We start from the raw sequence: 72,089 nt of genomic DNA, 5'->3' as shown, positions 1-72,089 counted from the left end.
GAAACAATCTTGGAGAATTCATTCTCAATAACTCTTGCAATATGCCAAATAATACTCTGAAAACATAATGAATTATGTAAAATGCCTGGTATTCATTGATCATATAATACACATCAAAATTTGAGGGATTGTGTTTATGTGTTATTTGCACAGAAATTTTCTGCCCTACTTGCTTTTAACAGATAAGATAAAAAATCTTGAAAATAATGACTGAATATCAAAGCATAGAAGTTTGAAAAATAACTGAGAGAATTAAAATAAATGTATAGAAAAGTACTGAACAGTAGAAATACCTGCAATAGAAAATTGAATCTACAATAGAAATGCTAAAATTCTTCAAAGTCTAATAAGACAAACTTTTGCATGTGTGGTTTATGTAAAAACAATACAAGAGTAAAATAGCAGGCAAAATGTAGCTGAACAAAGGTTTTACAAACAATAAAAAACTATTGGGAAAAATTATGCATGAGCTAATAAAATTTATAAGAAAGGGGCAATTTCATAGGTAATTATACCTAGAAATAACTCAAACAGTTTAATATTAAATATTCAATTTATGAATTAAAATAGAAATTTAGTTTAACGCTATGAAAAATTAAAAAGTAGACCACAAACTTATACCAATGAAAAATGATTATTATCATCCGTAAATTCAAAATTCATTGAAAATGAACAAGAAGAAAAGTACCGTAATAGTAAAAAGTGAGAAGGATGTATAAGAGCAAGCCACACAGAAGAGGGCATAAAATGTCCACATACATGAACAGAAGTTAAACATTTAAAAATCAAATACATGAGGGCGGGCCACAGTGGGTCAGCAGGCAGAGTTCTCACCTGTCATGCTGGAGACCCGGGTTTGATTCCCGGGGACTGCCCAGGCCCAAAAATAAAGAGTCAAATACATGAATATTCAGAATGGCAATTAAATCTCATAAACACATGTTGCTAAATTGTGTATTAAGTGTTACCTTCCAAACAGATATAGATGTCAAAAGAATTTATATGTCAAATATTTGAATTAATTTTCATATTTTAAAAGTGATTTTGGGGCAGGCAATGATGATGGGTCAGTGGCAGAGTTCTTGCCTGCCAGGCTGCAGTCCCGGGTTCAATTTCCAGTGTCTGCCCATGTAGTTAAAAAAAAAAAGGGATTTTGATTAATGCAAAAAACTTAAAAATATAGTAAGAATAAAAATGATAGTAAAGGTCACCTGTAATCTTGTTATTGCTAACAAATTGGTATATTTCTTTCCATATATGGTATAGATATCAGCACAGATGTAGATGCAAATACAAATGTTTGTATATATGTTGATAGATAACCTTTTATCCATTTTGTGTTAGATATTTCAATATGCTTCAAAGACATGATTTTTAATGACTCTATATTACATTTTATGCATATACCAAACTTACATGTTCATTCCTTTATTGGCAGTCCTTTACATCTCTTCCAACATAAAGGTAGTACAAACAATGTTGTGATAAAATAAGTATACAATGATGTTAAAAGGACACTGAATTATGTCTTTTCAGATAAGCAAAGTTTAGAAGAACAATACTACTCACTTTTGGCAAGGTTCAAAAAAAATCATGCTCTTTAAGCAATGGATGCATGATAACTTTGTACTTTCTTTTGGGAAGTGATTTTGTAATGCACTTAAAAATATTAAAATAATGGTACACTTTGACATAGCAATTTCATTTTTAAAACTTTATATGGGAAATTATGATATGAGTTAAATTGAAATGTGCAAATATATTTATTAGAGTAATATTTATAATATAGAAAGATACATATGTGTTTATTAGAATATAATTAGCAGTATGTTAGTTTATATCTAGAAATTATAGTTCAGGTTTATTTGAAATAATGCAGAAATTCATATTTGTTGAATTGAAAAATATCAAGCAAGAAACTGCAAACCTATCTATGGGATGTGATCTAAAACTTACCTCTGTGAATGTGGGTGTGCATTTATGTGTTTGATAATAACTTGTATACACAGTCTCAGAGGACAATAGTCTGTTGTCATTTATGTGCCAAATAGAATTATCTAGTTTTAAGCTGGATATAATGTTGGGATACTTCAGAATTTTCTCCTGGTTTATGCATAAACTCATGTAATTCTTTCCATTTAATTTATGAGAAGTGAGGACTCATACCATGGTCTAATATCAAAATGTCAATGCCCAAATCGTTACATGCTTATGCGTAAGTATGAAAACTGGCAAAGTCCAAGAAATCACAAAAATACATCAGCATTTTCCCTATGGATGTGAAGCAATGTGTGTTGATTACTCCTAGTTCTCGCCCACATTTCATCTTCCCACCATTTACTGATTTTGGAAGACAGCTAAAATTGTGAGAATATTGTGAAAATGAGAGAAGGCTTTTTGAAATTTTGTACGTCTTCATGAAGAAAACAAAAGCATCGGCACAGGCTTCAGTTATTTTCATGCTTACCTCTCATGTGGCTCTTTGTCTTCAGGAGAAGAATAAGATGTCCCAAATTCCTGACCTCCACATTAATCTTTTTCTTCATCAAGTTCCCAACTCTGGTCCCACAGGCACAAAGTATAGGCCAAGCAGAATATACGCCAAAGTGGTTAAAGTAGCTATCCATGGAGAATAGACTTCAAAGTGACTTTCCCTACTTTTCTATACCCTTCTAAACTTTGTGATATTTATTTATTTATTTGTACAAAAAAACTGTTGTGTGGATGACCAAATAAAGAATATTGTCTATTTTTTACTATGCAAAAGGAATAGATTTGGCTTTTCTTTCTTCTCCCCACCCTTCAGTCTACTTGCTTTCTTTCCTGAATAAGTTCACATGATTTTATCTGTCATGTGTTCTTCCTGACAAGCTTTTCACTTTCTCAGTCCTCAACAGAGTCAGCCTACCAGCTTTTTAAATCATCAAGTTATTTCCTGAACACTTGAGCTCTTAGCCATCTTTTCTATTTTCAAATTGTATTGCCAATGATACAAATACAAATAATAGAAATACAATGATCATGTAAATACCATTTTCTATATGTGTATGCACACATCCATCCATAAATAATTTCTAATATTACATAAGAAAGTAAAATATGTGATAGTGAATCAGCTATCAGTAGCAGCATGATGCTATAGTTCAAAATGTTCCTTGCAGCTGATCTATGAAAGTTCAGATACTGAAAAAGAAAAATGTTTTATATATGTACAGTGTATGAAAGTGTAGGTAGTGGAAAGATCTAAGAAAGTGAAAGTTTGCCTTAATTTTTTGCTTCCTCTAAGGTCTAATAAGTTAATTCAGCTACAAAATCCTTAATCAATAATTTCCTTACTTTGAGTTACCAGTGTTAAGAAAAAAGAAGAAATCTTATCTACAAGGTATTTGTGAATTGCAGGTATTTTTTGCCACAACTCACAGGACACCTTGGGAGCTTCGTTGAAGGTAAAGCTTTCACAGTAGATGTACCACTCATGACACTTTAAATGAGTTTTCATTGTTCAAAGACTGATTTGCCACTAAGTGTCCTTGCTTCATTTTTTTTCCCCCTTCAAAATACCATCAACTTAAAATAGAAACTAAAGAGAGAAAGAATATAATGGACACAAGTGCATGTCAAATATAAAATTTCTTTATGGGAAACGAAGAGCAACACAATGCGAGGCACTTCAAATCTTATTTTCTCCTGAAAGAGAATCATCAGAGTGTAATGAGCATTGAAATTAATGAATTAAAAATAATTCCATAGGGAAAAAAATGAATTTCAATCAGGCAGTAATTATGTTTCCAGCATTGTAAATTACTTTCCTGAATGAATATCTTTCCAATCTTATATTCATTTTCATCTTTTTATCTGAAGTTTAGTGTGTTTAACTTGACTAAACCATCACTCTATTAAAAATAAAAAGGAATTGTTCATAACTACAACTTTTGTGATGATCTCTCATCTCAATTCTCTTGCTGAGTGTGAATGTTGAAACATAGCTAGAGCACAAACATTTTTTTCCTAAGTGGTGACACAAATAAATGGAATAACCTGTAGTTTTAGATAGGCAGTAGATAAATCACTGAAAAATGAATAAGGGTGACAAGTAACATTAACATATATTAAATTATTAAATACATTAAAACATTAATTTTTCCTTTTAGAAGATAATTTATTATAGCAACGAAGTTGTTTAGCTTTGAAGTCAGAGACAGGATCCTGGTTTTTATTTGCAGATTTATCATACTGTGGTAATGAATAAGCAATTTCTTTCTTTTTGCTATAGTTTCCTCATCTAAAATAAAATGAGAAAAATAAAAATATCTGCATCATATAGTCCTTATGGAAAATAAATGAGATACTTTGTAAGCATTTAGCTCATTGTCATATGATAAGAACGAAAGATATTAACTATATTTAGTGTCTAATATGGTCGCTAAAATACTTCCTTATAATATCCATTTCTTCTGTTCCATCATCCTTTGACCAAATATCAAGCAAACAATCAAACATCTTGGACACCAAAATTCTATATGCCTGTAAGAAATATGTCAATATTACTTCAAATGATGTCAGCAACTTCAACGATTCAAAAAAAAAAAGGTGAACATGTATAAAAAAATCCAGGTTCTGGAAATAATGGTGGAATGAATGCCAGTGAGGAAAGTACACTAATGCCCATAAGTCAGTTTTAATGTGCTTTAATGGAAGTATAGAATGACTATAAAATGTTAGAGGTTAGTTTGCGTTCATAAATGAATCTAATTTGCAGGATTAAAAAGTGACCTCTAACTTTGTAAGATAAATAGGCAAAGTTGTAGGAAGATGGGCTGCTTTCCAGTTTGTTAAGTTCTATTATTTATCATTCATATGGAGAGAAATCAGTCTGTGCTTTTGTCTCTAGCTGTTAGTGTTAGCACAGAAAAGGTACTGCAAAAATACTAGGAAATCTGTCCTCTAATCCTACGTCTATTATGACCTGTATTTCTTCAGGTCACCACCACGGACCTTTTTCCTCTTATAAAAGTATTTCATGTATAAAGTAGGGTCCTAAGTTCCTTCGCATTCATTGATGCTATTGCAATCAAGGAGAGCAGTTTTCAAAATGTGGACCAAGGGTGAAGTACACATCGGTGTGAGGCCAGGCCTTTTTTTTTTTGCAAAACCTAAAATAAAACCTATTAACAAAGATTGAATGCAGACACAAATAAGAGATTCCAGTCATATTCCAGTAATTCATAGATAACAAAAATGTAAAAACAGTCTCACATTTTTAAAGAATTTTATTTTGAAAATATTATTTTATTAAATAGTCATTAATCTGAACTTTGTTTTTCTTCTTTAAACTAAAAATTTCCTAATCCAGAGAGAAAATTACTGAATCCTTATTTTCATATTTCCGTCCTGAAAATCTAACAGCTTCCAATATTTTAAGTTGCTGAGATTTTAACCTGCTTGTGAGAAGCCATGTTAACCCAGCCTCAGTTTCATGTGCTGGTAGAATACAAGAGATTCCAGAGTCAATGACATAGGACTTTTACATATGGCGCATCAGGCTTCCTGGTAACACTAGTTCTCTCTACTCTGAAGGACTACAGGGAGATTTGTAGCAGCTCAGATGGATGTTGCTCACACAATGGATTTGCAATACAGCTGAGGAACATTGAGCTTAGCAATTGATCAATCTTATAAGGGGCCTTACAAATCTGTCCAACCTTTTTTTTTTTGATAACAAACAATCTACCCTCTGCTTCCAAGATGGTTGTGGTAGTTAGATTTAGTTGTCAACTTGGCCAGGTGAAGGCACCTAGTTCTGTTGCTGTGGACATGAGCCGCTGGTTTGTGAACCTTATCTGTTGCTGATTACATCTGCAATTGGTTAGGAGGCATGCCTGCTACAATGAATGACATTTGACTTAATTAGCTGGTGCTTAATGAGAGAGCGCAACATAGTACAGCCCAAGCAGCTCAGCATACCTCATCTCAGCACTCGCAGCTCAGCCCAGGCCTTTGGGGATGCAGAAAGAAATCACCCTGGGGACAGTTGTTGAAATCCAGAGGCCTGGAGAGAAGGCCAGCAGAGACCACCCTGTTCCTTCACATGTAAGAAAGAATCTCAGTTGAAATTTAGCTGCCTTTCCTCTGAAGAACTAACAGAATAAATCCCCTTTTATTAAAAGCCAATCCGTCTCTGGCGTGTTGCATTTTGGCAGCTAGCAAACTAGAACAATGGTTGATATAAAACAACCTTTAAAAGATACTCCAGAAGCAAAGCTGCTAATGCCTCTATGAAGACTTGCATAAATATAAGAGCACCATGTAGAAATTTTTTCCTAATAATGGATATTTCCAGATTCTGCCATTCTTATGGGAAATAACTACAGATTCATTTCTCACCCATACTTTCAATCATTTCTTATGTCGGATAAATGCCACCCTCCTAGTGGTACAGACAAAACAGTTTGAACTACAGCCCAGGCAGTCCTTCCAAAAGCAAAGACTATACTCAATTGTTCATAATGGATTAGCAATCCTAGAGTCTACCAGACAACTAGAAGTTCACATGGGAGGCACTATCATAGCATACCCCCATGACTGATGTATAAGAACCATCTGGAAATTTTCCAACATTTTATTTTAAGGGTCACTATATGTGCTGTGGTGGTTTGAAAGTATTATGAACCCCAGAAAAAACATGTTTTAATTCTGATACAATCTTGTGGGAGCAGCCATTTATTTAAATCCTGATTTAATATTGTAGGGCAGAAACATTTTATTAGATTATCTCCAAGGAAATGTGACATGCCCAATTGTGGGTGGGACCTTTTAATTAGATGAAGACGTGACTCTGCCCATTCAAGGTGGGTCTTGATTTATTTCCTGGAGTCCTTTAAAATGGGGAATATTTTGAAGAAATCTCAGAGCAGATTCAAAAGCTTAGAGAATAGTTGTTTCAGAGCTGACAGAGCCAATATAGATGTTTGGAGATCAAGACAGAAATAGCCTGGTTGCTAAGCAAAGACTCACAGAAATAGCCAGAACCTGAAGAGAAGAAATCTCTGGCCGCTACGGATGCTATTCTAAGAGATGAAACCAGAGTTTTGTCCCAGAGCAGCTAAGTGAATGCCCACAGATGCTTAAGAGAGGAAACCACTGACATCAGAAGCTAGAAGAAAAGAAACTAAGAACAAGAACCAGCAGATGCCAGCAACATGTCTTCCAAGATCACCCTTCCTTGAGCCAAAATACCTTTCTCTGGATGCCTTAGTTAGGACATATTTGTGGCCTTAGAAATGTAAAATCGTAACTTATTAAATTCCCTTTATAAAAGTCATTCCATTTCTGGTATATTGCATTCTAGCTGTTTAACAAGCTAATGCATGAGCCATTAGGACTGTTCTTCTATTTGGAAGCCAGACACTAACTTGTCTCACTTCTGCAAACATTGTGACTTGCACTTAAGGGATGGTCTTAAAGACACTTATGTTTTTAAGGAAACACTAGCTGAGCCCTATAAGGCATTAAGGTTAGCTTTAACTTACTACCTAGGGTTATTATAGATGATAGAATTGCTTAGAGTCTCTCCTTGCAGGCCAAGGTGGATTTGTGCATTCATTAATGCATCTTGCTGTACCTGGAGTAAAGTCACAGGCCAAGTGGAAAGGTCAATAAAGACACATAAGGAAAAAAAAAAAAAAAAAACTATGGTTTTCTAAAGACTCTGATGATTCAGGTGATTTGCTTAGCTGGAACACTAGGGTAGTATGGCTGAGGTCAACAATTTGGGTTAGTTCCATCCTGTTGCTTGGAGTCCTGTTGATAGTAGCCTTAATTAATATTTCATGAAAATTGCTGAACAAATGTCCCAATTCATGGGTCAGATTTATAAAAGTAGCTGAAGGACTGCTGTACTCATGGTAAAATACAGAAGCCAAGATAGTACAGAAACATGCAATGGTTATTATTGTGGGTTATTTCTCTTTGCATCTCTTGTACTTCTGTATTTCTACTGAAAGAGATATTGACAGTATTGTTCCAGACTATTTGTTCAAGGAAAGTTGCACAGAAAACAGCCTGGAAACATAAGGGAAGCGTTTTTATTTACAGGTAGATGGTAGATGTGTTTGCTCCCTAGGATAATAAAAACAATGTTTCCTTCTGAGACAAAGGTTTGGACAGGTTTCTAGAAGACTGCTTTTACATTTGGAGACTAACTAATATTAGAATTTGGAGCCATAACATACCTCTCCTGTGTATTCAGCACTCCTTAGGCCAAAATGCATTTAACTGTGGGAATTGAGAGGCAAGGGGAAACAATACCATCAGGAACATCGCATTGTTTGCTATGTCTTTAATGATGAACTTCTTTGTCTCAAACACCATAATCTCATGTCTACTTCTAGTTTCTGTATAACTATGGCAGACTATGTTATCGTGTATATATTGCAAAATCTCAACCCTTCAAATTATTTGAAAAATACTTTTTAAAGTGCATCAAATTTCATGAATTGCCTTAAGAAGTATTGCCTTAAGGAAACCATGATTGTGTTATCTCTTTATTATGTTAAATATATTTGGAAATGAAAATTATTATTGACCTATAAAGTCCACAGATAATATACAAACTGCTGCATAAATGAACAATCATTTTTTCTCTCTGGGGAGTCAACGGAGAAGAATGCATTATTCTTCCATTTTTCCTTAGCGTATGTATACGATTGACTGAAGTGTTAATTTTAATCCAAAACTTGTTGAGCCTTTACATTATTTTGAGATATCAATCTTTGAACAAGTAGGCAAAGATTTGTTTAACTTAATTATTCACTCTAAATAGGCTATTAATAATTCCACCTACTCTCTTTATTAAAAGACAAGTTCCATTCAACTTAGCATTTCATTTGAAATTTTCAGTTTCACTACGGCAAAACCTATCTTCATTTGTAAAGACACAGTTTTCACATCTATTTGTTCAAATCTAATTAATAACTGCAAATTTATATAGTTTATGTATATTTTATAACATAGCTATTCTTTGTTTGAGAATAATAACTATTGTCACTTTTAATATGTTTTGCTTTAATTCCCTTTTCCAGATTAAATAATCATAGCGGCATTCTATAAATCAGAGCAATGGTTTACTCCTCACAGATCACTTTGCTATCCAGGATTTTTTTTTTTTTTTTTTTTTTTAGGCGTGGGCAGGCTCTAGGAATCCAACGCAAGTCTCCAGCATGGCAGGCAAGAATTCTGCCACTGAGCCACCATTGCATTGCCCTATCCAGGAAGCTTTATTGACACATCCTCTTACTGGTCTGTGGCCTTAGAGGTTTCCTCCTCTGATGAGAGCAGATAGGTACTTGGAGAAGACATGCACAATTCTCCCTCGTATTCTTTTAATTGCTGCCAGTATGAAATGTTTTCAAGGCAGGACCATCAGAAGATGCAGAATGACAGCCCCACTTTATCTTGGACTATGGCGTATAATTGGAAAGGCTTTATGGCCATGCAATTTTCACACAATTTCTGTTCAGTTAGGCATAAAATGGGAAGTACACTGACATATTTCAGCCAAAAATTAAAAAACTGTGGTGTTTTAGATCATAATACTTTAAATTATTTTTCCCAACCCTCAGAAATCAGACCAGTCACTGTTCAAATTCCTATTTTTTTCATTCAACATGGCTAAATATGAACAAAAAAATACTATTCCCTGAATTGGAAGATATTACTCATGTCAGTCATTCACAATTAGTGAAATAATAAAGAAACAAGAAATGCAACAATTGTGGACTAGGGGAATAAGCTGTAGCTCAGTGACCAATGATATATTTTCATTAGCAGGGGAGCTATTTTGTTTCACAGCCACTACTCAGAGCAAAATAATTTTAGGAGTTTCAGAATTCACTAGGAGTAAAAGAAAGAAAACACAGTTAACCTCGGTTTCAACTGCCTTCTGCAAACCTTAAAGCAGAGGGGTAAAGTAACATATGACCCACTGTGTATTTTCCTAAATTTTTCCAACTGCTCTAGATATGAACAAAGAATATAATAGAAAACACAAAGTCTGAAGGAGATGAAGACAGTTTCCCAAAATCAGTGAGTGATTTAAAAAATTTTTTTTGAAACTTGGGAAGCACAATGAAGTTGTAACAAAAGGTGAACTTGTGAAGGTGAACTTCTAAAGGTATAACAACAGGGAAAGTTCTTGCCTTGTTCTCTCCCTTCAGACCTTTTCTAATCCAAAAATTTAGACTTCTAGATCTTAATATTCCATGTCCTGTGATTATAGGAAAAGGTATTATTTTTCTACATTGTCTATTCTTTACCCCTTCCTGTACGCATTCCCTTTCCCTTGTGACTTTGTGATTCCTCTAAGTCTACTAGGTGTTTGGTAGATTTTTCCTTGGATTTGGATTAACTCATATGGCTTGTTTGACAAGTGTTATGCTATGGCCAATGTGCATGACACAGTAGGAATTTGAAATGTGCTTGTGTTTTGAGTGTTATCTCTTGGGCTTCTGCCATGAGAACTTGATTAAACTAGTTTGCTGGTCCAATGAAAATAAGAAACACATGAGAAAGATTTTGGATTCAATTTGCAACTTGGAGTTGACAACACTAAACTTTGACTGAGTTCTATGCACCTTGAAAATAATGATGGTTAAATAAATCACCCCCACATATTTCATGTTCCAGAAAATGGCTTAATGCAAATAACCAACATTCTCATATAGTTTAGATAAGACTCATGGATCTCACCTTGTTTTCCTATGACAAGGCCGATATATGCATCCTCCAAGTCACAATTATTTGCCTCATAAATGATTAAATTAATGGTTTTGTACCTACTGAACAATCTGAGCAAAACATCTGAGCTGAGCAAACTTTAAACTTTTCTCCTCTAACAGGCCCTCGAATTTCAACCCTACCCCAGCATGAGCTGATTAACTGTGGAATCATACCACCAACTCCCCAATATCTTATTCTTTTCGGTCTTGTTTACTGTGAAAGAAAGGCCCTTTTATGCATGGATTTTGTCCCCCTCCCCCTATTACAACTGTACTTTGTCCTCTTATTGCCATAGTCACTTACTTCTTATCACAATGTTATTTTTGAATAAAGACACTGCTTACCTAAGTCCACATTGTTTATTTTTTAAATTATTATTTAACAATTTTCTGCTGCTGGGACTCAGATGGGAACTTGACTGCCCCTCACACCTAGTGGTCTTAACTCAAGTGAATGCAGCTTCTTAGGCCTTTTATGTCCTTCTCTAGCTGAGGAAATTGGAACCTATGGTAGTGAGCCACAGCTCCTACCCTAGTGCCCCAGACATTTATTTGTTGTAGCACAATAAAGAGTTGCATCTATTCTTTCACACAAAAAAGACTTTTCTTTGGCCCGTCTGTGAAAAATGTTCTATTTTTCTTCAGCTCCTTAAAAATCACTAGGTATTGCAAGGGGGAATTTCCCTGGCTTCTCAAATCCAGGAATCTGTGAGGAAACTAATCAAGTAGTACCCTTTCCTGACTCTATTAAGATTTTATTTATGATTTAATTACCCAATGCCATGGGTAATTCTCACTCTTTTGTGTGTTTTTCTTTTCTCCCACTGACAACATGCCTTGCCATTAAGGTACTAATTCAGTTCAAAATCTTCAGAAACGGACAAAAGGAAAATTTAAAATTAGAGTGGCCATTTTGGAAAACTTAGGAAGTTTACATACAGGCTCAAGTGATAGCCCTTCTCATCACTCCAGATCTGCCTTCCTCCTTTTTTTTTTTACCACTTTCAACATTCTCCTTAGTGCCCTCAAATCCTATTCTCTTTCAACACTCCTTCCTCCTCCATCTCTCTAACTACTTCTACCAGACCATTTCCTTCCCATTCTTATGTCACTTAAGCTTCAATTGTCCCCACTTCAATCAGGGGTTCTCAGGGTGCTCAGGGACCCCATGAACAGCTTCCCGAGAGAGATAATTGGAATGAAGCTGGATATTTTATACACTTAGATGGACTTTAGAGATACCTAGAATGCCAGATTGTCACTTCTCAGTCTCACTTTCCTGAAATTTAGTCAACAGTTTCCATAATATTACATATAAGGGTAAAGGAAAGCTTGAATGTCTCCTCCACAATTATTCATATAAACAGGTAAACTCAAGTTGTCCCAACTGCCTGAAACAGAATAGTAAAAGTGTAAATGTAGGAAAAAGATCAGAACCAGCTGTTGTGCGCCTTTCTTCTGGTTTCTGGCAGTGGCTTGCCTGCAAAGCGTGGTATTTTCTGCCTCAGTTCTCCCCTCAATTGTCTATGGCTCACCTCCCCTTCTTATAAGGACATGCCAGTCATATTGTATCAGAGGCCTGCTGTACTTCAGTATATTCTCATCTTAACTTAGTGAATTCCATCTGAAATTGTCCTTTTTCAAGTAAAGTCATAGTTTTAGGTAATTGGGGTTAGGACTTCAATATACTTTTTTGCATGACACAGTTCAATCCCAAATACAAATCATATAACAGCTTATGTTGCATAAGTGAGTGAATCTACTTGATTGGTAAGGATCATATAATATTTATTAAGATAGTTTATAGTTTTTGAACTTAAAATCATAATTTAATTTAGAAATTAACTTATTTGTGAATAAGTCACATGAATCCAGGGGTCAGAATAAAAAACTACAGCCAAGAAAAACTTGTAGTCAGCTTAATATCAATAGTAGCAAAGTATCTGAAAATAAAAAAATTTGTTCCTTGTCTTTGCAAACTTTGACCAGCAAAGTGACAATAAATAACTCATGAGCAATTCAATCAAAGCAGTCAAGTCAGTTGTATATGTAGAAGTAGACATAATCTCTTCCCTGCCTCATCTGTTGTTATAATAGTTTAGAAATCTGCGTATCTAAGTTGCAACATAAATATTAAGAGAAACTACTATTGAAAAAAATTAAAAAAGACAAGAAAGTTCCAATTTCCTAAAATAGATCTTGAAACAATAGTCAAAAGTTCAATGATGACTTCTCTCAATCTGATGAGCTTCTGATAAAATTTTCAGTTTTGTTCTAGGAATTTTATGTTTTACTTTCTGTCATAGTAACAGAACAACCATTGATCGGTAGAGCTGAGAATGCAAAGAAATATCCTGACCTTGATTAAAGACCATTTATTTTTGATGATTGAGTACAATCCCTTTAATTATTCTTTTACTGTAGATAAGAAAGGAATTAAATATGATATAATGATAGGCATTGTAGTGGCTTAGAGTTGTGTACCCCAGAAAAACATGTCCTTAAACTTAATCCATTTTGGTAGGCATGAACCCAGTGAAAATAGGACTTTTTGATTAGGTTGCTTCAATTATGAAAACGCTCAACTAAATCAGGATGGCGCCTATTATTGAAAGCCTTATAGGGAAGGCCCAAAAGAGAGAGAAAGCCACAGGGAGCGGGCAGAAGCTAGAATTCCACTGAACTGGGACCAGAAAGGACAAGCTGGGAGAGACTGCCTTGTGCATTGCATTATAACAGAAACGCTAAGGAAAGGATGACTAGCAGGCAACCACGGAATGCCACAGTCTTCTGGGAGAAAACGTCATCTTGGTTTTGGACATCTCCTAGTTTCAAAAGCATAAAGCAATAAATTCCTGTTATTTAAACCAATGCATAGTACTTCACAGTCAGGAAATAACAAAAGATATCATCCTGTAATATGTAACATTATGATTTTATATAGTTTTTAAAAAATTGCTATAGCTCTGATGTAATCTTTTAATCTCTAAAAATGATGAATAATAATTTGCTGGTACTTATTTCAGAAGTATTTTACAAACCTCAATTAGATAATGAATCTAAGTCCCTAGAGAACTAAAATCCAAATGTATTAGTTTATTTATTATTAATAGTAATCAATCAGTTAAATCAATGTTAAATGTCAGTTTCAAACAGTGTATAAAAGAGAATTATTTTCATATAAAAATTTATCTAAATAAAAGAACATGGACTTTGTTGACTCAAAACAGATTATTTATAGCAAATATCTATCTCTTTCTTACTCCACAATTGTTTTCATTGCCTTTACATTTCTTTGTGATTAATTCCCTCACCTACATTATCATGGGGAAATACTAAGTAGGATTGATCTTTCTAACTTTAATGTTCTGTCAATTCTAAATAGTTCGATATAAATATTTTAGAACAACCCTGGGGCTACAAAACGTAGATATAGATATTGATATTTTAAAGCTTCTTCTCATATTCATTAAAGAATTATGTATCTGTTTATATTGAACCAACTATTACAATGTTTTTCTCATTAAACAAACTGTCCATTGACATATGGACAACAAAAAAAAAACCTGAAACCGTATAAATTTGCATATAATGTAAAATTAATTCCTTATAAATGTAATATGTTTCAGACTCTGATGGTGATAAGAAATTTACTTACTCAACCCTTTAATCATCACAAAGAGTAATCCATTTAAATATCAGTAAAATGTGAATAAGGAAATATATAGAGATTAACTTCTGACCTCCCACAGCCATAATCGACAACTCTGAGGTTTGGAATGAATGTCTTCCTCCAGAATGCATGTTCGTAAGCATTACTTTATAATACCTCTCATTAAATCATAAAATTGATGGAATTATGAAAGAATTATGTTCGAAATTTGAGAAAAAATCTATTTTGACCATAAGAAGAGGGATTTCATTGAAGATGTCATAAATCCCAGCTGAGTAGGAAACCGTAGTCCTGTGTCAGCCCGACTTCTTAACTTTTTGCAACGTTAGCAATTAAAGAACTACTTAACTGTCAGAATCAGAGAACAAGAGACGTGGCAATGAATCAAGTGATTAGCCTTTTACTTCTGCCTCTGCCTTTGCTTCTTTAGGAGGCATTAAGACTTGCACATGATTATTACATGTCAGTAGATTTGAACTAGGAAATCATTTGCATCACTGAAAATGTTCAAGAAGTGCAGTATCATAATATTTTCTTCTTTGCCAAAGGCATTAGATTATCTCAATTACCACCACTAGGTCAAAGTCACTTTCTCAGAAATATTATGAAACCAGTGAACTTCAGAAAAGTAAGGCAGGCATTCTTATTTCATTTAATATGTCCCAGATTTTATACTCTACATTTTTTTCATGCAATTAATATAAATTATCAATTTTCTAGCCAATTTTATATCCTCTCTAATTGATCATTTTCTTTCCATTTTTCTTCACTGTGTTTCCATCTGTAATATTCCTCAACTCCACGAACACGAATTTCATCATTGCTCTTTTGTATTGATCATATATAAAAATTTAACCATCAATACCTTCAAGATTAGCTTATTAACATCACAAGCTACAACACAAAATTTCAGAGCTATTCTAATATTAAATAAAAGGAGATATTTATAGTTTAGCATGGAAAATTTTCCCCAACAGTATTGCCTATGCTGAAATAAGATTTTCATTGATCCTCTGTAATTTTTACTAAGTGCAACTAGAGAGAGCATTACTGACTAAGCAGGGTGAATACCTGCCTGACATTTAGATCTGAAACAACAAATTTCATGCTAAAAATAGATATTCCCATGCATGCTACAGAGAAAAAATAATTTTAAGGCAGAGCAAGTTTATATTACTTCTCCAGAAATCTTATCTTTCATCCTTATGGCAGATTGAATTATGTACCCTAGGGGAAAAATAAAACAAAACAAACAAACATTTTCTTAATCATTATCCATTCCTGTTGGTATGAACCCATGGTAAATAGGACCTTTTAAAATTGCTATTTTTAGTTAAGGTGTGGCCAACTCACTCAGAAGGAGTTGTAATCCTATTATTTTAGGCTTTGTGAAGAGAAAGCCATGGGTAGGAACTAGAAGTTGGACATCAACATAGAATAGAAAGGAGAGGACATCACCATGAGGAGAGTTAAGGAACCCAAGGACGGCTGACCAACCTGAACATTGTTGACCCTGAAACAAAGTCATTTAGACTCTGAAACTATGAGCCAATAAATTTCTGCTGTAAAGTCTATGTATTGTGTGGTATTTGTCATGACAGGCAGGAAAGCATGACACCTATGTTAAACACAATAGAAATGACTGCAAATTTTAAGCCTCTGATCTTTCAATTTAGCTATACCTTGAAACAAAGAATTATTACATGAATCTGAATGAAAAGCCCCAGTACTCCCAATCCCTGCACTTCACTCAAAAAACCAAGAGTTTATCGTAACAACCACCTTCCTGTGCTGACATAAAGTTACTAAACACAGTAATAATGGCCTCATCAGAAACCTTAATAATAGAAAAATGCTACCCTGGACTCATAATGAAAAGACTCTAGGTCTATCAGGTAAGAGTTAGATGATTACTGTTCCGAATGAAAAGTTGTCATATAACATGCCTAAGGTAAAATTATTTTTTAAATATACCAAACTATATTTGTCTAGCAATTGTAATGATAGATTTTGGAAATCCAAGATAAACATATTTACCATGTATAGTTTGCTGAAATATCTGTTTCAACCTAAAAACAATTTATTCCAATTCTTTTATCTTCCATGTACTGAGAGTAATTAGAAGACTTTCCTTCTAGTCATTTAATAGCTAGTGTAAATACAAAGGCAAAAACTGACCTGGTTATCAAGGCAACCACACAGCATGGTTCTTATCACCATCTTATGATGAAGATGGTTTTAGATTATGGTTAAGTGAAGGAACCAATTTAAGGTAAATCGGCAAGTTCTGTTATTCTAAGAAAAATCATTAAATACCCTATGGAGTCATCTGGGACGTTATAAAACCTGGATCCAATCAAGGTACTATTAGAATGGCTTGAAGGTTTGAAGAAAAAAGTTAAATATATGTTAACTTTCATATTAAGACAGTAAGTATTTTTTCATTTGAGATCATCTCTTTCTATAGCTCATGAATCTGTCAATTTCTGGACTTTTGTTTATGGTTTTTCTTTTTTTTCCCTGAAGCTATAGGCCCTTGTCCTGGCAGGAAAAAAAGTGTATTTAAAACGACTGCACTAATGAAAGGTGTGATATGAAACACTCTGTGGTGTTTTGGTAAAAGAAAAACATGGTTCAGAAAATAACCATAACTAGATAATTATGAATTTGCAGCAGTAAATTATAGTTTTTAAATTATATTTTGTGAGTTTTAAATATTGCTTTGCTGTACTATTTCTACTTGAAAAGATGTAATGTGTTCCCATAGAGCTTGCTTGACTTATTGGAAAAAAAAATTTTATTTTGAAAAATGAGCTGCATGAGCATCGATAAAACTTGAAGGAGCACAGAATACTTGGTTATACTGTGCGGCATAAATAATGAATTAAAATCTGTTCCCATTCAAAAATACAAGTGAACATTTCTAATGTCACATGAAATCTTAATCCATAAATTCACTCTGTGTTAAGGGTGTCACCATCATTTTCTCTCTTGAAGATAATGAATCATTTTGAATTTAAAGAATCATTTATTTAGTTAGTTAGTTTTAGACAAGTTATGGGCTTAAAGAACAATCATGAATAAAATAAAAGACTCCCAAATACCATCCCAACAACAACTCGCATTGGTGTGGAACATTAGTTATAATTTATGATAGTACATTTTTATAATTGTACTTTGAAAATCCAAGGTTTAACTTAGGGTTCGCTGTGCCGTGTAGTCCATGCAGTACATGTTTTATTTTTATTCAGTTACCATATATACAATCTAACATTTCCCATTTTAGTCAGAGTTAGATACGTATTTCAGTGCTGTTAACTGCATTCACAATGTAGTGTTACCATCACAATCATCCATTACCAACACATTTCCATTATTCTAAACAGGAATCCTGTTTATTTTAAGCTTTAACTTCCCAATCCCTAGTCTCACCTGTATCTTGGTAGACTTTATTCTAGATTCTAAGTCTATGAGTTAGCATATACTAAGTGTTTCAAAACAATTAGATCATGCATAATTTATGCTCTTGTGACTGGTTTATTTCCCACAGCATTATGTCTTCCAGGCCTATTCATATCGTCACATATATCAGCATTTCAATCCTTTTACAGATGAATAATCTTCAATTGTACGTAAATACCACATTTTATGGGCATTCATTGGTTGATAGACACTTAGATTATTTTCATCTTTTCACAGTTGTGAAAATGCTGCTGTGAACATTGGTGTGAAAATATTTGTTCAAGTCCCTGCTTTCAATTCTTATATATCTACTAGTAGGATTTATGGGTGGTATGGTAGTTCCATACTTAGCTTTCTGAAGAACCACCAAACTGTCCTCCATATCAGCTGCATCATTTGACATTGTCATTAACAATGTATGAAGTTTTCCTTTTTCTCCACATCCTCTCCAACTTTTGTCATTTTCCTTTTTTTTTCAAAGCAGCCATTCTAATGGGTGTGAAATGGCATCTCATTGAGGTTTTTTTTTATTAATTAAAAAAATTAACTAACAAAACATTTAAAAATCATTCCATTCTACATATAAAATCAGTAATTCTTAATATCATCACATAGTTGCATATTCATCATTTCTTAGTATATTTGCATCAATTTAGAAAAAGAAATAAAAAGACAACAGAAAAAAATAAAATGATAATAGAGAGAAAAAAAAAAACTATCCCTCACATGCAGCTTCATTCAATATTTTAACATAATTACATTACAATTAGGTAGTATTGTGCTGTCCATTTCTGAGTTTTTGTATCCAGTTCTGTTGCACAGTCTGTATCCCTTCAGCGCCAATTACCCATTATCTTACCCTATTTCTATCTCCTGATGGTCTCTGTTACCAATGACATATTCCAAGTTTATTCACTAATATTGGTTCATTTCAGTGAGTCCATACAGTATTTGTCCTTTAGCTTTTGGCTAGTCTCACTCAGCATAATGTTCTCTAGGTCCATCCATGTTATTACATGCTTCATAAGCTTATTCTGTCTTAGAGCTGCATAATATTCCATTGTATATATATACCACAGTTTGTTTAGCCACTCGTCTGTTGATGGACATTTTGGCTGTTTCCATCTCTTTGCAATTGTGAATAATGCTGCTATAAATATTGGTGTGCAAATGTCCGTTTGTGTCTTTGCCCTTAAGTCCTCTGAGTAGATACCTAGCAATGGTATTGCTGGGTCTTATGGCAATTCTATATTCATCTTTTTGAGGAACCACCTGTGCTAGTTTGAAAGGAAGTATGCCCCCTAAGAAAAGCCATGTTTTAATATAAATCTCATTTCTTAAAGGTAGAATAATCCCTATTCAATACTGTATATTTGAAACTGTAATGAGATCATCTCCCTGGTTGATGTTATTTAGTTAAGAATGGTTGTTAAACTGGATTAGGGGATGACATGTCCCCACCCGTTTGAGTGGGTCTTGATTAGTTTCTGAAGTCCTATAAAAGAGGAAACATTTTGGAGATTCAGAGAGACTCAGAGAGAGAGCAGAGAATGCTGCAGCACCACTAAGTGGAGAGTCCATTGGAGATGAAGAAGGAAAACACTTCCCAGGGAGCTTCATGAAACCAGAAGCCAGGAGAGTAAGCTAGCAGATGACGCCGTATTAGCATGTGCCCTTCCAGCTGAGAGAGAGAAGTCCTGACTGTGTTTGCCATGTGCCTTCTCATTTGAGAGAAAAACCCTGAACTTCATTGGCCTTCTTGAACCAAGGTATCTTTCCCTAGATGCCTTTGATTGGACATTTCTTTAGACTTGTTTTAATTGGGACATTTTCTCAGCCTTAGAACTGTAAACGAGCAACTTATTAAATCCCCCTTTTGAAAAGCCATTCCATTTCTGGTATATTGCATTCTGGCAGCTAACAAACTAGACCACCGTCAAACTGCCTTGCACAGTGGTTGCACCATTTGACATTCCCACCAACAGTGGATAAGTGTGCCTCTTTCTCCATATCCTCTCCAGGACTTGTCATTTTCTGTTTTGTTGACAATGGCCATTCTGGTGGGTGTGAGATGATATCTCACTGTGGTTTTGATTTGCATTTCTCTAATGGCCAGGGACATTGAGCATCTCTTCATGTGCCTTTTGGCCATTTGTATTTTCTCTTCTGAGAAGTGTCTGTTCAAGTCTATTTGCCATTTTGTAATTGAATTGACTGTTTTTTTGTTGTTTAGTTGAACAATCTCTTTATAAATTCTGGATACTAGACCTTTATCAGATATGTTGTTTCCAAATATTGTCTCTCATTGTGTAGGCTGTCTTTTTAATTTCTTGATGAAGTTCTTTGATGCACAAAAGTGTTTAATTTTGAGGAGCTCCCATTTATTTCTTTCTTTCTTCAGTGCTCTTGCTTTGGGTGTAAGGTCCATAACACCGCCTCCAGTTATAAGATTCATAAGATATCTCCCTACATTTTCCTCTAACTGTTTTATGGTCTTAGACCTAATGTTTAGATCTTTGATTCATTTTGAGTTAACTTTTGTATAGGATGTGAGATACGGGTCCTCTTTCATTCTTTTGTATATGGATATCCAGTTCTCTAGGCACCATTTATTGAAGAGACTGTTCTGTCCCAGGTGAGTTGGCTTGACTGCCTTATCAAAGATCAAATGTCCTAGATGAGAGGGTCTATATCTGAGCACTCTATTCAATTCCATTGGTCGATATATCTATCTTTATGCCAGTACTATGCTGTTTTGACCACTGTGGCTTCATAATATGCCTTAAAGTCAGGCAGCGTGTGACCTCCAGCTTTGTTTTTTTTCCCTCAAGATACTTTTAGCAATTCAGGGCACCCTGCCCTTCCAGATAAATTTGCTTATTGGTTTTTCTATTTCTGAAAAATAAGTTGTTGGGATTTTGATTGGTATTGCATTGAATCTGTAAATCAATTTAGGTAGAATTGACATCTTAACTCTATTTAGTCTTCCAATCCATGAACATGGTATGCCCTTCCATCTATTTAGGTCTTCTGTGATTTCTTTTAACAGTTTATTTGTAAAGGTCTTTTGTCTCTTCAGTTAAATTTATTCCAAAGTATTTTATTCTTTCAGTTGCAATTGTAAATGGAATTCGTTTCTTGATTTCCCCCTCAGCTAGTTCATTGCTAGTGTATAGAAACACTACAGATTTTTGAATTTTGATCTTGTAACCTGCTACTTTTCTGTACTCATTTATTAGCTCTAGGAATTCTGCTGTGGATTTTTCAGGGTTTTCAATGTAAAGTATCATATCATCTGCAAACAGTGAGAGTTTTACTTCTTCCTTTCCAATTTTGATGCCTTGTATTTCTTCTTGTCTAATTGCTCTGGTTAGAACTTCCAACATGATGTTGAATAACAGTGCTGATAGTAGACATTCTTGTCTTGTTCCTGATATTAGGGGGAAAGTTTTCCATTTTTCCCCATTGGGAATGATATTAGCTGTGGGTTTTTCATATATTCCCTTTGTCATTTTAAGGAACTTCCCTTGTATTCCTATCCTTTGAAGGGTTTTCAACAGGAAAGGATGTTGAATCTTGTCAAATGCCTTCTCTGCATCAATTGAGATGATCATGTGATTTTTCCGTTTTGATTTGTTGATATGGTGTATTACATTAATTGATTTTCTTATGTTGAACCATCCTTGCATACCTGGGATGAATCCAACTTGGTCATGAGGTGTAATTCTTTTAATGTATTGCTGGATTCAATTTGCTAGAACTTTGTTGAGGATTTTTGCATCTATATTCATTAGAGAGATTGGTCTGTAGTTTTTTTTTTGTAATATCTTTGCCTGGTTTTGGTATGAGGGTGATGTTGGCTTCATAGAATGAATAAGGTAGCTTTCCCTTCATTTCAATTTTTTTGAAGAGTTTGAGCAAGGTTGGTACTAATTCTTTCTGGAATGTTTGGTAGAATTCACATGTGAAGCCATCTGATCCTGGACTTTTCTTTTTGGGAAGCTTTTGAATGACTGATTCAATTTCTTTACTTGTGATTGGTTTGTTGAGGTCATCTATTTCTTCTTGAGTCAAAGTGGTTTTTCTGCCTTGTATTTATTATCATAAAGTTGTTCATCGTATCCTGTTATTACCTCCTTTATTTCTGTGGGGTCAGTGGTTATGTCTCCTCTTCCATTTTTGATCTTATTTATTTGTGTCCTCTCTCTTCTTCTTTTTGTCAATCTTGCTAAGGGCCCATCAGTCTTGTTGATTTTCTCATAGAACCAAATTCTGGTCTTCTTGATTTTCTCTATTGTTTTCATGTTCTCAATTTTGTTTATTTCTGCTCTAGTCTTTGGTATTTCTTTCCTTTTGCTTGCTTTGGGGTTAGTTTGCTGTTCTTTCTCCAGTTCTTCCAAGTGGACAGTTAATTCCTGTATTTTTGCCCTGTCTTCTTTTTTCATATAGGTATTTAGGGCAATAAATTTCCCTCTTAGCACTGCCTTTGCTGTGTCCCATAGGTTTTGATATGTTGTGTTTTCATTTTTATTCACCTCGAGATATTTACTAATTTCTCTTATAATTTCTTCCTTGACCCACTGGTTTTTTAAGAGTGTGTTGTTGAGCCCCCATGTGTTTGTGAATTTTCTGGCACTCTGCCTATTATTGATTTCCAACTTCATTGCTTTATGATCTGAGAAAGTGTTGTGTATGATTTCAATCTTTTTAAATTTGTTGAGACTTGCTTTGTGACCCAGCATACGGTCTATCTTTGATAATGATCCATGAGCACTTGAGAAAAAGGTGTATCCTGCTGTTGTGGAATGTAATGCCCTATAAATGTCTGTTAAGTCTAGCTCATTTATTGTGATATTCAAATTCTCTGTTTCTTTATTGATCCTCTGTCTAGATATTCTGTCCATTGATGAGAGTGGGGAATTGAAGTCTACAACTATTATGGTAGATGTGACTATTTCCCTTTTCAGTATTTGTAGTGTGTTCCTCATGTATTTTGGGGCATTCTGGTTCGGTGCATGAATATTTATGATTGTTATGGCTTCTTGTTGAATTGTTCCTTTTATTAGTAGATAGTATCCTTCTTTGTCCCTTTTAACTGTTTTACATTTGAAGTTTAATTTGTTGAATATTAGTATAGCTACTCCTGCTCTTTTCTGGTTGTTATTTGCATGAAATATCTTTTCCCAACCTTTCACTTTCAACCTATGTTTATCTTTGGGTCTAAGATGTGTTTCCTATAGACAGCATATAGAAGGATCCTATTTTTTAATCCATTCTGCCAGTCTATGTCTTTTGATTGGGGAATTCAGTCCATTAACATTTAGTGTTATTACTGTTTGGGTAATACTTTCCTCTACCATTTTGGCTTTTGTATTATATATATCATATCTGATTTTCCTTCTTTCTACACTCTTCTCCACACCTCTCTCTTCTTTCTTTTCGTATCTGTCTCTAGTGCTCCCTTTAGTATTTCTTGCAGAGCTGGTCTCTTGGTCACAAATTCTCTCAGTGACTTTTTGTCTGAAAATATTTTGATTTCCCCCTCATTTTTGAAGGGCAATTTTGCTGGATATAGAATTCTTGGTTGGCATTTTTTCTCTTTTAGTAATTTAAATATATCATGCCACTGTCTTCTTGCCTCCATGGTTTCTGCTGAGAAATCTACACATAGTCTTATTGGATCTCCCTTATATGTGTTGGATTGTTTTTCTCTTGCTGCTTTCAAGATCCTCTCTTTCTCTTTGACCTCTGACATTCTAACTAGTAAGTGTCTTAGAGAATGCCTATTTGAATCTATTCTCTTTGGGGTGCACTGCACTTCTTGGATCTGTAATTTTAGGTCTTTCATAAGAGTTGGGAAATTTTCAGTGATAATTTCTTCCATTAGTTTTTCTCCTCCTTTTCCCTTCTCTTCTCCTTCTGGGACACCCACAACATGTATATCTGTTTGCTTCATATTATCATCCAATTCCCTGAGCCCCTGCTCAAATTTTTTCCATTGTTTTCCCTATAATTTCTGCTTCTTTTTGGATTTCAGATGTTTCATCCTCCAGTTCACTAATTCTAACCTCTGTCTCTTGAAATCTACCATTGTAGGTTTCCATTGTTTTTTTCATCTCTTCTACTATATCTTTCATTCCCATAAGTTCTGTGATTTGTTTTTTCAGACTTTCCATTTCTTCTTTTTGTTCATTCCTTGCCTTCTTCATGTCCTCCCTTAATTTATTGATTTGGTTTTTGAAGAGGTTTTCCATTTCTGTTTGTATATTCAGTATTAGTTGTCTCATCTCCTGTATCTCATTTGAACTATTGGTTTGTTCCTTTGACTGGGCCATATCTTTAATTTTCCTGGTGTGACTTATTTTTTGCTGCCATCTGGACATTTAATTACCTTAATTAGTTTATTCTCGAGATTGTTTTCACTTATCTTACCTAGGGTTTTCTTGCTAGATGAGTTTGTTGTCTATCTGTTCATTGACCTTCAGTTCAGCTTTTTCTGGGCCTCTATTTTAAGTTTTGCTTAACAGAGGGTAAATTTTCAGTTCTTATTTTGTTTCTTGTCCTGTTTGTAAGGTTCCTTTTCCCTCCCTACCCTTAGGAGGGTCTACATAGCTATTACAGACTCCATCCGGGTTTTCTCGAACTAAGCTGGCCTCCTTTCAGGGGGAAGGAATCACCTGCATCAGTTTTCCCTGAGTGTGAGACCCACCAGGTTGAAAGACTTTCCTGTGAAGTCTCTGGGCTCTATTTTTCTTATTCTGCCCAGTATGTGGTGCTTGTCTGTCTGCGGGTCCCACCAGCAAAATTTGTTGTGGCTCCTTTAACTTTTGAAGGCTCTCCCTGCTGGGGGCATAGTGGAGACAGAGGAAAGGTTGTAGGCTGGTTTTAATGGCTTCAAATTGCAAAGCCCTGGGATCTGAATTCCTTGAGAGAGGGATTCCACCTGAGTTGCATTTCACCCTTCCCATGGGGAAGGTTCAGATGGGAGACAGCCCTGTAAAGCAGCCTGTTTCTGCATTTGGGGCAGTTGCAGCCTGTGTAATTCTGGCACTGAGTCCAGAGGCAACCAAGCCTCTGTAGAAACAGCTGCAGAAGGCTCCATTTCATCCCCTTTCCTTCCTTCCAGCCAGCCCAATAGGCGACTTTTGCCCTGATCAGTTTCACCTGAGCTGGGGGACTATTTTCAGTAGTCAGAATTTGTTCATTAATGCCACTATTGGTGTTTGGTCGGACTCAGTCCCTGCTACTGTTGGAGACTCCCTCCTTTCCCTCCAGGAAGCTGCCTGTGGTGGAGGGGCACTGGCCACTGGCCACCGTGGCTTGGGGAACTCACTGCTCTGAGACTCGCAGCTGGTCCGGGAAGCCGCCCATGGGGGAGGGGCACTGGCTATTGGCTGCTGTGGCTTGGGGAACTCGCTGTTCTGAAACTCGCAGCTGGTCCGGAGACTCACAGCCAGTCCAGGAAGCCGCCTGTGGGGGAGGGGCACCGACCGCCAGCCGCCGTGGCTTGGAGAAGTGCGTGCGACTTGGGGAACTCACCGCCACAAAGACTCGCTGCCAGTCCAGCTGGTCTAGACTGGGGCATGCTGCGTGTCCAGTCTCTGTCGTGGCTCCAGGAGCTGCTCTGCATTGTTTGTGGTTATTTAATAGTTGCTCTGGAGGACGAACTAAAATATGCACACCTTACCAAGCCACTATCTTGCCCCCCCCCTCCTCTCATTGTGGTTTTGATTTTCTTTTCCCTTATGGCTAAAGATATTGAGCACCTTTTTATGTGCATTTTGGCAATTTGTATATCTTCTTTGGAGAGATAGCTGTTCAAAGAATTTTCCCCATTTTTAACTTAAGTTGTTTAACTTTTGGATAGTAAGTTGAGTGATTTCTTTATATATTCTGGTTTATATACCATGTAAGTGGTTTCCAAATATTTTTCCCTACTGTGTAGGTTACCATTTTACTTTTGTGATAAAGTCCCTTCAGGAACAAACCTTTTTTCTTTATGAATAAGTTTTATTCATGTAGTTTTTTCTGTTATTAGTGCTTTGGGTATGAAATATGAAAAATGGCTACTTAACACAAGGTCCTGAAGATGCTTCCCTGTGTTTACTTCTAGGAGTTTAGATCTTATATTTTGATCAACTTTGAGTTGATTTGGATGTGTGGTGTGAGGTCCACATTCTTTTTTGTTGCAAATGGAGATTCAGTTTTCCCAGCACCATGTTGAAGAGAGTATGCTTTCCCAACTGAGTGGTCTTTGCTATCTTGTCAAAAATCAATTGACCGTAAATATGAAGGTTGATTTCTGACCTTTCAATTTGATTCCATTTGCTGTATATCTCTATTTGTGCCAGTGCCATCCTACTTTGATTATGATTGCCTTCTAATAAGTTTTAACATCAGGAAATATGAGACCTCCAATTTCATTCTTTTTTTTTTTTTCAAGATTTTCAACTATTTGAGCCCCTTGCCAATCAATATAAATTTGAAGATTGGCTTTTCCATTTCTGCAAAGAAGGTGTTGGAATTTTTATTGGGATTGAATTTAATCTAAAAATTGCTTTGGGTACTATAGACATCTTAATAATATTTAATCTTCTAATCTATGAGACAGGATTAACCTTCCATTTATTCAAGAATTCTTTAATTTCTTTTAGCAATGTTTTGTAGTTTTCTGTGTGCAAATCCTTGGTTAGATTTATTCCTAGGTATTTTATTCTAGGAATGGAATTTTGTTCTTGATATCTTCTTCCAATTGTTCTTTGCTTGAGTATAGAAAGAATATTGATTTAAGGTTTGTTGATCTTGTACCCTGCCACTTCACTGAATTTATTTATTACCTCAGGTAGCTTTGTTGTAGATTTTTCAGGGTTTTTTAAATATAAGATTATATCATCTACATGTGGTGAAATTTGACTTTTTCAACTCTAATTTGGATACTTCTTATTTCTTTTCCTTGACTAATTGTCCTGAAGAGAATTTCCAGCACAATGTTGAGTTACAATGGTGACAGTGGGCAAACATTACTTGTTCCAGATCTCAGAGGGAAAACTTTTAATCTTCTTTATTAAGTATATTATTAGCTGTGGGCTTTTCATATATGACCTTAATCATAGTGAGTGAGTCTCTTTCTATTTCTAGTGTTCAAAATGTTTTTATCAAGGAAGTTTGCTATATTCTACCAGATGTCTTTTCTGTATCAATTGAGATTGTCATTGGTTTTTATCCTTCATTATATTAATGTGGTGTATTACATTCATTGATCTTCTTATGTAGAACCAATTTTCACACCAGGGATAAATCCTACTTGGTCATCATATATAATTCTTTTAAAATGCTGCTGGATTCCATTTGCTAATATTGCATTGAAAATTTTTCATCTATATTCATGGGATATTGGTTTGCTTGGGGAAGATGGTAGAATGGGATAATCTAACATTTAATTCCTCCTCTACGGCATCTAGTAAAAAGGAAAAAAATAAAACTGCTTATGTCCCCCAGAGGCCAGACAAACACTGTGCATGATCCATAGAAAAGTGGAAGGAAGGAACTGATGATTTGTGGTGACAATCTGTGAGTAGATCTCCCCTTATTGTGAAGGCTGGTGCCCATCCCCCACTTGCATGACTGGATAGTTTGGGAGACACTCCTTGTCTGGAAGTAGAAGTCCTCTTTCAAAGAACTAGGAGGAGGAAATATGTGGCTGTGTAACAAATGTGGATTTGAATTAGCAAATTAAGATTATTTGGTAGTTCCAGCTCCAAAAACAGTGAATATTCCAAACCACCCACCCAGGACAGAAAAAAATGGCAGCTTATGTTTCAACCCTGGCCCCAGCAAGGGAAGAAGCTGAGCTGATTTAGAGATACAGTAATTTCCTGGCATGGCAGGAAAGAGTCTGCTGAGGGTAGCTCTTCCCCAAACAAATAGAAGAGGGTTATACCCTAATGCAGATTGAAGAATTCAAATCAGAGTCTGGGGTCTGAGAAAAGTTTCAACCTGACCTGGCCTAAAGTGGCTTGCATCCTGTGTCTCAACCATGCTCCCCAGCAAGGGAGGAGCCATTTGAGAATTAAAGGCACATTACTACCTTGGGACTGCTGGGAACAAATGGCTGAAGAGTGACATCAGCTGGACAGACAAAGAAAGTAAGATTCTGGACCTGACAAAAAGAAGATTGGCATCATTGTGGTCTCCTCCCCAGGGCACTTTGGAACTGATCTACACCTCTTTAATGGTTCACTGTGCCTGTTATAACTGGGAAAAACAGACTAAGGGAAATTCATTATGAGGGGGAGGTCCCTCCTCCCAGTATAGCCCTCCAGGTAAAAGCAGCTAGAGATAATGAAATGGAGACTAGAAATATAGAGAAGCAAATCAAAAAGAAATACTACAGATCAACATTCATGGAAAGAGTAACAGGGAAAAGAAAACTTTCTTCTGGGGATGAAATAATTGTAGAAATACTGTAATCTCAAAAATTGTACTGTATATATAGGGCAAGAAACAGAAGAATAAAATCTGAAAAATCTTTCCAGTTAAATAAATCCACTCTAAATGCATAGAAGCTGAACCAAGTGTCAAAGAATAACTTTATCACAAGGCCAATCAACATGAAAACCCTAGGCAAGGGAGAGAAATTGACCTCCAGGAAATACTCATCAAGAAAATCAGATGCTAAGTGACCAACAGCAAATTGCAAACCATGCTAAGAAACAGACAGATATGGCCCATTTAAAGGAATAAAATAAAATTTCAGATGGGACATAGAATCTGAAGCAACTAGTCAATGATAGTCAAACAAATTTCACATGTCAATTCAAGGAAATGAAGTAAAATGTGCCAAAGTGATAAAGGATATTAAAAAGGCACTGGATGAACACAAAGAAGAATTTGGAAGCATGCTAAAAACTTAACAGAACTTGCAGGAATAAAAGTTAGAATAGAAGAGATACAAATACACTAGGGTCATAGAACAGTAGATTTGAAAAGGCAGAAGAAATGATCAGCAAACTTGAGGATAAAACATCAGAAATCTTACAGGCAAAAGAACAGATACAGAAAATAATGGGAAAAAATTGAGCAGCAACTCAGGGAATTGAATCAGAGCATGACATCAGCAAATATATGAGTCATAGGTATCCCAGAAGGAGAAGAGAAGAGAAAGAGGGCAGAAAGAATATTTGAGGAAATAGTAGATGAAAAGTTTCCAACTCTTATGAGTGATATAAATGTACATGTCCAAAAAGAAAAACATATTCAAAACAGAATAAATCCTAATAGACTAACTCCAAGACACATACTAATCATAACATCAAATACCAAAGACAAACAGAATTCTGAAAGCAGCGAAGGAAACATGATTTATCACTTACAAAAGGTGCTTAACAAGTCTAAGAGTGAATTTATCATCAGAAACCATGGAAGCGAGAAAAGGTTTGTGTGCATATTTATAGTACTGAAAGAGAAAAACTGGTAGCCCCAATTTTTTATCTGGCAAAACTGTTCTTCAAAAATAAGGGAGAGTAATAATATTTGCAGATAGACAGAAACTAAGAGAAGTCACCAAGAAGAGAACTGCCTTGCAAGAACTACTAAGGGGACTTCTACAAGGTGAAAGGAAAAGTGAGAGGCTATGAGGACAGTGTAGAAATGAAGATTATTAACAATGGTAATGATAACAAAAATGATAAAAAAGAGACAAAAATATGATACGATCTAGAAAATGTAAAGGATAAAATAGTTGAAGTCAGTACTGCCTTTACCATAATAACACTGAAATGTTGATGGATTCAGCTTGACAAGCAAAGCCACAGATTGGCAAATAGATTTTAAAAAGTATGATCCATCTATATACTGTCTATAAGAGACCCATCTTAGAACTAAGGACACAAATAGCTTGAAAATGAAAGGTTCAAAAAAGATATACCATGGAAACAATATTAAAAAACAAGAGCTCAGGTAGTTATTCTAATATTGTACAAAATAGACTTTAAATGCAAAACTGTTAAAAAAGACAAAGAATGACATTATATATTAATAAAGGGGCAATCTCCCAGTAAGAATCAACAATCATAATTTTTTCTAAGCATCTAATTAAGATGCCCCAAAATACATGAAGTAAACACTGGAAAAAATGAAGGGAGAAAAAGACACTTTAAAATAATAGGCACCTCTACAGTAATAGTCTCATCAATAGAAAGAACATCTAGAGAGAGGATCATTAAGCAAATAGAGAACATGAATAACATAAATATCTAGACCTAACATACATATACAGAACATTTCATCCCAAAGCAGCAAGATATAAATTCTTCTCAAATGTTCATGGATCATTCTCCAAGATAGACCAAATGGGTTAAAAAACAGTAAATTTAAAAATATTGAACTTGTATAAAGACATTTTTCTGTTCATAAAATGGAATCAAGCTGGAATCTATAACAGGAATATAACTGGAAAATTCACAGATATGTGGAAGTTAATCAACACACTCTTAAACATTCACTGGATTAAATAATAGATTGCAAGAGAAAGTATACATATCTTGAGACAACTATAAACAAGAACTCAGCATATCAATACTTATGGGATGTTATGAAAGCAGTGTTGAGTGAGAATTGTATAGTCCTAAATGCCTACATTAAAAAATGAGAAAGAGATAAAGTCAAAGACCTAACTGCACACTTGGAAGACGTAGGAAAAAATAGCAAATTAACCCAAAGAAAACAGAAAGAAAAAATAAAAAAGATTAGAGTGGAAATAAATAAAATTGAGAGTCAAAGTCAATACAGAGAATCAACAAAAAGAAAATTGACAAAAATTATTTCTTTGTGAAAATCAGTAAAATTTTCAAAATGCTAGCTAGGCTAAAAAAGAGAGAAGATGCAAATAAGTAAAATCAGAAATGAGGGCAGAGATGTTATTACTGACCCCAGAGATATTAAAAGATTATAAGAAGATACTATGAACATCTGAATGTCAACAAATTAGACACGTTTAACAAGGACAATTTCCTAGAAACACACAAACAACCTACACTGACTATGAAAGAGCCAAGAGACGTCAACAAACCAATCACAAGTAAAGAGTTTGAAAAGATCCAAAAAATTTCCCAAGAAATAAAAGTCAAGGACCAGATCCCTTAACATGAGAATTCTACCAATCATTCCAAGAAGAATTAATACCAATCCTTCTCAAACCCTTCCTAAAACTCTACCTAACTCATTTTATGAAGTTAATCTCACCCTAACACCAAAGCCAGACAAAGATATGACAAGAAAAGAAAATTACAGATAGATGCAAAAATCATTAACAAAATATTAGGACATTGAATCCAACAGTCTAGTAAAAGAATTATACACTATGATTAAGTGGATTTTATCCCAGATATGCAAGGGTGGTACAACACATGAATAATACAACACACTAATAAATCAAAGGGAAAAAAACAATGATGACCTCAATTGATACAGAAAAGACATTTGACAAAATCCAGCAACTTTCCAGTTAAAAACACTTTGAATAATAGGATAGTTGGAAATTTGTTCAACATGATAAGCAGCATATATGAAATATCCATAACTAACATTGCACTCATTGGTGAAAGTCTGAAAGCTTTCCCTCTGAGATCTGGAACAAGAATAGGATGCCCACTGTCACCACTGTTAATCAATATTGTGCTAGAAATTCTAGCTGTAGCAGGTAAGCAACAAAAAAAAATAAAAGGCATCTAAATTGGAAAGGAAGAAGTAAAATTTTCACTATTTTCAGATGAAATGATCATTTATTTATAAAGTCCCAAATAATCTCCAAAATAGCTACTAGAGCTAATAAATGAGTTCAGCAAATTGGTAGGATAAAAGATCAACAGGCAAGAATCAATTGTTTCTACCCACTCGTAGTGAGCAAATATCTGAGGAGGCAATTAAGAATAAGAATTCTATTAAAGCTTGCAACTAAAATAATCAAATATCTAGGAAAAATTTAACAAAGGATGTAAAGAAATTTACACTTAACTTGGGAAAATCCACTCAACTTGGACAGAAGCAGTCTCTTCAACTAATGGTGTTGGAAGAATTAGATTTTCATATCCAAAAGAATGAAGGAGTACTATTAACAAGGATCATAAAACTCTTAGAAGAGGTTGTAGGGAAGCAACTTCAAGATCTTGTGGTAGGCAGTGGTTCCTTAAACTTTACATTCAAAATGCAAGCAACAAAAGAAATATTAAATCAATAGGGCACCTTAAAATTAAATACTTTTGTACTTCAAAGGACTCTGTCAAGAAAGTGAAAAGCTTGCCTTCTGAATGGGAGAGAATATTTTGAAATCATGTATCTGATAAATTTTTCATGTCCAGAACATATGAATAAATCTTACAAGTCAACAATAAAAAGACAGACAACCCAATTAAAAATGAATAAACAACTAGAATAGACAGTTTTCCAAAGAGGAAACACAAATGGCTGAAAGCAGATGAAGAGGTGTTCAACATCACTAGAATGAAAATCAAAACCACAGTGAGATGTCATTTCACACCTACTACAATGGCTCTTATTAAAAAAAAACAGAAAGCTGCAAGTGTTTGAGAGAATGTGGATACATAGGAACACATATTCACTGATGATGGGAATGTATAATGGTGCAAGTGCTCTCAAAAACAGTGTGTCAGTTTGCTAAAGCTGTTGAAAGGCAATATAGACAAAACGGGTTGGCTTTTACAATGAGGACTTATTAGCTTACACGTTTACAGTTCTAAGGCTATGAAAATATTCAAATTAAGTCATCAAGAGGAAGAAACCTCCTCTAAAATAATGCTGCTGGCATCTGGGGTTCTGCTACATGGGAAGGCACATGGCTGGTGTCTGCTGGTCCTTTTTCTCTTAGGTTCTATTGCTTTCAGCTTCTGTTTCTAGTGCCTTTCTCTCTGTGTTCTCTCTGTCTTGGTGTTTCTCTCTCTGAACTCTTTTGGCTTTTTATTTTTTGTCTTTTATTCTCTCACAAATGACTCCAGTAAAGGATTAAGACTCACCTTGAATTGGGTCAGTCACATCTCAATTGAAGCAACGTAATCAACAGTTCCCACCCATAATAAGTTTGCACCCACAAAAATGGACTAAATGAACATGGCATTTTCTGGTGTACATAACAGCTTCAAACCAGCACAGGCCATTTGATGTCTTCTCAGGAAGCTAAGTATAGAATTGCTATATGATCTGGCAATCCAACTACCAAGTATGTACTCATAGGAATTAAAAGCAGGGATGTGAACATACATTTGTACACTGTCTTCTATATTCATAGTGACATTATATTCATAGTGACATTATATGCACACTTGCCAAAAGATGCAAATAGTCTAAATCTATCAGTTGAGGGATGGATAAGAAAATGTGGTATATACATATGATGAAATATTATGGAGCCATAAGAAGTAATGAAGTCCTGATACATGCAGCAACATGGATGGACCTTGAGGTTATTATATTGAGTGAAATAAGCTAGATATAAAAAGAAAAATATTGGGTGTATGGGTGGTTCATGTGTGGTAGAATGCTTGCCTTTCTTGTGGGAGACCTGGATTTGATTCTTGGACCATGCACCATAAAAAAAAAAAAGACAAATATTATATGGCCTGACTAATATGAGCTAATTATAAAGAGTAAATTCATCTAGCTAAAATCTAGAGATTAAGTTATCAGGAGATAGAATGTTGGTAGGGATTGGGGAGCTGGTACTTAAGTTGTGCAGAATTTTTAATAAGGTAGAATGTAAATGTTTGGAAATGAATATAAGTGGTGGTAGCCCATTGTTATGAGTGTAATTAACAATGTAGAATTATGGTGTGATTGTGGTTGAAAGGGAAGATTTAAGTCATGTATATCACTAGATGAAAAGCTATAGGGTAATATAAGAAATTCTGTTATGGAAAATGACTGTTGTTAATAGTACAAATGTAAGAATGCTCTTCCATGACCAAAAATGTACATCATCATTACAAGATTTTAGTAATAGGGTGGTATTTGGGAAAGATAAAACTAATGCAAACTATGGGTTATAGTTAACAGTAATATTCTGGTATTCTTCTGTCAATTCTAACAAAGAATTGTTGCATCAATAATATGGGTATATAAGGTGCATTCAATTTCTTCTTTTTTGAGCAATGAAAATGTTGTACAATTGATTGTGTTAATGACTGCACAGCTCTGTGATTATACCAAGATTTGCATAGTATTATATAGTTTGTGAATGAAACTGTTAGAAGAGGGAATGATCTGTAGTTTTCTTTCTTGTGGTATCTTTATCTGGCTTTGAGGGTAACTTTAGACATGTACAATGAGTTAGAGAATGTCCCATCTTATTCAATAATTTGAAATACAATTTGAACTGAATTGATATTGTTTTCTTGGAATGTCTAAAAGAATTTCTCTGGAAACCTTCTGGTCTTGGACTTATGTTGGGAGATTTTTGATCACAGATTTAATCACCTTAGTAGCAATTGGTTTGTTAGTATATTCTATTTTTTACTTGAATCAATGTAGGTCGTGTGTGTTTCTGAGAATTTGTCCATTTCCTCTAAGTTATCTAATTTATTGGTAAGTATTTGTCCCTACCACCCTCTTGTTGGCCTTTTTATTTCACTGGGGTTGGTGCTGATGTCCACCTTTTCATTTCTAATTTTAGTTATTTGTGTCTTCTTTCTTTACTCTTTGTCAATCTACAGAAAGGTTTGTCAAATTTATTAACTTTTTCAAAGAAAAAAATTCATTTGATTGATTTTCTCTATTGTTTTTGCTTCCTATTTCATTTTTCTCCACTCTAATGTTCATTATTACTTCCTATTGTTTGCTTTCAGTTAGCTTGTTTGTCTTCTTCTAGTTCTTCCAGTTATGACACCAGGTCTCTGATTTGAAGCCCTTCTTTTTTAATGTGAGCATTTAGAGCTATAAATTTCCCCCTTAGCATTGCCTTTGCTGCATACCATAAGTTTTGGCATGTTCTACCTATATTTTTATTCACTTCAACATATTTCCTAATTTTATTTCAGATTCCCCCCCTAATCCATTTGTTGTTTAATAGTATGTTGTTTAATTTCTATTGCAAATCTTCATTTCTCCCTGTACTTGATTTCTAGCTTCATTCCATTGTAGTCAGAAAATATATGCTGCATAATTTCAATATTTTTTAAATTTATTGAGATTTGTACTGTGGACAAACGTGCTTTATCCAGGGGAAGGGCCCATGTGCAGTCAAGAAGAAAGTATATTCTGCTTTTGTTGGGTGCGGCACAGGGTGAATGCGGGTGTATGTCTGTTTCTGTGTGTTCGGTCTAGTTGGCTTATCACATAATTCAAGTCCTCATTAGTCACCTGACTAGCAGTTCTTTCCATTATAGTGAGTAATGTATCATTTTCTACTATTAATGAAGAACCGTTAATATGTACCTTCAAATTTGTCAGTATTTGCTTCATATATTTTGGGACTCTGCTGTTAGGTGCATTTATATTTATAATTGTTATAGCTTTCTGTTGAATTTCCCCTTTTATCAGTTTGTGATGTCCATTTTTGTTGCTTGTAACTGTTTTTGATTAAAGTTCATTTTATCTGACATTAATATAGTCACACCACCTCTCTTTTGGTTACTACTTGTATAGTATATATTTTTTCATCCTTTTACCCTCAACCTACTTGTATTTTTGAATGTAAGGTGAGTCTCCTGAAGGCAGCATATAGTTCAATCATGCTTTTCATCCATTCTGCTAATCTCTTCCTTTCAGATAGAGAGTTTTATTCATTTACATTTAAAGGCACTGCTGATAATGCAAGACTTCTGCCATTTTGCTATTTAGCCTTTGCAAGTTTTATACATTATTTTGTCCCTCACTTTGGGTAAAACCTAACTTTGTATTTTTAATCTTTGTTTTTCAGTTCTGTGTGGATATATTTTTTCATTGATTTTCTTGTGGGTACTATGGGATTAAAATTTGATATCCTAAATATTAAGATTCATGTTTAGTTTGATATTAACAACTTCAATAACATGCACATACACTTTTTATAACTCTCTGTCCCTCACCATTTTCTTTTGAACATATTTTCACTTATATATCTGTATATTGCATGTTCAACAACCTAGATACATCATTACTTTTGCATACACTTGCATTTTAGCAACTATAGGAAGTAAGAAGTGGATTTACATATCACACAACACAATACAACAATACTGGCATTAACATTTACCCAAATGGTTGCTTTAATACATTTATTTATGCTGCTTTGGACCTCACTGTCTAGTGTCATTTACTTTCCATCGGAGGAACTCCATTTAGCCTTGCTTGTAGGGCTGGTCTAGTCCTTAAGACCTCCCTTGGCTTTTCTTTGTGATAGAATGCCTTAAACCCTTCCTCTGGATATAAAATGATTGGTGATAGTTGTTTTCCTTTATTACTTTAAGTATTTTCACTCATTGCCTTCTTGAATTAATGGTTTCTGATGAAAAATTGGCACTCGATCTAATTGGGCCTCTGTTGTACATAGAATATTGCTTTTTCTTTTTCAGGCTTCAGGACTCTCTTCTTGTCTTTCCCATTCAATAAGGTGCTTAATATATGATGGAGCGTATTTTTTTTCATGTGTACCCTGTTTGGTGTTCTCTGCACTTCTTGTATGTGCATATTCATATCTTTTCTACGTTTCTGAATTTCTCTGTCATTGTTTCTTAAAATATTCCGTCTAACCTTTTCTGTCTTTCTTCTCCTTCTGAGCCTCCCATAAGGCATACATGGGCATGCTTGATGGAATAACAGAAGTCTCTTAGGCTGTTTTTATATTTTTGTAATTCCTTTTCCTCTCTGCTCCTCAGCCTAACTCATTTCAAGTGTCTTGATTTCAAGTTTATTGATTCTTTCTTCTGCCAGCTCCAATCTGCCCTTGAAATCTTCCTGGGCATTTTTCATTTAGTTATTTTGGTCTTCAACTACAGTAGCTTTGCTTGCTTCCTATTTAAAATTTCTATCTCTTTTTAGACTCTCATATTGTTCATTCATTAGTTCCCTGATATTTTTTAGTTCATTTTCTGTACTTTCTTTCCTCTCCTTGAGTATTTTTAAGATAATCTTATTAAAGTTTTTGTTGAGTTTGTCCACATTCACATCTTGTTCATTTATGTTTTCTGTATTTTTATCCTCTTCCTTTGGAGGTTTCATGCTTCCTGTGTCTTTATTTGTCTTGTATCATTTGTTTGTACATTTTAATATATTAAAATGTTGCTGCTGGGATTTGTTCCCTGATGCCTGTTTCTTGGTTTTGTAACTAGGTGATGATATGAAATAGATTTTCTTGGACTTCATCCCTCATATCAGGAAGGTGTACTTAAGGTGAATGCCTGTGCATTCTCTATATATGCAGCTGTCTTGTCCTGTATCTTCGTGTGTTAGTTATTAGGGAGTTCCTTGGTGAACAGGAGTTTGATTGTCACCTCTGTTTCCCAGGAAGCAGACCTCCCTCTCCAGAATATTTAACACACACCAGTAGGCTTTTATCCCAGGCTGCCTGCTCTGTAACTTTTACACTCCTTTCATCATTTCATGTTACTTTTCCCTAGAGGGTAAATTCTGTGATGAGGGTTACCCAAGAGATGACTGTGCTGGTTTGAAAGGATGTATGTACCCTAGAAAAGCCATCTTTTAATCCTAACCCCATTTTGTAAAGGCAGCAGTTTCTTCTAGTCCCTATTCAGTACTGTATGTTTGAAACTTTAATTAGATCTTCTCCCTGGAGATGTGCCTCAATCAAGAGTGGTTGTTAAACTGGATTAGGTGGAGATATGTCTCCACTCATTCCAGCTTGGCCTTGATTACTTTACTGGAATCCTATAAAAGAGGAAACATTTTGGAGAAAGGAGGAGGATCAGAGAGAGCAGAGAAGAATGATAGCCATGAGAAAGCCACAAAACAGAATGCCACAGAACCACAAAGCAGAGTTCACCAGCCAGCAACTTTGGATGAAAAAGAAGGAAAACACCTCCTGGGGAGCAGGAGAGGAATCTAGCAGATGATGCTGTGTTCACCATGTGTCCTTCCAACCAAGAGAGAAACCCTGACTGTGCCTTTCCACTTGAGAGAGAAACCCTGAACTTCATCAGCCGTCTTGATTCAAGATATCTTTCCCCAGATGCCTTAGCTTGGATATTTCTATGGACTTGTTTTAATTGGGACATTTTCTCAGCCTTAGAACTGCAAACCTTACAACTTATTAAATCCCCTTTTTTAAAAGCCAATCCGTTTCTGGTATATTGCATTCTGGCAACGAGCAAACTAGAACAATGACTTTCTGAAGTTAGTCTTTCCCAGCCAAGACAGGGATGGACAGCCACAAAATGGGCACAGACCAACTCCAAAATTCCCTGGTGAGTGGATCAGGAAGGGCTCCAAAATCGTCTCTGATGGCACCTTAAAGCTCAGCTTTCCTGATCTACCCAGAAAATGCAGCCCTCCAGTATACTGTCCACTGCAGCCCTGAAGCAGCACTGCTTCTGTAGTCTCTACCACCTCCACCACTGACCCAGGGAAGGTTAAAATAATGGTTGCCAAGGTCTTTCTGTGAAATGTGTTGAAATAGTAACTGCCACCTCTTTCACCTTGGAAGGGTTGTGAAACAACAGTTGTCTGCAGAGATGAAAACCAGTGATTTGAATTTGCTATCAAAAGCTGCGATCAGCAATGGTCCCTTCCCACCTCTGTTCTTGGGGAAGAGGACTTTTATGTCCCTTCTTGTGACCAGCAGCTAGCCAGGGGCTGGACCCCATGTCTGCCATGAGAATCAGGGATGGCTGCCTGTAGCTGCCACACAGAGAGTATAATTTACAGTTCCTTACCATTATCTGCCTCTTCCTTCTGCTCTTCCCTGAATGTTGCATAGTGTTTTTCTGTCCTTTGGAGATTCAAACTATTTGTTTCAGACAGTTCCTGCCTGTTTAATAAATAGCTCTTTTGCTTGGAGGACTAAGTCCTGAATTGTCCTACTCCACTATCTTCCCTGGAAGTAACCCTTGATTTTTAATTAATGGTATTTTTTTCTTTTTTTTTTTTTTTCTGGCATGTATAAGCTCTGAGACTCAAACCCAGGTCTTTGGCATGGCAGGTGAGAATTCTGCCACTGAACCACCATTGCACCGCCCACTAATTTTTTTTTTTCTTTTTTTTTTGCATTGGCAGGCACCAGGAATTGAACCCAGGTCTCTAGCATGGCAGACAAGAACTCTGCCTGCTGAGCCTCTGTGCCCCCCCCTCACTAATGGTATTTTGAGATGGATTTTGGCATAAGAAAATTAAATTACTTTTCCAGCGATATATGTTGAAGCTTACCATTTCAGTTCATATATTCAGTTACAGATTTCAGAAGTTTAGAGATTTGGGTTTAAATATTATAGTAGCTAGCAATTGTGTACTCAAATTATGCTATGCATGAGCAGAAGAAATTAATAAAATATAGGTTAACAGAAGTTAGTATGAATTAATAAATCCTTTCATAATGAAACATTTGTGAAATAAAAACTGAAACATGCTTAATTTACATAGTTATTCAGCTAGAGGTAAATTTAATTTTCTTCTATATTTTTGCAAACCTTAATTAATTAATAAATAAGAAATAATTTATGAATGGCATAAAACAACTTGTATATGTCAATTTTAAGGTACCAGAATACTTTGTATCTCCTAACATATAATAATTATCCTCATTACTTATTAGTATATTCATTTCCTTAATTAATATCTCTCTTAAACTGCAAAGGCCAATCATACGTAGAATACAATAATTGCTTAATCAAATCAGAAAACTCAAATTACAATGCATGATTCATGCTGTAAATTTTTAAGACACTGCAAATCATTATTTGCTATCTATTATTATTTCATTCTTTGCTCAAATGGAAGTAATACTGACCTTTTTAAGGTTCTGAGAGTCTTTCAATATTTGATTTCTTATTCTTCCCTATCTTCTAAGTAATGTAAATTTAATTTAAGTAAAACATAATGTAAAATTAAATTAAAAAATCATTCTTTTTATTCCTTCTAATATTGTCATTATAACTTTTCTGAAAATTCACTTCTTAAAAAGTTGTTGAACCAGTTTAGAGTTCTAAAGGCAACTGTAATACTCTAACTATGAATAAGTTGCAATAGTGTAAATCTATGCCCTGATAGCAAAAAGACTGTTTATGTGTGCAAATGCACATATGAGAATCCCTGTCCCTCCTCTACACTCCTCTGTCCTTTACCTATTTATGGATAAGTCCGAATATATTAATATGCATTCTTATAATTGTATGGCTAATGGGTATTGATACTGTGCTACATGCTTTGCATTATCTATGTCATTCAATTTTCACAACTCTTTGAGGTAAGGTCTTCATTATCAACATTTCCTCCATGAAGAAAGCGTTTGAGTTTGCTGAAGTTGCGGAATACAATGTACGAGAAATGGGTTAGCTTTAAAAATGGAGATTTATTAAATTGTGAGTTTACAGTTTTAAAGCCATAAAAATATCAAAACTAAGGCATACAGAGAAAGATACCTTCACTCAAGGAATGCCAATGGTGTCTGGAACACCTTTTTCAGCTGGGGAGGCACTTGACTGGTAACTGCTGGTCCCTTGACTTCTAGGTTCAAACAGTTTCTCCAGGGTCATTTTCTTTCTGCATCTCCCCCATGTCTCTGTCTGTGTGGGTTCTCTTAGCTCCTGGGGTTTCTACGTTTCCAAATGTCTGCGTCTGTGTCTTCACCTAAGATTCCCTCAAATTGTTTTCCCCTGTAAAGGACTCCAGTAAGCTAATCAAGACCTGCCTTAAATGGATGAGGGTGCATCTTCTTCTAAAGGAAAGGTCACTCCCAGAACTTGGTGCATCACCTCTCCATAGGAACACCCTAATCAAGAGCATCCACCCAACACTATGGAATCAGGATTATAGACCATCAGTGCCCTCAAAAGATTGAATTAGGTTTGAAAGAACATCTTTTTTCTGGGGTACATAACAGTTCCTAACTAGCATAGAAAGAGATTAATATTTTTTTTTAATTCATTTGCAAAAGAGTCACACAGGTAGCAAGTGGCAGAGTAGGATTTGAAATCAGATCTGTTTGATGATCAAATCTACGTCTTTGAGTATTTTACCATTCTGCTTCTCTACAAATCAGAAGGTCCTTCAAGGGAAAACCTGAACATCAGCCTCTACTCTACTCTGAAGAGTCTCAGGCATGTTAACAGGCGTGCTTCCAGTACCATTCCATACAGTCTTTGACAGACTAGAGGGTAGCAATAAATGCATAAGTTCATAACTTGCAAGTAGAAAAGAAATGATGGAAAAATTCAGAAAATTCAGAGCAAGTTTAGCTGAAATTTTGAGAGGAAAAAGCATTCAAATTACTGTACTCTGCTTCACATAACATGACCTCACATACCTACACTCCTCTCTGCAGCTATGGTCATCTTCCTATGTAGTGTCCATGAACAAACTGCATTTTCTGTCTCTTCATTTTTCACCATCCATAGCTTTGGTGGAAAATGATCATCAAACCATAAATTTACCAAGTGTGATAACAGAATGAAATGAGCTACTTAGTGGAATACTTTTGGTGAGCTGTTTGTGTGGAAGCAAGCACAGATAACTTAATGGAAATTACCTAAGGATGCTGGAGCTGGTAATCCTTGGAAATGTTTATTCAAACACCATGGAAGCTGCTTTCCTCCCAGAGTCAGAAACTAGATTGAAACAGCCCAGGGTTTGTGTTTGGAGGTCCCAGGATAAGAAAACACATTCTTGGGCAAGACTGCCTGGATTCACTACCCCAGTAAAGAAATCTCTGTTATATTGCACAAGGTTGGCTAAAATATGAATAATTTCCAAAGTCATCACAGAGGTTTATTCAGTTTTTTTTTAAGAAAAGTGTAATTCTTCATATTGCCTGACACTTTGCTATTCTAAATTTTAACCTCAGCAGAAAAGTTCAGTCTCTCCTGGTTGCCCCTTCTGTGATACAAATTAATGAAAATTCTGAAGAAATAGATTATTCTCTCTTTCAAAATTCTTTAAAGAATTAACAGTGGAGAATACTGTATACTCTTCTATTCCTACAGACTTGAGAATATAGAACATGCAGTTTCATCTTTGTATTTTTAGCACATAGCATAATGGCTTACTCTGAGTAGGTTACCTAAAATTACTTGGCAGATTAATAAATAAATGAGTGAAATGAATATATGGCTTTCCCTAAGCATTTTGTGGTTTTGATTTTTTTACCCTAAAGCAGCATGCAAGGATAAAGTAGCAAGGATAAAGTAGCATCATGAATAGTAAATAAGTTAAGTTTTATATTACAGAGATGATATAGCATGGTGGTTAAGAATATGCTTCTTAGAACAAGGCTGCTTAGTTTGAAATTTGGTTTTAACACTTATTATTTGTGTGATCATAGGAAAATTTAGTTATCCCTATTCTTCCTCAGCTCTCTGTACAATGAGAATACATTGTACACCACTGGTTTCTTGTGGGGGCAAAAATAGTTAGCATGGGTAAACTGCTTAACATGTCAGTAAAACATGGACATCGAATGATGACTTCAGTGGAATATTTAGCTGAATATACTTATTAGGAAGAGTTGACTGTGTTCAACCATTAGGACTGAGTTCAATGTTTTCATTCAAGTAAAGATGTTCATGGTTGAGCTAGGAAAGATATTTTTCCTGACTTGATTCTCTTTGCACGCATATCCTTCCACCAATGCAGTGATATGTTCAGCTCCTCCTGCTGTCTTACCTTCTGTAGAGAATTTCTTGGTTTAAAGGAAAATGTCATTTTAAAATTACATTTAAAAGGTTAGAATGTCATTAGGATTTACAATGATAGATGAGAAAAGAAACAAGTGTTTGAGACTTATAATTAGTACAAGACTGATAAAAGGAGTGCTTTACAAGGCAGTGATATTCCATAGCACAGGACTTTCATTGAGGAAAAAAAATATTGTAATTGAAATTTATATGGCAACCACATGTAACAGCTGAGTGCTGTTACCATTATATAAGCATTATCCAAAAACTGAGATATATTTTTTTATTCCTCCTTAGGTGATATCCTGAAGCTTTCTCCATATCAACTGCCTTTTTCACTCATATCAGTGATACCCTTAGGGCTTTAGTTCCTAACTACACATTTATATGCATTGTCCTTCTCTGGTTTTATGGCCTCCTGGCTTTCCCTTGCAAGCTCCCTTGCCAGCTTCTGTGCATTCTTTCCATTAATACTGAAACCAAGTGAAGCTTAGTAAAGTACCTATTAAATTTAAAGTGGACACGATGTAGAGTTCTCTGAATTACTGAAGTCAAAGAAACTGATTTTGTTTTCTGCATAAAAATCAGGTTTTAAACTATAATTTAAGCTTATAGAAAATCCTTCACAAATTACTCCCCCCAAATAAAGCAAATTGTTATGTTAGAATTAAATTTTAAGTCATCCTGAAATTTTAATTATGTATGTATTCTGTCGATATCATACCAAAACATTCAAGTTAGCACTTCTAATTTGCACAACTTTATACTAGTTTACTGTGTCAGGTAAAGTAGGATAGATGTATTTCTTGCCTTCAAAGAGAGTGAACTTAGGCTATTAATTATGAATAGGGAATAAGAACCAGAGCACAAAAGCTATTACTACAATATCTGCAAATACAGCAAAATCAATTGCCAATTATGTAGCTTATACGTATCTTAGGACTGAAATTCAAAGTATTAACTAATTACATTTTATGTGTCTACAGTACGGTGAGAGTGACCTGGGAAGTAGAAACCAATCATTGATACATTCTCCTCTGATTCTTATAGGCAACCTTCATTGTGAAGTGAAATAAGGTGATTCATTGAACTGATACAGTCAAGTATTTTAAACCTGGGTTATTATCCTAGGAAAGTGGGTTCTCGGGAAGAAAATGAAGAAATAGTTGAGTTTGTACAAGGAAGCGATGAAAGGAGACAGGTAAGCTGGGCATGCTTATGAAATGCTTCCTATCAGTAGGAAAATCACTGAAGTTATATTGATTAATCATTTGGCACTTGAAATAGCTATCTTTAGCCCTTGAGTATAAAGGAAAACTTATTTTGGAAGAGTAGGAGTCTAATCTGGTGATTTATAGAAAGAGATTTATAGAATCTGGCAATGTCAGACATTATGGAAGAATGGATTTTCTGAATATATTTATGCAACAAACTCATCTACTTTAATCTTGTGAAACAAACTGACTACATCTCCCCCCACCGCCAATATCTTTTTTCATACATTTTAAATGAAATATGTCTCTTAGTTAATCAGATTAAAATACCTTGAGAATTTAGTGCTTTCAACATGTAGTCTTTTCCTATTGATTATTTTGCTCTTCTCTGAATTCTTCTCTACTTTTTTTTTTAAATACAAGCTTAGAAGAGGCCTTTAAAACTAACTTTCCAAATAGGTTCTCTTAGGTAATATTAAACGTGGTTACAGTTTTTATTCCTGTATTTGTATGTGTCTATAATATTAATAAAAATATTATCCTAAATGGAATAAGAATTCCAATATTTGCAAAGCCTGCTCGGTTTATACAAAAGAACTGTGAGGTATATTGCAAATTTCAGAAAGATTTAAATGTAAACCAAACAGAAAAGGAATATTTAAAATAGCCATTGCTTATGACATATGCCTCCAGAGTGCAAATACAGGGCCGATGCTTATTTTATTTATCCAAGTCATGATGCTTACATACATTTAAAATGAACTTTTTTTTTAAAGGGGCACTTAAATGACAAACATTAGTAGCAAACTACAAAAGCATTCATCAATCATATATTCTCTCTGGTAAAAGCTACAACATTTAAGAATTTGAAGAAGAAATTTACAGAATTTCCTTTATCTGATATACATCTCTTTAATACACAAAGAATACTCTTTACTTTGAGACATACAGAAATTTTTTTTCACTTTTTACATCTTTGTCATGTTTTCTTTTTCCTTATATAATAATAAGGATCATCTACATAGTATATTGTTTCTGAAAATTTGATTTTTTTCCGGATTAGGCTAGATGGATAATTATAATCTTTTTTAAGTAAACTAATTTTTAAAATATATCATCATTTCAAACATCAATGCATTTGTTGATATAATTTAGACATTTTAATACTCAATGAATCATGATTTTCTTTGTCAAAGATATGATTCTCTGGCACAGAAAAGTAAATAACTTTTAAATTTTACATAAAAACATCACTAATGTTTGCATAGTTCACAATAGCTTTTTTGTTTGGCATAGGCAGGCTCTGGAACATAATAGCTTTCAAAAGTGTTTTTTAGCATACCTTAATTCACACATATACATGCAGTTTCATATGTTGTCTCTAATATAATCACAAAAAGAAAAATGAGCTCAGATTTCCCTGGCTTATATTTGTAGTAACTTTCTCTTTATTCCTGAATACTGAATATTATTAGAATATATACTACCTAAAACATGTTTCATGTAAATTTGCTAGTGTAATTTTCAAAACCAGAGAAACAATGGAATTGCTACCAATGTACAGTATATAAAATAAATCCAATGAAGGTTTTATTTGGCAGACTACATTAAATTTGACAATTGAATTTCTACATTTTGAATAAGATTTTGTGAAACTTCTCAAAATCTGTAGCTGGATCTTCTTTTATTGTATTGATTGTGAAGCAAAGCTTTGTTTTTTTTGATGAGCTAAGGCTTACAGAAGATATTAATAAGTTTTATGAAAGTTTGGGCAGTATCATCATTATATAATTAAACAAGGCAGAGAATGAACACCTCTGTTTTACAGGTGTGTATGAGCTGAAACACCATGTTTGGCTACAACTTTCTTTTCTATTTTACCAAGCTTACTTTCATATGCTTCTAACTAATTTCTACTTACTCTCCCTAGTCACCAATAATTGGGTGTTTTGGTCCAATAAACAAATGGTAGAAGAATCATGAGTGACACAGCAATAGGAAGGAAACAAGTTCATAGAGGTACCAGGCACTGTTCTAGGCCTGGGGAGACAACAAAAAACAAAGTAGACAATGATCCCTGCCCTCATGGTGTTCGCATTCTCCTGGGGGGATAAATGAGTACAATGCATAATATGTTAGCGGTGATAAGTGTAAAGAGAAAACAAAATAAATCAGGCAAAGGGGAATTTGAGCTGTTGACACTTGGCAAGTGAGAGCTTGACATTTTAGGTGAGGCAGCTTGGGAAGACCTCGCTGTCATGATCTTTCAGTGGGGTGACCATATAACTTATTGTCCAAACCAGGACACTTTTGAGAGTAACAGGTAGTGCTATTAATACTTTTACCAGTGCAACAGACTTCAACTGGGACTGTCCCAAATAACTAAGATTGCTAGATTTAATGTATAAAAATACAAAATTTCCAGTGAAATTTGAATTTAAGATAAACAATGAATTTTATTTTATTACAACTATTTCCTTTTGGTTATACTTATTTAGTTGTTAACTATCAGCAGTTGTCTGTTCTGATAAAAAACCTATGCAATGGAGAAGAGTTCTTGTTATTTATATTAACATCATTTCTCCTACATAACAACAAATTATTCCAATATTATATTAGAAGTTGGTTTTCTTTTAGGAAGGTACCTGGTCCAGCAATCAGACCCAGGTCTCCCACATGTAAGATGAGCATTCGACCACTGAACCACTCATACACCCAAGAAGTTGATTTTAATTCCTGGTATTTAACTAACCAGTTTCGCTGAGCTTGAACACTTTCATAATAAGTGGCTGCTTTAGGTCAACTGTATTATTATTAAAATTTACTCTCCAAGAAAGTTTTGCTTCTATTTCAAAGGAAATAGAAATCCTTAGGAAAAAGTCAGGGTGCTATGTCAGTATTGTGAAAGGGAAAAGTCCTTCATAATTGGAATTGGAAAAACATCAGCCCATGTGCTGGTTTGAAATTGTTGTGACCCCCAGAAAACCAAGTTCTTTAATCTTCATTCAATATTGCTGGGTGGGATTATTTTAATTATCCATGGAGAAGTGACCCACCCAATTGTTGGTGGAAATTTTGATTAGAAGGGTTCCATGGAGATGTGTCTCAACCCATTCAAGGTGGGGTGGCTTACTGGAGCCCTTTAAGAGGGAACCATTTTGGAAAGAGCTACCAGCAGAGACCTTTGGAGATGAAGAAGGAAAATGGTCCTGGGGGAGCTTCATGAAACAAGAAGCTTAGAAAGGAAGCTAGCAGATGTCTCCATGTTCACCATGTGCCTCTCCAGTTGAGAGAGAAATCCTGAATGTCATCAGCCTTCTTGAATCAAGATATCTTTCCCTGGATGCCTTAGATTGGAAGTTTCTATAGCCTTGTTTTGATCTGGACATTTTTGCAGCCTTAAAACATATAAACTTGCAACTTAATAAATTCTTCTTTTTAAAAGCCATTTTGTTTCTGGTATATTGCATTCCAGCAGCTTGCAAACTCAAACAGAATTTGGTATTGGAGAAGTGGGATGCTGCTGTGATTTGCAAATACAAAACATGTTGGAATGGCTTTTTAAATGGATAAGGGAAAAATTCTGGAAGACTTGTGAGGAGTTTGATAGACAAGGCCTAGAATGCTTTGAAGAGACTATTGGAAAAAATGTGGACATTTAAGGTACCTTTGATGAGGATCTAGACAGAAATGAGGTGTGTGTTATTGCAAACTCGAAGGAAGGCAATCCTTGTTTTAAACTGGCAGATAATCTGGCAAAATTGACTAGTGGCTTTGGCTGGAAGATAGTTTTTTGTTTTGTTTTTTTCTGTTTGTTTGTTTTCTGTTTTGTTTTGTTTTGTTTGCATGGGTAGGCACTAGGAATAATAGAACCCAGGTCTCCGGCATGGCAGGCAAGAGTTCTGCCTGCTGAGCCACTGTGGTCCGCCCAGGAAGGCAGATTTTAAAAGCCATGAACTTGGATATTTAGCAGAAGAGATTTCCAAGTTAAATATGGAAAGTGCAGCCTGGTTTCTTCTTGCAGCTTATAGTGAAATATAACAGGAAGAGATAAGCCAAAATCTGAATTCCTGGATATAAAGAAACCAGAAATTGATGGTCTGAAAAATTCTGAGTTTCTAGAAAGGGAGATTCCAGAGAATAATTCCCCACATGAGGATTTAACCAAACTTGGAAGCAGTCAGCCATCACAGAAAAAGCCAGTTTGGGAGATGGAGATATCCAGGAAGGACTTGTGGAAACTCCTTCTGTCTGATGGGCATGATCCAAGCATATTGCATAGAAAGCTAAAATGAGTGTTGTGGGATTTGCATAAACAGAATAGCTGCCAGTCCCAGAAAAAAGGACAAAGTGAAGGTAAAAAGTCTTCAGAGACACAACCATGGAGACTGAGGTCTGAAGTCAAGAAACCTCTGACCAGGAAAGGGGGCCCACCCAAGTACTTAAAGAGGCTGAGTTTGTCCTAAAGGCAGAGGGTGGGCCTTCCACCTCATTGCAATGTAAGAGCTGTGCTGCCTCAAACCTTGGAGAGTGTGGAGCATATTCCTCGGGGATTGGGAAGAGCCTGGCTGCCACCACGTAGAGGGGTTGAGCTTGTGCCCTGGAGGTGGCAGAGAACCCAGGTGTGGCCCAGATGCTTGAAGAAGGTGGAACTGAGAAATAGCTGGTCTCCCCAATATCCCCCAAGGTTGCATTCAGAGAGAGGCACACTATCATGTAGGCCCTTGGAAAGGATAGGACTGCTGCTTTCTAATGCCCTGAACATAAATGACTTTGAAATCTAATGGAATTTGCCCTGCAGGTTGCCAGAACTGTTTGGGTCCTGTGACCCCTGTGTTCCTTCCAATTTCTCCCTATGGAATTGAGGCATTTAGCCTGTGACTGTCCCTCCTTAGAATGTTGGCAGCAAATAACTTGTTCTGAGATTAACAGGTCCAGAGTCAGAGGAGAATTTTGCCTTAGGACAGACCATGCCTGTAAATAACGTGGATGAGATTTTGAACTGTGTTATAGTTTGCTAGGTATCAGAATGCAATATACCAGAAACAGAATGGCTTTTAAAAAGGAGAAGTTAATAAGTTGCTAGTTTACAGTTCTAAGGCCCAATTAAAACAAGTCTATAAAAATGTCCAATCAAAGGCATCCATCCAGGGAAAGATACCTTGGTTCAAGAAGGCCAATGAAGTTCAGGGTTTATCTCTCATGTGAGAAAGCACATGGCGAACATAGTCAGGGCTTCTCTCTCAGCTGGAAGGGCACATGGCAAACACAGTGTCATCTGCTAGCTTTCTCTCCTGGCTTCCAATTTCATGAAGCTCCCCAGGAGACGTTTTCCTTCTTCATCTCCAAAGGTCGCTGGCTCGTGGACTCTCTGCTTTGTGGTGCTGGAGCATTCTCTTCTCTCTCTGAATCTCCTTTATTCTCCAAAATGTTTCCTCTTTTATAGGATTTCAGAAACATATCAAGACCCACCCAAACCCGTGGAGATATGTCATCACCTAATCCAGCTTAACAACCACTCTTGGTTAAATCACATCTCCAGGGAGATGCTCTGATTACAGTTTCAAACATACTGTATTGAATAGGGATACTTCTGCCTTTATGAAATAAGATTTAGATTAAAACATGGATTTTCTAGGGTGCATACATCCTTTCAAACCAGCACAAACTGTTTCTGACTTTGTATTACATTTACATCTGCATTGTTACTGAAATTGTTTAAGGCTTTCTGATATTGTGATGGAATGAATGTATTTTTCATTTTGAAAGAACATGTCTTTGGGGAGTCCAAAGGGTAGAATGTGCTAGTTTGAATCTATCATAAACCCCAGAAAAGCCAAGCTCCTTAATCCTCATTCAATATTGCTGGGTGGGACCTTTTTGATTATCCATGGAAATGTGATCCACCCAATTGTGGGTGGTAATTTTTATTAGAAGGGTTCCATGGAGATGTGTCTCCACCCATTCAAGGTAGGGTTGCTTACTGGAGTCCATTAAGAGGGAACCATTTGGAAAGAGTTATCAGCAGAGACCTTTGGAGATGAAGAAGGAAAATGGTCCCAGGGGAGCTTCATGAAACAGGAAATCTAGACAGGAACTAGCAGACATCTTCATGTTCACCATGTGCATTTTCAGTTGAGAGAAAAAGCCTGAATGTCATCAGCCTTCTTGAATCAAGATATTTTTCCCTGGATGCCTTAGACTGGAGTTTCTGTAGCCTTGCTTTAATTTGGACATTTTCACAGCCTTAGAACATGCAAACGTGCAACTTAATAAATTCCCCTTTTTAAAAGCCCTTCCATTTCTGGTATATTACATTCCAGCAGCTTGCAAACTAGAAGAGCCCATCAAATCAGAAAATAATTTAATGTAAATATCAAAATTGTCTTTAAATTAAAAATAAGCTAATAAGTCCTGAGGAAAAAATGAGAAGAAAGTTATTAAAATTATGGTTATTAAGTTTTAGTAAATTTAATATAAGCCTTGCTGAAGCTTGTTTACAAACACTGTGCTGCTTTAGGGGGTTTAAAAGATAAAAGTACTTATAAAAGTATAATTAAAGGTATTTAAGGGGTGAGGGGACTTGGAGAATTAATGTAATACAGTTGTTTATTTATTTATGTCATTTAATTTATTTCACATATATGCCTATGTGTATCCATGTGTACAGAGACTGTTTTGCTTCTCTTGACCAAGCTGCCATATAATATAGAAATGACATATAAAATTATAAAGACAAATGGTAGTAATACATTTGCCTTTAGAGTAATAACATTCCATGTTAATGGATTAAACTCCTCAATCAAAAGACATAGACTGGTAGAATGTATTTAAAAACAGGAGTCAGCCACATGCTGTCTACAGAAGACACTCTTTAGATCCAAGGACAAATGAAGGTTGAAAGTGAAAGGTTGGAAAAGATATTTCATGCAAACAAATATCAGAAAAAACAAGTGATAACTATACCAAGATCTGACAAATTAAACTTCATATGTAAAACAAAAGAGACAAAAAGGATGCTATGTATAATAAAAGGAACAATTCAACAAGAAGACATAACAATCATAAATATTATAAACTGAACCAGAATACTCCAAAATTCCTGAGACGAAAACTAAAGGGAGATGGAGACAACTCTAGCATAGTAGATGGAGACTTCAATTCTCCACTCTCATCAATTGATAGAAATCTAACAAAGGATCAATAAAAAAACAGAGATTTTGAATGATAGGATAAATCATTTAGACTTAACAGATATTAACAGAACACTCCACCCCACAAGAGCAGGATACACAATTTTCTCAAGTACTCATGGATCATTTCAATGATAGGCCATAAGCTTGGTCACCAAGCATGTCTCAGTAAAATTAAAAAGAAAAATCATATAAAAAACTTTCTCATATCATAAGGGAATGAAATTGGAAATCCATAATAGGGATAGGGCCAGAAAATTCACAAATATGTGGAGGCTAAACAAAACATGCTTAAATAACAAGTGGCTCAAGAAAGAAATTAAAAGAGAAATCAATAAATATTATGAGGAAAATGAAAATGAAACACAACATATCAAACTTATATGCAAAGGCAGTGCTGAGAGGAACTTTATTTCCTTAAATGCCTATATTAAAAAAGAAGAAAGAGCAAAAATCAAGGGATTAACATTCACTTGGAAGAACTAGAGAAAGAACAACAAATTAGCAAAAAAAAAAGGAAAGAAATAATGAAGATTACAGCAGATATAAATGAAATTGAGAATACAAAAACAATTGAGAAAATCAACAAAATCATAAGTTGGTTCTTTGAGAAAATCACTAAAATCATTGGACCCTTAGCTAGACTGACAAAAAAAGAACACAGAAGATGGAAATAAGTAAATCAGAAATGGGAAAGGGAACATAACCATAGAGCCCGCAGAAATAAAGGAAGTAATAAGAGGATACTATGACCAACTACATGCTGTTCCAGTTTGCTGGCTGCTGGAATGCAATATATCAGAAACAGAATGGCTTTTAAAAATGGGAATTTCCCAGTTAAACTATAGAATATAGAAATGTCTAATCTAAGGCATCTAGGGAAAGATACCTTAGTTCAAGAAGGCCAATTAAGTTCAGGGTTTCTCTCTCAAATGAGAAGGCACCTGGAAAACACAGTCAGAGTTTCTCTCTCATCTGGAAAGACACATGGTGAACATGGTCAGGGTTCCTCTCTCATCTGGAAGGGTGTATGGCGAACATGGCATCATCTGCTAGCTTCTTCTCCTGGCTTCCTGTTTCATGAAGCTTCCTGGGAGGCATGTTCCTTCTTCATCTCTAAAGGTTGCTGGCTCATAGATTCTGCTTCTCATGACTATATTGTTCTGCTCTGCTGTCTCTGAATCTCCTTCTCTCTCCAAAATGTTTCCTCTTTTATAGGACTCTGGAAACTAATCAAGACCCACCCAAATGGGTGGAGACATGTCATCACCTAATCCAGCTTAACAACCACTGTTGATTTAATCACATCTCCAGGGAGATGATCTGATTACAGTTTCAAATGCACAGTATTGAATAAGGATTATTCTGACTTTACAAAATTGAATTTAGATTAAAACATGGCTTTTCTAGGGGACATACATCCTATGCCAATAAACTAGATAACATAGATGAAATGGACAACTTCCTAGAAAGGCATAAACAACCAACATTCACAACAGAAGAAACAGATGACCTCAACAAACCAATCAGAAGTAAAGAGCTTGAATCAGTCATCAAGAAGCTCTCCCAAAAAGAAAAGTCCAGGACCAGAAGTCATCACATGTAAATTCTACTAAGCATTCAAGAAAGAATTAGAAACATTCCTGCTCAAACTCTTCAAAATTTTTAAAAAGAAGGTGTGATGGTCAGGTTCATGTGTCCACCTGGTCAGATGGTAGTGCCCAGTTGTCTTCTTGGACAAGCACTGGCCTGTCTGTTGCTGTGAGGACATTTCATGGACTTAAATCATGACCATGTTGGCTGCATCCACAGCTGATTACATCTGTAGTCAGCTAAGGGGAGTATCTTCTGCAGTAAGTAATGCTTAATCTAATCACTGGGAGGCTTTTAAGGAGGATTCAAAAGAGACAAGAACTCTCTCTGCTTCAGCCAGTCTCTCCTCAGAGTTCATTGGCAACCTTCATTGGAGCTGCCAGTTCACAGCCTGCCCTTAGAGATCTTGGACATTTACATCCCCACAGTTGTGTGAGACACTGTTATAAATCTTATATTTACAGATATCTCCTGCTGATTCTGGTTTTTAGAGAACCCTAGCTAATACAGCTTGGTACCAGGAATGGTTCTTGAGAAACAAAATCTTAAAAATGGGTTTTTACAACTGGTTTTCTACTCTGACTAGACTCAAAGGCACTAATGACTCCGTTTCCCATAATCAGAGTGGCACTGACAGTCCATGGGGTGAGCTGTCAAAAGAGATAGTCAGAATACAACTATTAGATTCTGCTAATTGTATGCTTATACAAGGCAAGGCTCTGGGTGATAATGTTTTTGACACCTTTACAGAGTTTTGTAGAATTAAGAGGTATAAAGACGTTGGCTGGTTGTTGTTAGATATGATGGATACAATGAGTCTTTGTCTAAATAAAATATGACACATAATCTATTCATCTAAACTAATATAAATATAATTAATCACAATATAAAATAGCATAATTAACCACAAAATTAATATGAATAACCACAATAAAATAGTATGTATAATTTCTATATATTAGATAGGCCTCTATATTTATTTCTGTTGTACTAAGTTTGGCAGACCTAGTTATCTGGATTATACTAGCTTTATAAAATGAATTTAAGCCATTTATTTCTCTAGTTCCATGCTGGAAACATGAAAACAAAAGTAAATTTAAGTACTATAGGGATTACATATGTGTGTGTGTGTGTATGTGTGTGTGTATCTATAACCAAAGACAATAAAGCAACAAGGATAACAAAAATACTATGTAGGCCTAACAAATCTTCTGTGCTGACTTAATTTGCCTTCAGGTTATCAATGTTCTCTATCTTTTCTATTTTATACCATATCCTATACATAGCACTTCGATTCAGTGCACATCTCAATGCAATCTGTTGGCTGTCACCCATGAATGCAAAAACATATTTTCCTTCCAAAGTACACAATGAATTTCTCATTGGTTATTCCAATATCTATTTTTAGATCTTCATTTTATTTAACTTTTCATTTTATTTTATTTTTAAGCAGCATTTAAATTAGTTTTCCATTCCTTTACTTTTCAATGATGGCTTCAAAATAATGATTAAATAACAAATATTCATTTCTTTAATCTATTTAATATGCTTTTTAGCAAGGCCATTTTGGGAGTTAACTGTCTATTACCTACAAAATATCTGAACTATTACCTCTTACTTGTCTTCTAAGTCTGTTATAGTTTCTTATCCCTGCATGAAATCTTTGCCTATTATGATAATTAATTACATATGCCTGCTTTGTTAGGTCATGGGGTCCAGTTGTTTGGTCAAACACTAGTCTAGATGTTGCTTGAAGGTATTTTATGATTACCATCTGTGTTGGTTTGAAATGATGTATGTAACGTAGAAAAGCCATATTTTAATCCTAATCCCACTTTGTAAAGGCAGCCATTTCTTCTAATCCTTTTCAGTATTGTATGTTTGAAACTGTAATTAGATCATTTTCCTGGAGGTACGATTTAATCAAGAGTGGTTGTTAAACTGGATTAGCTGGAGGCATGTCTCCACCCATTCGGGTGGTCTTGATTAGTTTCTGAAGTCCTATAAAAGAGGAAACATTTTGGAGAATGAGAGATTCAGAGAGAGTAGAGCAGAATGACATAGCCATGAGAAGCAGAGTCCACCAGCCAGCAACCTTTGGAGACAAAGAAAGAAAATGCCTCTCAGGGAATTTCATAAAACAGGAAGCCAGGAGAAGAAGCTAGCAGATGACACTGTGTTCACCATGTGCCCTTCCAGATGAGAGAGAAACCCTTGACCGTGTTCATGATGTGCCTTTCCCAGATGAGAGAGCAACTCTGACTGTGTTTGCCACATGCCCTTCCACTTGAGAGGGAAACCGTGAACTTCATCGGCCTTCTTGAACCAAGTTATCTTTCCCTGGATGCCGGAGATTGGACATTCCTATAGACTTGTTTTAATTGGGACTTTTTTTTTTACCTTAGAACTGTAAAATAGCAACTTATTAAATTCCCTTTTTTAAAAGTCATTCCATTTCTGGTATATTGCATTCTGGCAGCTAGCAAACTAGAACACCATCTACAATCAGTTGACTTTGAGTAGAGGAGATTACCCTTTATAATTTGAATGAGACTCATCCCATCAGTTGAAGACTTTAAGAGCAAAAAATTGAGATTTCTCTGAGAAGAAAAAAAAAACTCTACTTCAAGATCACAACCTCAACTCTTGCTGTGCCAACTGCCCCTACATATTTCACATTTCATAGTCAAAAGTGCAATGCAAATTCTCGTCAGAAATTCCAGCCTGCTCTCCTGTCCCAAACAGACCTATCAGCTTCCACTAACATGCTAGATAAATCCTTATAAATTTCTCTCTTTCTCTCTCAATGTATCTTTTCAGTTTTGTTTCTTTGGAGAACTCTGATTTACATTTCCATACAATGATATTGCTATTCCTGAAAATCACACGGTTATTTCTATTCATTCACTAAGCATTAAATGATTTTTCAAGTTCTGGATTGGTGGTTATCAATTCTTGCTGTTATTAGAAGCAAATCAAGAACTTTGTAAAAAGTGCCTGGGGCGGGCCACAGTGGCTCAGCAGGCAGAGTTCTCTCCTGCCATGCTGGAGACTGGGGTTCGATTCCCAGTGCCTGTCCAAAAAAAAAAAAAAGTGTTTGGACTCTTCCCACAAAAGTTCTCATTTAACTAAGCTAATACATATATTTATATCATTAATTTTTATATCTAATCTATGTTATACTAATGCTGATCCAAGATTGAAAACTACTCCAAGCACTGGGAACAAAGAGACAAACACCATAAGCTTCTTCACTGGGAATGCTAGTTGTTTCCCTATTTTTCTCCTTATAAAGGAACTACCTCTATAGAATTTGCTTAATGGATACCTGAAGGAAAGAAATCCCAGAGTTTATTTTGCATTTTATTTCAGCTCATGTAACATGAACTGATATTTCAGGCAAACTCCCATTATGATGAATAGCTTTGCACAGAAAAGTTCCTATTGGTATAACTGCCTCTGTGTCCTTGCAGATGTACCATATGTCACTGATTTATTGATTTTGTTACAATGCATTTCTAAAATCAATTAGGAAGTCCTGATATTTAGCTGTACAAGAAGGCTTGGATTTTGTAGGCATTATTAATTTTTCCCCAATAGGTAAGCATCCCTAATTTTTGCCAAATATAGAAATGTACACTGGGAAAAAAATCTTTAAAACAAATGTTTATTTTGTTTTATTTTGTCTCTTATTTCATTGAGAACATTTTCATTAATGCATGCATATTTATTTCTATCTAACGTTTACCAAAAAGATATTCGTGTACTTACCATGAGCTTCAACTGTCATTTTGCCATGATTGTTTTATACATCCTTCTCCCACATTTTTGTGTAGCTGGGATATTTTAAAATCAATTCAAGGCATCTTAATACTTCATCCATGAATATTACATTATGCATCTCAAAAATATTTATTGCATAATTACAACAACAATATAACATCTACAAACACTAAAATGATCATTTAATATCATCTATTATCCAATCGGTATGCAAATTTCCTGAATAGCTAATACATGATTTTTTTTACGGATCATTTTATTTGACAGAAGATGCAAATAAAGGAACAGAACCCACTTGTCTACAGTGATTACAGCCCATGAATTATAAGTCAATTTTAGGTCTTGTCTAATTGAAAACATTTCCCATACTTCTTCGTTTTAATTCTATTAAATTGAAGTTGACTAAATTATATCTAAAGGCATGGTGATATTCAGGGTATGTGTATGTGTGTGTGTGTTTTAATTTCCTGTGCCACTGGTCTAAGAAGCTTTGGTTCTTTTTCTTGATAAATTAATTTTATTCCATCTTGGCCTCAGGGCTAGAGGTGCCAGTACTTTTATGTCGATGTAGATAGGAAAGATGTATTTTAATATGTAAGAAGACCAAATCATGAAATTATAACAATAATTCCTATTCAAATGTAAATTTATAAATATTTTGCATAAAAGAATTGCTGTTATACTTGGATCTTTTTTTATATTGAAACGTTCTTATGAACATGATTATAATTAGTTTTTTGATGTTTTCTATAATATAATATGATAGTTTCAAAATAACATCAGTAGCAAAAATATGAATAATAGCACTGAATAAAATCTAAGTTTATTTTGATATATTTATTCCTTAGATGATATCCACTATGTACAAAACTTAAGAATTTGGAATGGGCTAAAACGATCACTGGTTATCCTTTCAATGGAATGCTAGAACATCTGGAGATTGATTATCTTATCCCATAGGGATCTGGACTTTATGCTGACAGGGCAGATTGATAATGCCACAGAAATAGAAATCAACTTGTGTAAAATTGAGAGCAATGCAAATAATTCTCGAACATAAAATACTAATTAAGTGTTTCCAGTGGAATGCAATTGATATCTCCTTATCAATATATAAATTTCAAAATGATTTATACATTCCTTTATGCAATACGAGCATGTCGTTCTTTGACCTCTCCTTTGATTTGGTTGTACCCCTTTCCAATTCCCTCATTAATTAACAATTTTAACAAAAATCTTTATGAAAGTGATTATTTTCATTTTTGAAATATTACTGCATAAAATCACTGACGATGTATAATGAAGACATTTTATCTTTTGTGTTCTTGATCATTTCTCCAACTGTACATAAAGTTTTTTTTTATTAATTAAAAAAAATTAACAAAACATTTAGAAATCATTCCATTCTACATGTACAATCAGTAATTCTTAATATCATCACATAGTTGCATATTCATCATTTCTTAGTACATTTGCATCGATTTAGAAAAAGAAATAAAAAGACAACAGAATAAGAATTAAAATGATAATAGAGAGAAAAAAAAACCTATACCTCACATGCAGCTTCATTCAATGTTTTAACATAATTGCATTACAATTAGGTAATATTCTGCTGTCCTTTTCTGAGTTTTTATATCCAGTCCTGTTGCATAGTCTGTATCCCTTCAGCTCTTACCTCTTCTCTTTTTTTTTTTTTTTAATTAACGGAAAAAATGAAATTAACCCAACATTTAGAAATCATACCATTCTACATATGCAATCAGTAATTCTTAACATCATCACATAGATGCATCGGTTTAGAAGAACTAGCAACACAACCGAAAAACATATAGAATGTTAATATAGAGAAAAAATTAAAGTAATAATAGTAAAAACAAAACAAAACAAAACAAAACAAAACAAAAACCTATAGCTCAGATGCAGCTTCATTCAGTGTTTTAACATGATTACTTTACAATTAGGTATTATCGTGCTGTCCATTTTTGAGTTTTTGTATCTAGTCCTATTGCACAGTCTGTATCCCTTCAGCTCCAATTGCCCATCATCTTACCCTGTTTCTACCTCCTGCTGGACTCTGCTACCAATGACATATTCTAAATTTATTCTCGAATGTCTGTTCACATCAGTGGGACCATACACTATTTGTCCTTTAGTTTTTGGCTAGTCTCACTCAGCATAATGTTCTCGAGGTTCATCCATGTTATTACATGCTTCATAAGTTTATCCTGTCTTAAAGCTGCATAATATTCCATCGCATGTATATACCACAGTTTGTTTAGCCACTCTTCTGTTGATGGAGATTTTGGCTGTTTCCATCTCTTTGCAATTGTAAATAACGCTGCTATAAACATTGGTGTGCAAATGTCCGTTTGTGTCTTTGCCCTTAAGTCCTTTGAGTATATTCCCAGCAATGGTATTGCTGGGTCGTATGGCAATTCTATATTCAGCTTTTTGAGGAACCGCCAAACTGCCTTGCACAGTGGTTGCACCATTTGACATTCCCACCAACAGTGGATAAGTGTGCCTCTTTCTCCACATCCTCTCCAGCACTTGTCATTTTCTGTTTTGTTGATAATGGCCATTCTGGTGGGTGTGAGATGATATCTCATTGTGGTTTTGATTTGCATTTCTCTAATGACCAGGGACATTGAGCATCTCTTCATGTGCCTTTTGGCCATTTGTATTTCCTCTTCTGAGAGGTGTCTGTTCAAGTCTTTTTCCCATTTTGTAATTGGGTTGGCTGTCTTTTTGTTGTTGAGTTGAACAATCTCTTTATAAATTATGGATACTAGACCTTTATCTGATATGTCATTTCCAAATATTGTCTCCCATTGTGTAGGCTGTCTTTCTACTTTCTTGATGAAGTTCTTTGATGCACAAAAGTGTTTAATTTTGAGGAGCTCCCATTTATTTATTTCCTTCTTCAGTGCTCTTGCTTTAGGTTTAAGGTCCATAAAACCACCTCCAATTGTAAGATTCATAAGACATCTCCCTACATTTTCCTCTAACTGTTTTATGGTCTTAGACCTAATGTTTAGATCTTTGATCCATTTTGAGTTAACTTTTGTATAGGGTGTGAGACATGGGTCTTCTTTCATTCTTTTGCATATGGATATCCAGTTCTCTAGGCACCATTTATTGAAGAGACTGTTCTGTCCCAGGTGAGTTGGCTTGACTGCCTTATCAAAGATCAAATGTCCATAGATGAGAGGGTCTATATCTGAGCACTCTATTTGATTCAATTGGTCGATATATCTATCTTTATGCCAATACCATGCTGTTTTGACCACTGTGGCTTCATAATATGCCTTAAAGTCAGGCAGCGCGAGACCTCCAGCTTCATTTTTTTTCCTCAAGATGTTTTTAGCAATTCGGGGCACCCTGCCCTTCCATATAAATTTGCTTATTGGTTTTTCTATTTCTGAAAAATAAGTTGTTGGGATTTTGATTGGTATTGCATTGAATCTGTAAATCAATTTAGGTAGGATTGACATCATAACTATATTTAGTCTTCCAATCCATGAACACGGTATGCCCTTCCATCTATTTAGGTCTTCTGTGATTTCTTTGAACAGTTTTTTGTAGTTTTTTTTATATAGGTTTTTTGTCTCTTTAGTTAAATTTATTCCTAGATATTTTATTCTTTTAGTTGCAATTGTAAATGGGATTCGTTTCTTGATTTCCCCTTCTGCTTGTTCATTGCTAGTGTATAGAAATGCTACAGATTTTTGAATGTTGATCTTGTAACCTGCTACTTTGCTGTACTCATTTATTAGCTCTAGTAGTTTTGTTGTGGATTTTTCTGGGTTTTCGACATAAAGTATCATATCGTCTGCAAACAGTGATAGTTTTACTTCTTCCTTTCCTATTTTGATGCCTTGTATTTCTTTTTCTTGTCTAATTGCTCTGGCTAGAACCTCCAACACAATGTTGGATAATAGTGGTGATAGTGGACATCCTTGTCTTGTTCCTGATCTTAGGGGGAAAGTTGTCAATTTTTCCCCATTGAGGATGATATTAGCTGTGGGTTTTTCATATATTCCCTTTATCATTTTAAGGAAGTTCCCTTGTATTCCTATCCTTTGAAGTGTTTTCAACAGGAAAGGATGTTGAATCTTGTCAAATGCCTTCTCTGCATCAATTGAGATGATCATGTGATTTTTCTGCTTTGATTTGTTGATATGGTGTATTACATTAATTGATTTTCTTATGTTGAACCATCCTTGCATACCTGGGATGAATCCTACTTGGTCATGATGTATAATTCTTTTAATGTGTTGTTGGATACGATTTGCTAGAATTTTATTGAGGATTTTTGCATCTGTATTCATTAGAGAGATTGGCCTGTAGTTTTCTTTTTTTGTAATATCTTTGCCTGGTTTTGGTATGAGGGTAATGTTGGCTTCATAGAATGAATTAGCTAGTTTTCCCTCTGCTTCGATTTTTTTGAAGAGTTTGAGGAGAGTTGGTACTAATTCTTTCTGGAATGTTTGATAGAATTCAGATGTGAAGCTGTCTGGTCCTGGACTTTTCTTTTTAGGAAGCTTTTGAATGACTGATTCAATTTCTTTACTTGTGATTGGTTTGTTGAGGTCATCTATGTCTTCTTGAGTCAAAGTTGGTTGTTCATGTCTTTCCAGGAACCCGTCCATTTCCTCTAAATTGTTGTATTTATTAGTGTAAAGTTATTCATAGTATCCTGTTATTACCTCCTTTATTTCTGTGAGGTCAGTAGTTATGTCTCCTCTTCCATTTCTGATCCTATTTATTTGAGTCTTCTTTCTTCTTCTTTTTGTCAATCTTGCTAAGGGCCCATCAATCTTATTGATTTTCTCATAGAACCAACTTCTGGCCTTATTGATTTTCTCTATTGTTCTCATGTTTTCAATTTCATTTATTTCTGCTCTAATCTTTGTTATTTCTTTCCTTTTGCTTGCTTTGGGATTAGTTTGCTGTTCTTTCTCCAGTTCTTCCAAATGGATAGTTAATTCCTGAATTTTTGCCTTTTCTTCTTTTCTGATATAGGCATTTAGGGCAATAAATTTCCTTCTTAGCACTGCCTTTACTGCGTCCCATAAGTTTTGATATGCTGTGTTTTCATTTTCATTCGCCTCGAGGTATTTGCTAATTTCTCTAGCAATTTCTTCTTTGACCCACTCATTTTTTAGGAGTGTATTGTTGAGCCTCCAGGTATTTGTGAATTTTCTGGCACTCCGCCTATTATTGATTTCCAACTTCATTCCTTTATGATCCGAGAAAGTGTTGTGTATGATTTCAATCTTTTTAAATTTGTTAAGACTTGCTTTGTGACCCAGCATATGGTCTATCTTTGAGAATGATCCATGAGCACTTGAAAAAAAGGTGTATCCTGCTGTTGTGGGATGTAGTGTCCTATAAATGTCTGTTAAGTCAAGCTCATTTATAGTAATATTCAGATTCTCTATTTCTTTATTGATCCTCTGTCTAGATGTTCTGTCCATTGATGAGAGTGGTGAATTGAAGTCTCCAACTATTATGGTATATGAGTCTATTTCCCTTTTCAGTGTTTGCAGTATATTCCTCACGTATTTTGGGGCATTCTTGTTCGGTGTGTAGATATTTATGATTGTTATGTCTTCTTGTTTAATTGTTCCTTTTTATTAGTATATAGTGTCCTTCTTTGTCTCTTTTAACTGCTTTACATTTGAAGTCTAATTTGTTGGATATTAGTGTAGCTACTCCTGCTCTTTTCTGGTTGTTATTTGCATGAAATATCTTTTCCAAACCTTTCACTTTCAACCTATGTTTATCTTTGGGTCTAAGATGTGTTTCCTGTGGACAGCATATAGAAGGATCCTGTTTTTTAATCCATTCTGCCAATCTATGTCTTTTGATTGGGGAATTCAGTCCATTGACATTTAATGTTATTACTGTTTAGATAATATTTTCCTCTAATATTTTGCCTTTTGTATTATATATATCATATCTGATTTTCCTTCTTTCTACACTCTTCTCCATACCTCTCTCTTCTGTCTTTTTGTATCTGACTCTAGTGCTTCCTTTAGTATTTCTTGCAGAGCTGGTCTCTTGGTCACAAATTCTCTCACTGACTTTTTGTTTGAGAATGTTTTAATTTCTCCCTCATTTTTGAAGGACAATTTTGCTGGATATAGGAGTCTTGGTTGGCAGTTTTTCTCTTTTAGTAATTTAAATATATCATCCCACTGTCTTCTAACTTCCATGGTTTCTGCTGAGAAATCTACACATAGTCTTATTGGGTTTCCCTTGTATGTGATGGATTGTTTTTCTCTTGCTGCTTTCAAGATCCTCTCTTTCTCTTTGACCTCTGACATTCTAACTAGTAAGTGTCTTGGAGAACGCGTATTTGGGTCTAATCTCTTTGGGGTGTGCTGCACTTCTTGGATCTGTAATTTTAGGTCTTTCATAAGAGTTGGGAAATTTTCAGTGATAATTTCTTCCATTAGTTTTTCTCCTCCTTTTCCCTTCTCTTCTCCTTCTGGGACACCCACAACACGTATATTTGTGCGGTTCATATTGTCCTTGAGTTCCCTGATACCCTGTTCAAATTTTTCCATTCTTTTCCCGATAGTTTCTGTTTGTTTTTGGAATTCAGATGTTCCATCCTACAAATCACTAATTCTATCTTCTGTCTCTTTAAATCTATCATTGTAGGTATCCATTGTTTTTTCCATCTTTTCTACTTTATCCTTCACTTCCATAAGTTCTGTGATTTGTTTTTTCAGTTTTTCTATTTCTTCTTTATGTTTAGCCCATGTCCTCTTCATGTCCTCCCTCAATTTATCGATTTCATTTTTGAAGAGGTTTTCCATTTCTGTTCGTATATTCAGCATTAGTTGTCTCAGCTCTTGTATCTCATTTGAAGTATTGGTTTGTTCCTTTGACTGGGCCATATTCTCAATCTTCTGAGCGTGGACAGTTATCTTCTACTGCTGGCGTCTGGGCATTTAGTCAGATTTCCCTGGGTGTCGGACCCAACAAGTTTGTAAGATTTTTCTGTGAAATCTCTGGGTTCTGTTTTTCTTATCCTGCCCAGTAGGTGGCGCTCGTGGCACACGTTTGTCTGCGGGTCCCACCAGTAAAAGGTGCTGTGGGTCATTTAACTTTGGAAAACTCTCGCCGTCCGGGAGGTTCGCTAGCTGAAGCGGCTTGGAAAAGTGCCAACCGGCCCGGGGTCCAAACGCGGGGCGGATCGCTGGCCGCTGTAGCCCGGGAAAGCGCCCGTCCGAATTTCCTAGTCGACCCGGTGGTGGGAGGGTGCCAGCCGCAGCGGCCCGCCCGGGAGAGTGCACGTTCCCAGGGAGTCACGGGTTTGGAAGGGCCCCCCCCCCCCGTCACCATTCTCCGCGGCCTGGGGATTTCCAATCCAATTCTCTCAGTTGGTCTGGGGGTCCCGCGTGGTGTGGGCGCCAGCCGCCACGGTTTAAGGGGACCGCCTGTCCAATTCTCCCAGCCGGCCCGGGAAGGGGGAAGGGAGTGACTCCGGCCGCTTGCCGCCCCGCCTGGTGAAGCCCGTGCCCCTCGGTGATCTCACCAGAGCGGGTTCTCTCAGCCAGCCAGCCGTTCCCGGATGGGGTACGCTGTCTTTTTTATCTCTGTTGTGGCTTTGGGAGCTGCTCTGTATCGTTTCTACTCCCCTAGTAGCTGTTCTGGAGGAGAAATTAAGATCCGCGCGTCTTACTAAGCCGCCATCTTCTCCGGAAGTCAATGTACATAAAGTTTTTCTCACTTGTTTTAATGTAATTTCAAATTTAGGGATTACATTATTTCTCTGTTTAATATTTGGACCATGCAAAATATATTAATAATTTAAAGTTAAAATTCTAAAATACAAGATGATCTAAGTGGATTCTCCCACTACTCCTCATGCGACCAATTACAAAGGTGTATAAAAGATTGTAAATACACATTGTTTGAGGACATCAATGAGCTACAAATTCAGAGATAAATTGTGGGAGCAAGATGAAGGAGAAGAGAGAAGACTCAATCGGACACACTTACAATTCTCTGCACTCTTTTTTCCATATAAGAGAATGCCAAGTTGAATAATGCAGCTGAGAAGATGAAAAGATATTATAGCAGACTCCAGGGCCTTGGAATTCAGAGCATGCTAAAAGAGAAGGACTATATTATGTTTTACAAATGTTATAACCTACAATTAAAGTAAACTGGACATAGATCAGCTCTCAGAGGATCTGAAGTACAGAACCAAATAACCCTAATCACTTACTTGTTGGAGATGATCTGGGATTTCTTATAACTTTAGCATAGTTGTGTGACAAAAGTAAACAATATGCTTCATGCAGTAAGATAAATTCATTCAGAGTCTCAAAATGTTACTAAAAGTTTTTATATGCAATATCCATACAATTACAGACCTAGGAGGGCCAAGGTGATGGGAAACAAAATCTAGAGGAACAAAAGAAATATAAACGGTCCTTAGGATGATCTATATAATGCAGATAAAAACAAAAGTGGTATTTCTGCATCAGTAGGTTAATGTAGATGTAGTTTTGTAAGATATTGTCAAATTCTATGCCATAATGGATGTAGCATTTGCATTCTCATAAAAAAATATATGAAAGTAAATGAGAGAGGCAAAAAGTAATGGGTCAAACAGCTTCTTTGTGAAGGATTTTTTTTCTGTATCTCCAGTGCCTACAATAGTATCAAGAGTTTAGGATTCAATCAGTACATGTTTAAAATATGTAACAAATGGTGTAGTTGTTTCTTTTGTATTAACAGGAGACCTGTATAGAGTATTCGGAAAATGGTTAAAAGAAAAACTCCATAGGAAAGTCGTATTAAGTATTGGTTCAAATGTTATGGCAGTTAAATACCAACCGACATTTATTAAGAAAAATAATATGGTTTGAAAGTCACTAAAAGGAAAAAAACATGTATGTAACTATGCAGATACCTACCAATGTTCCAGCAAAACACTCCAGGCTGATAACTAAGTTAGATAAAATGTGGGAGATGAGTGAAAAGCTGCTAAGAGAAAAAAACTATCTCTTGGAAAATTTTACAACCTAAAAGATAAAGTCATTGTATTTTCTAAGGAAAAGCAAATAATCTAAAGATACTTCATCAGAATTTTTAGTTTAGAAACTTCAGTTTCAGAGAGAAGGTTTGATATGTACGTAGCCACCTGCAAAGTGCTCTCCATCTTCAAAGAGTGAGTTACTACCTCAAAGGGCCAGATGTAGACCATTTGAAACATTTTGCACTTAACTAATTTGCAACTCCATTTTGCACTTAACTATTCTGAAACTCCACTCTTATGAGGTCGCAAATAAATTTTAAGTATATGGAAACTATAAAAGATTAAAAAATGTTAAATAATGGGAATTTATTGCAGCTGTTCTCCAAAGGAGAAAGGAAGATGATGCTACCTCTCCAGCTAAGTGTGACACTAAAGGGTCAGTGCATGGACAAACTACTGTATATTTTCTTTCCCCAGGAAAAAATAACACTGTCTCTGGTACTATAATTTCGGATTTCCTTAGTAACCCCTGTGTAAATCTGAGAATAGAAGACTTAAATAATCCAAGGACAAAATAAAACTAGGAAAAAATCTTGGGAAGAAACTACTTGTATTTTTCACCTTCTCCAAGCTCTACAACTGATATATAAATGCAAATTACATATAAATAAATGCTGATTGATTTCTCATAGAAAGACTTTTTTTTTTTGCCTAAATGATCTAGTATTTTAGGGTAGTAATATATAAGCAGATATCAATCTGTACATAGCAGTACACTGACAAAAATTTCTTCAGCTAAAAAACTATATAAATAACTCTAGGCTAAACCATGTGACCACTAATTATATCTATGTGCATCGATTTATGGCTTCAACAATGTTTGTTGATTTTCTATTTTGTACTAAGAATCAGAGGTAGTGTCATAAACATCTTGTTTTATGATTCTATTTGCTTTCATTCCTACTTTTCTTTACTCCAGGCACTGCTTCAGTGATAAATTTCACCAAATGTGCAGTGGTAGAGCCTGATAGGACCTCGCCTTTTGCTTTCATCACATACTTCTTTCTTCATTCACAGGGCTTCTCTGATGCCACAATGGGGAATGCTGCAAGACAGTTATTGGCATTTATGCATGTGAGGCTCAGATGAATATGGGCATCGATGCACATGAGGTCCACTCTTACCAATAGGGGCAAGCACCAAAGAAGAAATATATGCCTGTGTATCATCTGTGAGGACCATAAAATGACCCATGGGATGGAGCAGCAATGTCCCAGAGGGTGGACAACTCTATATTGCATCATTGTACGCACTTTCTCTCTTACGTTTTCTGGTCACCAGTTTCATTTATCTTCTCCTTGGAATCACATTGTTAATAACCTTTCTGCATGCAAGCTTTTATCTTTATCTTCATGGGTGCATAGGCTAAGGCAGCTGGTAATGTGAGCAGCCTTGGAAAGCAGGCCTTCAGGTGGGATTTTGAAGTTTCTTTAGCCAACAGAAGGGAATTAAATCTCTCTTTTCCTTCAGTATTCCGATGACTTCAGGAGTATTAAAATTATGAGGACTTTCACTTGAGGGGATCAGGATTAGGTGCAGAGAAAGAGTGAAGAGTTGAGTTCCATGGAAGCTGTGGCATTTAAAATGACATATAAATGATACATAAAATAATATATACATATAAGGAGAATGCAATTGTATGCTCTTTATTTCATTTAAGTGCTTTGGAATCCTTAAAAGCATAAAATAAGAGGGTTAGGTCAGCTATCTGTCTCAATTTACCTGGGCTGCTATGACAAATACCACCCAACATGACCATATTGTCCCACAGTTTGGGAGATTAGAAGTCCAAAATCAAGGTCGAGAGGCCGTGCTTTCTCCAAGAGTCATTAGAATCGGGTGCTGGTTTGAAACAATCCTTGGTGTTCCTTGAGTTGCATATCTGCACTTGTCAAATCACATCTCTATGTCTGTCACCTGGTACCTCCTTCTGGCTTCTACTTCTCCTGATCACTAGTCCATATCTCTATCTAGATTTCCTCACCTCATAAAGACTCATAGATTTCTTCTAATCAAAGCTCATATGGATTAAAGCCAATCCTGACTCAATTTGGCCTCATTTAAATAGATCTTGGAAGATTCTATTTACAGAGCCCAAACTTTGGTAGCAATAACACCTCCAAAGGTCTTATTTAAAAATGGATTCATACCCACAGAAATGTGGATTAAGACTTGAATATATTTTTTTAGTAAGAAATAATACAATCTCCTACACCATTTAAATATCTGAAGGCTTGCCATGAAATCCAAAGAGCTTCTATGACATTTCTTAAGGAGTTCTTCATCTCACATGTGCTCTTGGCCCACTGTGCTTGAAAATTAGTTCCTCATATTACGTAAGGGTGGAAGAGCAGTAGAGAACTCTGAAAATATTGCCTTGACATATCTCTTATGTTAAAATCAAGAGTTTGATTGTTTAGGAATGAAATCTTAAGAAGGGAATGCGAGAGTCAGAGGAAGTAAACAGGGAATGAAATAATTAGTATGAATATATCAGAACAAATTGGCTGATACCACTATTTCTAACTGATGGGACTTTCATTTATATACTCTAAGAATCATTATAATATACATATCAAAACTCTCCTCAGGTGGGATGAAATAAAGGATGGGTTTATTCCTTGGTTTTGTCACCCCCAGCATTAACTGTCTACACCGACTCCCCCTCCATACAGGATTGCTCATCTGCGAATATTAAATGAGTTTCAGTTGAGAAGATATGTATTAAGCTGATAATCATTTGAGTAAGTAAACAATTAAAATAATGATTAAGTTTATGAAAAAAACTATAAAATGCTATAAGGACATAAATAAGACAGTTTCTAGGAAAGTGTTTTTAATGAAGTGACACATAAGGTGAAAATTATAGACAGGTTAGAAGTTAGCCACGTAAAATGGGGGAAAGGAAAGATGAAATGTGGAAGTCACAAAAAGGGAAGTGTGGCTAAAATAATGTGAACAGGAGAATGAAAGGTGATTTGACTGGACGAATGGGCAAGGTACGGGTAATATAGGGCCTTTATGAGAGTTCTTAAAATTCATCTTAATTGCAATGGTACAAATTTAAAAGGTTTTAAGTAGAGGAGTGATTAAAAAATGTGTTTATATTTGATAGTGGGTATAATTGGAGGTGAAAGCAAGGGTAGAATCAGATAGAATAAAATGCTGGAGAAGACTGGAAGAGAAATAAGGTTGGATGGAGGATCAATGGATGATTCTACAAAATAGTTATACAAAGGTGTAAGAAAAAAGATAAAATTGAACAAAGACACTCAACTCTGGGAAGATATGGAAGTATATCTTTATCATACAAATGCATCTATTTATCTGATTATAAAGTAAATATTAATGATAGTAACATCTGATTCAGTCATGGCTCCACTAAAGGATCTGGACCAATAGGATATGTAAAGATATTTTTTTCAAGGACATGGCTTACACCATTGTACAGGTGGAAAGGCAAGTCTGAAAACCATAGTGCATGCTCTCATGAAGGCCATGCTAAAAACTCCCTTTCAGGGGCTGAAGCTACAGTCCACAGGTAGAATTTTTTCTTCCTCAGAGAATCTCAATTCTGCCTTAACGCCTTTTTTTAATTCTCCAGATTATGGAGAATAATCACATTTACTTAGAGCCAATTGATTTTGGATGTTAAACACACTTACAAAATACCTTCATAGCGGCCCCCAGATTTGTGTTTGGTTAAATAACTGGGGACTCTACCCTAGCCAAGTTGACAAATAAAGATAACTATCATAATATCTACTCTATATTTTCAGGATCTTTTCTAATCTTCTCTAAGGAAACCATATTTTATTATCTGACTTACAAAATTAAGATAAAGACAAGGTACATTCTTAACTTATATGCCCATCTATAGCAATATTTCTCAAAAGTTTTTCTTGTACTTGCATGAGATTCAATAGAAATGCTAGTTAAAAATGCATACTTTTTTTTTTTTTTTTTTTGGCATGGGCAGGCTCCGGGAATCGAACCCAGGTCTCTGGGAGGTAGACGACAATTCTGCCACTGAGCCACTGTTGCCTGCCCAAAAATGCAGACTCTTTATTTTTGGGTTGACACCCATGAGTTTTTATTTTAAACAAAGTATCCAGGTGATACTTTTCCAAATTAAAGCTTGAAAACCACTTAACTTAAAGGCATTTTAAACTAGCATTCTTCATACCAGTTCTATAATTGTGATCAGTGTTTCAATGTCTTATTTATAACCTAAATTCAAATTGCTAAAATTCTTACTTTATTTATAATAGAGTGACCTATTATAAAAAAGTTATACATTATACATTATTACATATTTCAAATGAGAGTTAATATTAATCAGTATTTTCAGATAGCAGTTTTGCAGGCTACATCTGGAGTCCTACAAATATTTATAACTATTGACTTAGTAGTTATGGCATATTATATGAACATACTCCAAAATATATTCAAAGTGAATCATCACAACCAGCAAAAGCTCAAAGGTAACTCTATTATCATAGAAAAAAAAACAAGTTAGAAATCTATCTATGCTATTTTTCCATCAAAAATTATGTTTTGCAATATGGTAAAATGGTTGTAACTTTAAAAAAATGACAAAAAATTGTAAATTATTTAAACTGTGCATGAATGTACAACCCCAGGCCTAAAAAATCATACATAATGCCTGAAAATATCATAATTGTAAATAAAGGATTACAAAACACACATAGATGATACTGTTGTCATCCACAATATCAAAAAAACAAATGCATTTATGTCAAACATTCAGAAATACTAGTAAAATCAAGGGTATGCCATAGGTACAACATGAGCCATTAAGAAATAGTTCAGAAGCTAGAACTTCATTTTTTTTTTACCAAAACATAAAATAAATAATTATTAGGTATACCATAATTTGAGATTTTTAGATATTTACTTTCCCTCTTAATTGCATTCCTCTCCCTCTCTCTGCCTCCCTCTGTCTCTCTGTAGCTTTCTGTCTCTGTCTGTCTCCCTCTGGGTCTCTGAGGTTTTATCTGTGCATGTTTCAGAAAAAAAATTTTTTTTGAGTACATACAAAATATCCTTGGGGAGAAATAATTTTTTTCTGAACTAATTTAAGAGCAAATGCATGATTTTGGAGAAAAATATTTCTGTACTCAAGGAAGATGTCTGAGTGATGTGACAATCTTCCTCAACTCTGAATATATATTTTTTAATTTTGGGAAAAGGAGAGCAGAGTAAGGAAGTCCTGAACATTTGTTTTAGTGATATTATATATAATCAATTTTATATATTTTTAATAAACTTAGGTTACTACATATCAGGTAAGTTACGAAGAGCTCTAGGTCAATTGGTTTGAAACAATTTGGTTATTTTAATATATTAGATCTATGCTGCACCATATTGTAACCACTATCCACATGTGGCTATTTAAATTTAAATTAATTAAAATTAAGGGAAATAAGAAGAATTAGTTCCTTAGCCAAGCTAGCTGCACTTCAATTTTTCAATAGCCCCATGTGGATCATAAATATAGTATCGGGCAGTGCAGATACAGACTATTTCCATCATAACAGAAATATTGGACAGAAAAGCTCTTAGATTTCCATCATGAAATTACTTCAGTGAAAAATCTTTTCAGAATATTCCTGAACCATTTGGGGGCTGCCTTAAATTTACATTTAAATGAAGTGGAGCAAAATAGATCTGTAAATTGTGCTGATCAGTTGCTTATTTGCTCTCAAATACATACACTACCCTTTCCCCTTCTACTCAGTATCTCAGAAAATTGTATCTATCAGCTTCTCTTTTCCTTTAGGCTCAAGATAAGTTTGGCCAGAACAAGTAGTATTTTCCTTTCATGATATCACCTGATGGCTACATCTCCTTCCCACCTCTAGCTTCTTCAGGATAGCCACTTTCTGCACAGTCTTAGTCCTACGGTGGTTCTAGTTCCCTCTGGATTACCCCAGCTTCTCTGCCTTAGTAACAGCACCTCCTCCTTCATCTCTCAGCACTAGACAAATTAGCAGCTTCTTGCACTTGCAATTCTCTGTGGTAGTTCACTGTATCTTATTTGTCTTCTCACTCTTTCAATATCTGTTTAACCAATTCTCTGAATTTTAAATTTACTTTTTTTTTAACTAAAATCATTTCTGTTTTACTGACTAGATCCTGATTAGCACAAAGACTAATCCTAATAAGTCATCACATTTGTTTTAAGCCTTGTGATTTAAAATGAACACGAGCATATTAGTGTCCTATGTTCTCAAGGCAAAAATCACTTAGTATAAGAAATATGGACAGCTTAAAATAAAGGCAATCTTACTGCATCTTTACTTTATGTTTGTAGAATAAAAAATGGCTTTGAATTACTCTGTTCAACAACAGAAACAATAACAAAAATAGCTGTGGTTTTATGTTAAGGTTCAAAATGGAAGTTATAATAACCGAAATTTCCCAGAAGTCATTTCTAAATCCCTTAGGGGGTCTTTCAGCTAAAATCTCTTTCACCGTTACA

The sequence above is a fragment of the Tamandua tetradactyla genome, chromosome 10, assembly GCF_023851605.1.
Source record: "Tamandua tetradactyla isolate mTamTet1 chromosome 10, mTamTet1.pri, whole genome shotgun sequence".
In the NCBI taxonomy this organism is placed as follows: domain Eukaryota; kingdom Metazoa; phylum Chordata; class Mammalia; order Pilosa; family Myrmecophagidae; genus Tamandua; species Tamandua tetradactyla.
The sequence above is the reverse complement of the archived record's forward strand: the minus strand, read 5'-3'. Positions refer to the sequence as shown.